Source organism: Pinus tabuliformis, chromosome 1_2 (genome assembly GCF_031772625.1).
Source record: "Pinus tabuliformis cultivar Carrire ecotype Pingquan chromosome 1_2, CPIR1, whole genome shotgun sequence".
NCBI lineage: Eukaryota > Viridiplantae > Streptophyta > Pinopsida > Pinales > Pinaceae > Pinus > Pinus tabuliformis.
Window position 1 is genome coordinate 959,302,459 of NC_142298.1, and position 72,089 is coordinate 959,374,547.

The following is a 72,089-nucleotide window of genomic DNA, read 5'->3' on the forward strand; positions in this document are numbered from 1 at the left end:
CAAGTAGAGTAAGGTAAGGGGGGAAACCTTAACAAGTATGTCAGAGGTATACATAAAATACTTCTATGAACGAAACACCTCTTCTACAATCAATAACTCGGGATCCCTCTTCCACCTCTGAAATAAATAAGTGCTTATGCACAGTTCTTGAAAATGAAAATGAAAAAATGAAAATGTGAAAAATTTTGAATAAAAAATGAATAAGGTGAAAGAAGGGAAAGGCTTCCTACACAGAGAGTTGATGCAAGTAACTTCATCGGGGTACTGACTAGGTTTGCTAGCAACGGAGCAATGCTTGTGTTCCTGCATGACTCCGTTAGGGTACTATCCAGGCCTGCTAGCAGTGGAGCAACACCAAATATGACACTGAAACTCTAACAGTCATATTGCTTGTGTACCAATATACCCTTCATCCCCAATTTAAACAACTATGTTGAATTTCCTTGGAATGTGTGCTAACCGATCAAGAGCATGATAGGTGCTACATCTTTCAATCAAGCTACTGTGGAAACCATGATGACCTAAGAATCGAACAATACTTCTGGAGGAGTTAAACTTGATTTTTGTGAAACAAGATCCATTAAGAGAGCTAGAGTTTTACCATTGTGTCGCCAAGTGTTGTAGAGGCTACAAACACCCTCCAAAATTTTTCCTTAGCTTCGTTTTGGAGTCTCCCTACCAACCATCCTTAGCAACATGTCTTGCACTGACAAGTACTTATGATTTAGTCGAGTTTCAATGGATTATTAGCTTACGTTTGATAGCTTGTTTTTCTCCCACCCACAGGCTGAAATTCAAGGGCTTGGTGATTTTATGGTTGTTATGCTCGCTTGGAAAATTGCGCAAATCTAGAGGGGAACCAACCTTCCTCTCCATAATTGCGTAAAGCAACCAAACAACCTTCCCTCTGGAAATTGCGCAGAGCAACCAGACAACCTTCCCTTTGGAAATCGCGCAGAGCAGCCCATGACAGGGCTTGCTCTAAAAAATTGCGAAGTTATGGCTAATAGCCAGAGTTTCAACTAAGAAATTGCACAAAGCTTGATGGACAACCAAACTAGCTCAGCCTAGAAACTGTGCAAAATTTACTATGAGGATTGTACGTTATTGCATGTGCTCCCAAGTTGATCGGTTCCCTCCAAGACTGAGAAATATTGATTTTCATGCATGGGATGCTTTTCCTTAAAAAGAAAAAAGAAAAAAAGAAGCAAAAATAATCCCTAGATTTTAGGGATCCATTTTTAGCAGTTGAAGGTTACATGAAAAATCCATTTTAGAAACCTCTTGCCAGGTATCGATTTTTCCTAGATTTGTGGCATGTGCATCATAAGCCTCGATCTTATCAAAACTATTTATTCGATGCTTCATAAATCATTCCTCACATCGATCTTGGATCTTTGACATCCCACAACGCATCTAGGAGCATTCAACACATTCAAATCAACTCTTTCTGGGTAAGTCTTCTTTTCATGTCTTTTGTTGCTTTTCCGTCGCTTTCTGTATTTCAGTTTGTGTGAGTGTTGTTTTCCTAGTTTTGTTGAATGCCTACTATCGTTTTAATGCATGTTAGCTTGTAGAAGTATTGTTTCATGTTTTTCATTGCATCCCACTAATGTCGCATAAATGACATTGTTTCTGCACTAACAGTCCTTGTTGCAGCGACTCGCTTCACACACTTACTTGTTTTCCCATTTTCTAAATCTTGCACTCACTGTTTACATACATGATCATTAACACTTTTCTGCACTCAAATTCGCCATGCATTCAACCTTTACATGTTTTTAGTCACCTACAGGTCTGGGCTGCCTTAGCATGGACCTTGCCCATCCCGACTTGCATTGCGCATTTATGAGAGTGAAGGCTCAACATTCCTTCTATAAATTGCATAGAGCTTGCCCAACACTAGCCCCCAAGATTTCTCTGTGTAATTCTAAGACACAATTCCCGCTGGCCCTAGGAATTGCGTAGATGCAATTTTTCGGGTTGCAATCATTGCTGATTGAAATTGTGCATTGCATAGTTTTAGTCCTCAGCAAGCCAAGATGGACTGTGCTTTGTGCAATTTCATTAGTTAGTCAACCCACTAATAGTCCATACTTTGTTCTGCCTAGTTCTGGTAGTCAGTCTCCCAGCCTCCTGGTGAAAATTGTGCAATCTTTCTAGCCAGTCACCCAGGTGTGTTGCAAGTGGTTTTCAATTGACATTGTGCTCGCCATGAGTGTGGCTCTATCTCCAAGTATCACAGGTGTTCGTCCGTCTTGCAATAGTACAGGTACAATGGCTTCTAAGAGAGCATGGTCAAAGGACACCATTGAGACTGCAACTGGAGATGTAGTTGAGCAAGTGTATATGAGATTTACCATCTAAGAAGACACTAATTTTTTCATAGACAAGGAGATCAAGATGAAATGGCAGGACATCAATGACACTTTTTTAGGCACATTTTAGGAAAAACTGGAAGACCGCAGGGCCTATGTCAACATACACAAGTTTGTCTTGTACCAGATTGCATGCAGGTATCCCATGTTTCCATTCGCAGACATGATCCACTAGATTGTCTCACATACTGATCCAGAGACAATGGTGTTGAGCAGTGTTAGTGTAACACAACTATCTACCTTCAGGGAAAAGGAATTTCAAGAGATGTATCACTTTTTGCAGCTAGTGATCACCATGGATACACCCTTCAGCAGACTCAACAACAGTGCGAACTTAAGAGACATCTTGAAGAGTTGGGTGAAAGAGCCATCCAAGTTCAGGACAACACCCAACCAGGTCTACAAGACAACGATACTGTGGAAGTAATATCAACTCTTGGTCATCTTCACATGTTGCCTATATAGCCAAGAGAGCACAGAGACCTTCCCGCAGAGTTGGGTGATTTTGTTGGATCAACTAGCGAGCGAAGGAAGAACTTTCAACTGTTCCAACATCTTGGCTCTCAGGTTGAAGGAACAAGTGATAGAAGCTCGTGATCCGGATTTAAACAAGAATGAAAAAAATTATAGAGATAACCATAAACATAGAGATGTAGTGGAAATAATACTTCATTTCATTAATGTAAAATACTGAAATATGCTTACAAACAACAATGGAAATAAACCAGCTAGGGCGATGGTAGCTTATCTCTAAGAAGAGATGTGGCAGCTACATGCCTCTGAACTATGTTACAATGAGGCTCGAAAGCCTATTTATTGTTGAGAAACAATGGAAAACCCTAAACATCCAAAAACCTAACCCTAGAAGATGAAACACCACACTATGGGCCCTGTTTGGGTAAATTGGTACATCAACTTCCCGGGGTCGTAACTTTGGCATACGATCTCCATTTGATGCGCACAATATCTCGTTAGAAATATCTATTTGAGAAATACAACTTTGGGAAGAGCAACATCGATCCATGGACCCATGTTGATCCAGGTTTCCAAAAAAACGTCGTTTAGGGCCTCAAAACGGCTTTGGAAGTTCAGGACCTGAAAAACTGCTAAAACTAGTAAATTATGCTATAATTAAGGAAACTAAAAAGCTAAAAGAAACAATGGTGGGGGCCCAAGAAAACTTGGTAGGTGGCCACCAATATCCACCTCGATCATTCCTCCGCCCTTATGAAGAAATGGTCCCCATTGCGTTGAGTTCCTCCATGACATGAGGAAACCTTTGTTGAACTTGGTCCCTGGTGAGCCACTTGCCCTAGTGAAGGAGTTGGCCTACTTTGACAACTTGATACAGTTGGATATTTTGCTGGTGAGTGTGCTTGATCTATGTATCCATGATCTAATTAGTTGTAGGTTATTCCATGCAATCTGGATTTAACTCTATGGGTGTGAGCTGTTCTGCAATGTCGGATGTGTCTAGTAATGGTGGAAAGTATGGCCGAAGGCAGTCCAAATTGAAAACTAGGTGCAGGCCAAGGAATGGAGGAATGCTGAGATCAAATGCATTGTCTCCCATAGCCTTGGTAATGGTGTAAGGACCATATCGCAGTGGTCTGAGTTTCTGATAGGCTCCGGTAAGGTGTTCCTTTTGCAAATGCAACTAGACTTTGTTGCCCACCTGAAACTTGTGTGGCACCTCATGTCGATCATGTTGCTGCTTTTACTTGGCATTTTATTTCTCTAGAATGTCATGGACCTGTTGGTGAATATGCTGGATGTGTTCAATGAAGTTGTTTGCCTTATCTGTTTCAGATTGGACATGAGTCAAATTTGCATGAGTAGTTGCAAATGGCATGGCCACATCAATGGGACATAGTGGCTGGAATCCCAAGCCCACCTAAAAATGGTTATGGCCAGTCAAGCTGTGGAGAGCTCGGTTGTAGCTGTGCTGAACATAGGGGAGGCTATCATCCCATGTGCATGGATGCTTTGAGTTGTACATGCGCATAATGTGTACGCTAATCCTATTGGAAACCTCTGTCTCGCCATCAGTTTGAGGATGGAAGGCTAAGGACTTAGTGAGTTCGGTGTCCAGCATCGACCAGAGACTGGACCAAAATGTACTAAGGAACCTGCTATCCCAATCTGAGACGATAGATTGTGGTATCCCAAAGTGCACCCACACTCGTTCAACGAAGAGTTTAGGAGTGGCTTCTGCTGTGATATTCTTCTTGCAGGCCGCCATAATGGCCATCTTCGAGAACCTGTTGACGACCACAAAAACACAGTCATTTCCATGCTTAGTGGAAGGAAGGCCTAACATGTAATCCATGGAGATGGATTCCCAAGATTGACTAGGGGTAGGCAACAGGGTATAGATGCCTTGCTTCTTGATGGTCGATTTGGCAATGGCGCAAGTAGTGCATGATCTGATGTACTTACTGATATCCTGTTGAAGATTCAGCCAATAGAAATACTTCTGCAGTACAACGACCATTTTCTCGACCCCAAAATACCCAGCAGCTCGACTGTAGTGTGCTTCCCAAATCATCTTGGCACGCTCACTTGAAGGAACACAAAGGTGACCTAGGTGGCATAACAAGGCATCCTAGAGGTGAAACTCTAGAGCATACTGACCCTCCAAGAGTGTCTGTCATGTGTGGCCAAATTCTAGGTCTCTTTTGTAGAGAAGTGGCCAATCAGAAGTCTTGTTCCCACAAGAGTTGAGCACGGTGGTTAACGCCACGATTGGTGGTTGACTGAGGCAATCTGCAACATTATTGATGCTGCCCTTCTTATAATTGATATTCAAATGGAACTATTGTAGGTATGTGGACCACTTCTGATGGCGATCATTCTGTAATTTCCCTTGGGTCTATATGAACTGCAAGGGTTGGTGGTCTATGTGGATGACCTTTTCCTTCCCAAAAATGTAATGCTTCCATTGTCAGCAGGCCTGCATAATGGAATACATCTCTTTGTCATAAGTGGGATACTTTCGGACTGTGTCTGAAAGTGTCTCACTGTGATATGCCATTGGATGCCCGTGTTGAGTAAGGACTGCCCCAATAACATATTTAGAGGCATCTGTCTCGACCTCAAATGGTTGTTGCAAGTCTGGTAATGCAAGCACTAGTGCCATGCAGAGATGATCTTTCAACTCTGTCAATGCCTTCTGTTGAGATTCAGACCAAAATAATTTTTCTTTCACTCCTCCCTTGGTGACTTGACTCAAGGGCCAAGTATGAGAAAAGTCGAACACGAACCTGTGGTAGAAGTTGGAGGGACCTAGAAAGCTGCAGAGTTCTGTCAGAGTGGTTGGAGGTGGCCAATATCGAATGACTTGGATCTTGGCTGGATCCACATGCACCCCATGTTCATCAATAATGTATCCCAGATATTGAACCTGGGTCATGCCAAAAGTTCATTTCTCCAAATTGGCACATACCTTGTGTTGCCGCAGTGTTTGTAGAACCTGTCGAATGTGGTAGAGGTGCTCTTCCCAACTTTGGCTGAAGATCAGGATGTCATCCAAGTATACCACTACAAATGAGTTGGTGAATGGACATAATTTGTCATCCATTAGCCTCATGAATGTTGCAGGAGCATTCATCAATCCGAAAGGCATAACCAACCATTCGAGAAGGCCCTCCTTGGCTTTGAAGGCAGTCTTATAAACATCGGAGGGTTCAATTTGTACCTAGTGATATCCTGACTTCAAATCAATGTTGCTGAAATATTTTTCCCCCTTCAGTTGGTCCAGGAGATCATCAATCAGTGGGATCGGGTACCTATTACAGACAGTGATCTTGTTCAACACTCGATAGTCAATACATAGTCTCCAAGTCCCATCCTTCTTCTATACTAACATGACTGGGCTCCCACAGGGTGATGAACTCAGACGGATGTGACCTTTCTGCAATAGCTCCTAAATCTGCCTCTTGATTTCATCGTTCTCCAGAATGGAGCGTCGATATATTATTCCATTGGGCAGCGACGCACTTGGGGAGGTGAAGATGTCCTCATACTCCTCCATGACTTTGTCCATCTATAGTTGTCATGTGGAGGGGCCCTGTCTGGAGGTTGTGGCCACTGTCTTCTTCTTTCCTTGAGGGTGTATCATTAGGAAAACAAATTTCTCAGTTTTGGAAATGAGCTTACTAAATTTTTTTGCAGTAACCAAAGAGATGGTGATAGGCAGTGCTACCTCTAGTATCCTGTACAACTTATTTCCCAAAAATAACAACACGGGGCCTTGATTCATACACAACATGTCGCTTCCACAAGTATGGTTGTCATAATAATACATCACAAAATTCAAGGGTAGCAATGTCATACAATACCTCATTTGTGAAGGGCATGATGTTGTATGGAAGGTGACACTGCTGGCTCACATGAAGATCACGTCCTTGGTGAAGCCATACAATGGTGTACGATTGTGGTTGTGCTGTGGTCGGTAAACCCATCTGCTTCACGACCTCTTTTGAAATGAGGTTCTTTTGGCTCTCACTATCAACAATGAACTATAGTGGGGAGCCTTTTACCCACATTTTGGAGTGGAAGAGACGCTCCTCCTCCTCTAGATCTTCGGATTCCTCCTTCTGGATCTTCATGGTGGCAACGACGGCGTTGGGCTTCCATCAATAATCTGCTTCCCTTTGTCATTCCCCTTGTCAGGTTCTGACTCAGAGTCAGAACATGCATATGATTCTGAAACCTTTAGCTCAGCCACTAGTGACTGCTTGGCCCGACATTCACTTGTGTTGTGAGTGGAGCTCTTATGGAACTCACACCACTTTCCCGTGTCCTTTTCTGGCTTCACGGCGCTATTCTTTTCTTGCAGCTTTGGCGGGTTGTCTTGGGCCACCCTGCCTTGGCTTTGTCCTTTGTTCTGTGGTTTGGGGGCACCTTTCCATTGCTTCGGATTCACGGATCCAAAGTCTCGCTTATTCTATTTAAAATTTTGCTCGACCTTAACAACATATTGATATGTAGTGCCGAGAGAGGGGATGTTCAGGAATTATATTTCTTCTTGGATGTACTTGTGCATGTAGCTATGGTATTTGAGTACCAAATTCTGCTCTGAATCCTTGATACCTAAATTTTTGTGAAGGGTATGGAAAATATTGGTAAACTCTGGCACATCTTAGTCCCTTCCCTACCGCAGCGTGGTCCAATTTATGTATTGATCTTCATAGCTTCCGACAGGGTAGTACTGCTACTTGATGGCATCCCAGAATGAATCCCAATTGGGTGCAACTGAAAATAGTGAGCCTGTACTTTCATCCTTCTACTCGCAATAGGTTTCCCACCAGTCCTTGACGTGGGGGACTACTTTGAGAAGAGCGAAAATAATCTTTTCCCGACTGGAAAAATCATGAACAGAAAAATAACCCTCTAGCATATTTAACCATTTATCGAAAACATCTGCGTCTATCTGACCCTTGAATATGGGGATTTCAAAATTAAAATTTACCTTAAATGGTGTGGCATTTCCATAATAGCTGTTGGAAGACGATGCATCGCCCTTGGGTAGCCGCTGAAGGATCTGGGAAAAGTTGTCCATCATCACATTCTTTTGTCATTTGAGGTCTTCTTCGAGCAAGATTTTGATAGGATCTCCTGCCCCCTCATATTTCTTTTCATTCTCCATGGGAGACCGTCGGATTTGAGAGGCTGGTCTTGCAAAGGTTCGACCAGTTCAAGCCCTAACTCCTTATATCCCGACCTCATTGGGGACATGCAAAGAAAAACAGAGAAAAAGCAGACCACTCTGATACCACTGATCCGGAATTAAACAAGAATGAAAAAAATTATAGAGATAACCATAAACATAGAGATGCATGGAAATAATACTTCATTTCATTAATGCAAAATACTAAAATATGCTTATAAACAACAATGGAAATAAACTAGCTAGGGTGATGGTAGCTTATCTCTAAGAAGAGATGTGGCAACTACATGCCTCTGAATTGTGTTACAATGAGGCTCAAAGGCCTATTTATTGTTGAGAAATAATGGAAAACCCTAAACATCCAAAAACCTAACTCTAGAAGATGAAACACCACAATGTGGGCCCCGTTTGGGTAAATTGGTACATCAACTTCTTGGGGTCGTAACTTTGGCATACGATCTCTGTTTGATGCGCATAATATCTCCTTCGAAAGAACTATCTAAGAACTACAGGTTTGGGAAGAGCAACGTTAGTACAATGACCCATGTTGCTCCCAGTTTTCCCAAAAAACGTCGTTTAGGGCCTCAAAACGGCTTTGGAAGTTCAGGACCTGAAAAACTGCTAAAAATAGTAAACTGTGCTACAATTAAGGAAACTGAAAAGTTGAAAGAAACAATGGTGAGGGTCCAAGTGGACTTGGCAAGTGGCCACCAATATCCGCCTAGATCATTCCTCCCTCCTTAGGAAGAAATGGTCCCCATTACATTGAGTTCCTCCATGAGATGAAGAAACTTCTGCTGAACTTGGTCCCTGGTGAGCCACTTTCCCTAGTGAAGGAGTTGGCATGATTTGACAACTCGATACAGTTGGATATTCTGTTGGTGAGTGTGCTTGATTTGTGTGTCCATGATCCGATCAGTTGCAGCTTGTTCCATGCAATCTGGATTTAACTCTGTGGGTGTGAGCTATTCTGCAATGTCGGATGTGTCTAGTAATATGGTGAAAAGTAGGGCTGAAGGCGGTCCACATTGAACACTGGGTGCAGGCCAAGGAATGTGGGAATGCTGAGCTCAAATGCATTGTCTCCCACAACCTTGGTAATGGTGTAAGGACCATATCAAAGTGTTATGAGTTTGTGATAGGCTCCGGTAAGGCGTTCCTTTTGCAAATGCAACTAGACTTTTTCGCCCACCTGAAACTTGTGTGGCACCTGATGTTGATCATGTCGTTGCTTATACTTGGCATTTGATTTCTCCAAAATATCATGGACCTACTGGAAAATATGTTGGATATGCCCAATGAAGTTGTTTTCCTTATCTGTTTCAGACTAGACATGAGCCAAATCTGTGTGAGTAGCTGCAAACGACATGGCCACATCAATGGGATATAGAGATCGATGTGGCCACCTGAAAAGGGTTGTGGCCAGTCGAGCTATGGAGAGCCTGGTTGTAGTTGTGCTAAACATAGGGGAGGCTCTCGTCCCATGTGCGTGGATGCTTTGAGTTGTACATGCGCAAAATGTGTACGATCATCCTGTTGACAGCCTCTGTCTGGCCATCAGTTTGAGGATGGAAGGCTGTGGACTTAGTGAGTTTGGTGTCCAGCATAAAAAAAAGGACTGGAAAAAAATGTACTCAGGAACCTGCTATCCTGATCTAAGAAGATAAATTGTGGGATCCCAAAGTGTACCCACACTCGTTCAAAGAAGAGTTTATCAATGGCTTCTGCTGTGATATTCTTCTTGCAGGCCGCGATAATGGCCATCTTCGAGAACCTGTCGATGACCACAAAAACACAGTTGTTTCCATGCTTAGTTGAAGGAAGGTCTTACATGTAATCCATGGAGATGGATTCCCGAGGTCAACTAGGGGTAGGCAGTGGGGTATAGAGGCCTTGCTTCTTGATGGTCGGTTTGGAAATGGCGTAGGTAGTGCATGATTTGTTGTACTTCCCGACATCCTATCGAAGATTCGACCAATAGAAATACTTCTACAGTACTGCCACCATTTTCTCAACCCCGAAATGCCCAGCAGCCCGACTGTAGTGTGCTTCCCAAATCATCTTGGCATGCTCGCTTGAAGGAACACAAAGGTGACCTAGGTGGCATAACAGGGCATCCTAGAGGTGAAAATATGGAACATGTTGACCCTCCAAGAGTGTCTGGCATGTGTGGCCGATTTCTGGGTCTCTTTTGTAGATAAGTGGCCAATCAGAAGTCTCGTGCCCATAAGAGTTGAGCACGGTGGTTAACACCATGATCGGTGGTCGATTGAGGAAATCTGCAACATTATTGGTGTTGCCCTTCTTATACTTGATATTCAAATGGAACTATTACAGTTATGTGGACCACTTCTGATGGATACCATTATGCAATTTCCCTTGGGTCTGTATGAACTACAGGGGTCAGTGGTCTATGTGGATGACCGTTTCCTTCCCCAAATGTAATTCTTCCATTGTCGGAAGGCCTACACAATGGAATACATCTCTTTGTCATAAGTGGGATACTTCCGGACTATGTCTGAAAGTGTCTCACTGTGATATGCCACTGGATGCTCATGTTGAGTAAGGACTGCCCCAATAGCATAATCAGAGGCATCTGTCTCGACCTCAAATGGTTGTTGCAAGTATGGTAATGCAAGCACTAGTGCCATGTGGAGGCGATATTTCAACTCTGTGAATGCCTTCTGTTGAGATTCAGACCAAAAGAATTTTGCTCTCACTCCTCCCTTGGTGACTTGACTCAAGGGCCAAGTGATATGAGAAAATCCCAGCATGAACCTATGGTAGAAGTTGGCAAGACCTAGAAAGCTACGGAGTTCTGTTAGAGTGGTTGGAGATGGCCAATCCCGAATGACTTGGATCTTGGTTGGATCCACATGCACCACCTGTTCATCAATAATGTATCCTAGATACTGAACCTGGGTCATGCCAAAAGTGAATTTCTCCAAATTGGCACATAACTTGTGTTGCCGCAATGTTTGGAGAACCTGTCGGATGTGGTAGAGGTGCTCTTCCCAACTCTGGCTGAAGATCAGGATGTCATCCAAGTATACCACTACAAATGAGTTGGTGAATGGTCATAAGATGTCATCCATGAGCCTCATGAAGGTTGCAGGAGCATTCTTCAATCCGAAAGCCATAACCAACCATTCGAAAAGGCCCTCCTTGGCTTTGAAGGTATTCTTCCACACACCAGAGGGTTCGACTGGTACCTGGTGATATCCTGACTTCAAATCAATCTTGTTGAAATATTTTTCCCCCTTCAGTTGGTCCAAGAGGTCATCAATCCGTGGAATCAGGTACCTATTATGGACAGTGATCTTGTTCATCGCTCGATAGTAAATACAGAGTCTCCAAGTCCCATCCTTCTTCTATACCAACACGACTGGGCTCCCACAAGGCGATAAACTTGGACGGATGTGACCTTTCTGCAACAACTCCTGAATCTGCCTCTTGATTTCGTCGTTCTCCAGAACGCAGCGCTGATAGATTTGTCCATTGGGCAACAGCGCACCTAGGGTCAGATCGATGGAGTGCTTGACCTAACAGTGCAGAGGAACCCCTGCGAGGGAGGTGAAGACGTTCTCATACTCCTCCATGACCTTTTCCATCTATAGTTGTCATGCGTAGGGGCCCTATCTAGAGGTCGTGGCCACCGTCTTCTTCTTTCCTTGAGTGCGTATCATCAGGAAAACAAATTTACCGATTTTGGAAATGAGCTTACTGCATTGTTTTGTAGTAACCAAAGAGATGGCAGTAGGTGGTGCTACCTCTGGTATCGTGTACAACTTATTTCCCAAAGTAACAATAACAACACGGGGCCTTGATTCATACACAACATGTCTCTTCCACAAGTATGGTTGTCCTAATAATACATCACAAACTTCAAGGGAAGAAATGTCACACAATACCTCATCTGTGAAGGGCTTGATGTTGTATGGAAGGTGACATTGCTGGCTCACGCGAAGATCCCTTCCTTGGTGAAGCCACCCGATGGTGTACGATTGTGGATGTGTTGTGGTCGATAAGCCCAACCGCTTCACAACCTCTACTGAAATGATGTTCTTTTGGCTCCCGTTGTTGACAATGAACTGTAGTGGGGATCCCTTTACCCACATTTGGGAGTGGAAGAGACGCTCCTCCTCCTTTGGATCTTCAGGTTCCTCCTTCTGGATCTTCGTGGTGGAAATGGTGGCATTGGGCACCACATCGATAATATGCTTCCCTTTGTCATTCCCCTTGTCGGGTTTTGACTCAGAGTCGAAACATGCATCTGATTCTGAAACCTTTAGCTCGGCCACTAGTGACTGCTTGGCCCGACGCTCAATTTTGTTGTGAGTGGAGCTCTTATGGAACTCACACCACTTTCCCGTGTCCTTTTATAGCTTCACAATGTTGTTCTTTGCTTGCGGCTTTGGCAGGTTGTCTTGGGTCGCCCCACCTTGGCTTTTTCCTTTGTTCTGTAGTTTAGGGGCACCTTTCCCCTGCTTCAGATTCACAGATCCAAAGTCTTGCTTCTTCTATTTAAACTTTTGCTCGACCTTAACGGCATATCGGTATGTTGTGCTGAGAGAGGGGATGTGAGGGAATTCTATTTCTTCCTGGATGTACTTGTGTAGGTAGCTGCAGTATTTGAGTACCAAATGCTGCTCTGAATCCTTGCTACCCAACTTTTTGCGAAGGGTATTGAAAATATTGGTAAACTCCGACACATCTTGGTCCCTTCCCTGCCACAACATGGTCCACTTTATGTATTGATCCTCATAACTTCCGACAGGGTAGTACTGCTCCTTGATGGCATCTCAGAATGAATCCCAAGTGGGTACGCCTGAAAATAGTGAGCATGTACTTTCACCCTTCTGCTCGCTATAGGTTTCCCACCAATTCTTGACATGGGGGACTTCTTTGAGAAGAGCGAAAATAATATTTTCCCGACTGGAAAAATCATGAACAGAAAAATAACCCTCTAGCAGATTTAACCATTTATCAACGACATCTGCGTATATGTGACCCTCGAATATGGGGATTTCAAAATTAACTTGTACCTTAAATGGTGTTACATTTCCGGAGTAGTTGTTGGAAGAAGATGCGTTGCCCTTGGGTAGCCGCTGAAAGATCTGGGCAAAGTTGTCCATCATCGCATTCCTTTGTCACTCGAGGGCTTCTTCGAGTAAAATTTTGATAGGATCTCCCACCATCTTGTCTTTCTTTTCATCCACCATGGGAGGTCGTCGGGATTTGCGAGGCTATTCTTGCAAAGGTTCGACCAATTCAAGCCCTAACTCCTTATATCCCGACCTCATTGGGGACATGCAAAGAAAAACAGAGAAAAAGCAGACTGCTTTGATACCACTGATCTAGACTTAAATAGGAATGCAACAAATTATAGAGATAACCATAAACACAAAGATGCAGCGAAAATAATACCTCATTTCATTAATGTAAAATATTGAAATATGCTTATAAACAACAATGGAAATAAACTAGCTAGGGCGATGGTATCTTATCTCCAAGAAGAGATGTGGAAGCTATATGCCTCTGAACTTTATTACACTGAGGCTCAAAGGCCTATTTATTATTGAGAAATAATGGAAAACCCCAAACATCCAAAAGCCTAACCCTAGAAGATGAAATGCCACAATGTGGGCCCCATTTGGGTAAATTGGTACATCATCTTCTCGGGGTCGTAACTTTGGCATATAATCTCTGTTTGATGTGCACAATATCTCGTTAGAAATATCTATCTGAGAACTACAAATTTGGGAAGAGCAACATCGGTCCATGGACCCATGTTGCTCCCCGTTTTCCTAAAAAACGTCGTTTAGGGCCTCAAAATGGCTCTAGAAGTTCAGGACCCGAAAAACTGCTAAAAATATTAAAAATTGTGCTACAATTCAGGAAACTGAAAAGTTGAAAGAACCAATGGTGGGGGTCCATGTGGACTTGGTAGGTGGCCTCCAATATCCACCTGGATCAGCTCGACATCCACCCAAGGGATAACAAGCAAAGCTATTCATGTCCGCTTACACACTTGATGCAGTCTGTGCCCGTCAATAATTCCCAAGCTTGGGTTGGGCATGGACACCTTCAGAAATGTTTGTGCACACTTATTGTAAGTTGTTCTCCAAATGCAACTTCTATGGAGTTATCATACAACTATCATACCACTTCGTCACCCTAGTATACAAGATGATCTTCGAGAATAATCCACCTTGCATGTCGCAAGCAGTGATGGAGGCATTGATCGACATAGCTAATTGGTATGCCTCACCGCTTGTCACCTTCATCTGGATGTACAATGTAGAGAAGGATCCGCATGTTTTCCAAAGTTTTCCATGGATAAGCTCGTTATGAAAGAAGTGTCATATCACATCTCAATAGGGTTGTCAGTGAGACTGCACAGGAAGAAGAAGGCACCTTGGCCTGCTCTTCCTTTATGGATCGAGTTGTATGAGATCCAGAATCTTAAGCATGCTGAGGTTGAGATGAAGGAATTCAATAGGTTCACCTTTGGGACCAGAAGTTTCAATTCGGATTATCCGCATTGCTTAGTGAAGGACCACTATGCGAGAGTGCATCATCCTTGGATCCACAAGGCATGTCATTGGCCCAAGGAAGACCCATGGAGATATTGCTATCACTTCTCCAAAGTCATTGAACTGGTTAACATGGCTATAGAGTGGTTAAAAAATTAGAAGGTAACAACATCCCAGAGAGCAACATCATCAGCAACAACAGAGGGAAACAAACCTGCGCTTGACAAAGGAAAGAGGAAGGTTGTAGACATCACAGAGGTGAAGAAAAACTGCAAGTTCAAAGAAGATCCACTTGTGTTGAGAGAAACTTTGGATATTGAGGTTAAGAGGCAGCGACATGATAGGAGAATCACACAAAGGCATCAGGAGAAACAAAAGATGGAGGAAGCAGAAAAGGAGTTGCAGCAGTTGAAGCAACAACTTAGGGAAGAGCAAGAGCTGCACAGAAGAGAGAAGGAAGCGCAGTGAGAACATGAACAATAGGAGGCAAAACATGCACATATTGATGAAACATGCCCATACAGGTTATTGGCTCATCCGAGCAGCTATCACACAACAGACAAGGTGAGCAGTCGCATTCATAGGACTTTACTCAAGAGATTGAACAAATTCTAGAGCAAATGGACACGGATATGGTTCAACTTGAGTTAGATTAGGACATTGAACTCATTCCTCAGAACCAAGAGGTCACTCCACCAGCTTCACAAGATCCAGAAGTAGAGAAAGTCCCAAACAATCAAGGAGACACTGAAATCCTTGAAGACAATTCGGAAACAGAAATGCACAACATATCTTTCGATGAGTAAACACATAGTTGTGCAATTACGTAGAGTGCCTACTTCGGATGTCCATGTATCCTTTGTGTAGTTGGAAGAACAAGTGATCGTGTATGATGTGCATAGACATTCAGCTGCATTAGCCGATGCTACTAAAGCATATGGCGAAGCCACTAGCTTGAGTGTTAGATTCCTGATAGATGAGAACGAGCCCATGGCTAAGGAGTTACAAGAAGCCAAGCAGGGAGGAGAGCAGGTTATAGCATTCGCCAAGGTATAGTTGATAAGAGAGATACTAGATGAAGTATTTTCTCTTGAGATAGTCACACAGAAGCTGTACTTCAGATTCGTCATTGTGCATAAGTCAGTTGTACATCTCAACTGTTGGCAACAATGCTGTGCTAGGATAGCACACATCTTGTTAGATATACACATTGTTGTCAATCACATGCAAGTATGGACAATGAGGTACAAGGGAGCCCCACTGCACTTGCCAAAGATGATGAAGCCAAAGGTAGTGGAGTTGAAGGCACACTTACAAAGTTAGGTTTAGAACTATGAGGAAATCATGCAGCTCATCACCAGTTTGTAGGCTTCAGATGCACAAGTGTTCAGGAGCATGGATTTCATTGTGCATACGCATGCGATCTCATCCATTGGCACACTCACCAAGGCGAAGTCAAAGAATCAAGTACGACTAGAGCTGGACATGTACTTCAATTAGTTAATGTGCATAGCCATGAGCACAAACTTGTTGATGAGCAGAGACACTATGCACTAGTATGTTCTTGGTCTGGATGCATTTGTGACTATGATGCACATGTTATATGATGAGTTGGACATAGGTACCAAATCAGTGTACTCGGATGCAATGGAGGCAAGAGTTTACTTTTAGAAGGATGTCACCACAGAACATGTGGACACCATAATAGACTACAAAGCTTGGCATTAGTTCACCACCATCGGTCATCGAGAGGATGTCGAAAAGTTAGTCTTCCCACAATTGTCCGAGTCTTAGTGATGTCTTGCATGGCTTACTCAAGCCTATTTTTGTCTCACATGGGTAAATGTACAGATTGTAATGTAAACATGTTGTAAAATTGAAAGACCAAGTGTCAATAGTAGAATGTAACAGTCATGTAGTAGTTGAAGAGTCATGAGGGTAGGTGAAAAGTCACAAAGGGGAATGTCAAGGGTCACCCCACCCTTTTCTATTTTATAGAACCCCATAACTCTTTGTATAGGATTTTTGGGTGCCAAGCTTCCTATAGGATAACTTATAGAAAGCATGGAGTGTATTGTAACGACCTTGGCTTCTCTTTGGAGGATTAGGCAGTGGTGACTGTAATGTTCCGCTATCGGGGCTAGTGGAAGTGATGGTTGTATGTATGATTGGATTTTTCACTCTTTTAATATAACAAAGCCAACATGTTTCATTCATATGTTTTTATTGTAGTTCAACTATCCTCATTACTTTAATGATGTATGTAGATGTAATTTATGCATGTATGTATGGACTATTCCGTATGTGTTTGTATGAATCTTATTGAAGTGTGTTGTTGGTATAACCCATCACTTTGGATCGTAGGATATCTTGCTTTCCATCTCGTGATGTATTTCTGCTTGTGTGTTCCCTTTCAAGCTACGTGCTATCATAGGTTTCTAAGGGGCACACTCATCCCCCTTTCCATGTGTTAGGACATCTTACTTACCTCTGCGTGCAACCAGAGTCAAGGCAATACCATACTACCCACTGCTCGGACTCCTACTATAAACAGTCTAATGTCTAGTTGCGACTTCTTATCAGGGAGATCCTCTGACATGTTGGTGGGTCCAGCACCGTCAACACAAGGTTTCAGAAAGAAAATGCAACGAAGGGATGAAGTGAAACAAATTTCATGTCCAACTGAAACCCACCCCATTTCACCCCAAGTAACAGGTGGCCAACCCTTTGACCTCCACCACCATGTTGCCATGGTCTTTACACTCCCTCTCATTACAACAATAAACCCATGCCATTTCACCCCCAAATAACAGGTGGCCAACCCTTCAACCTCCACCTCCACATTAGACAAAAAATATTTGGAAAACAATCGATCTTGGCTCTGATAAAAAAAAAATGAAATTTGTGTGATAGAAATCCATCCTAAGTTAAAATATATATGCCTATGGACAAATTAAAAAATTCAATCTAAACTCCAAAATAAAAATATAAGCTATGAGCGTACGTTAGGCATTAGTAATGGAAGATACAATAGTAATGTGAAAGCTCTGTCGTGTTTCACGATTCTATTTATCAATGACCATGGCCTTTACCAATTTTTTTGTTTGCATCTCTACTTGGTGGTTAGTAGAGATAAAAATCATCAAAGTTTTTTCTATGTTCCAAGGCATCCACAACGATCTACAAAAACCTATCCTCCTATTTTCTATGGAAGTTCAATATAAAATAAATTAACATGAATTATCGTATGCAATATCCACCTTTAGTTTTTTTAAAAGACAATTTAATATAATGTAAATGACACATGATTTCTTGCACTGTTAGCCCGAGGGGAACTCTTCGATCTAGATATCACAAATTGGCTTTCATTATGACTTCCCATTGTGACGTCAGAAGTGTGATTCCCTAGTCGGGCAACGGAATTCATTGGCACTCAATGTGATTTTGTGCAGAAAATGTGATCCGCATCGACTGCCATAACTTGTGCTTATAGTTTTCCGACACTCTATTTTACATTTCGGGTGTGGTAACATAGAAAGTTGATATGAGGAAACTCCATAAACTTTTTTTTAGCAATCACAAAATCTCATTAAAATAGAGAAATCTTGCCATGATATTGACTTACTCTATGCGAGAATAAATATAATAAACATGCCTTTCCCATGGTGATCAAATTTGAACATGTCATAGCCCTTCAAAGCGCCTCCGGCACATCACAAAAGTAGGGAGAAAATTTTACTTGTAAAAAAAATAAATTGAATTTTTCCATTTAAAAAAAAATTAGAATAATATTATAATTTTTTTTAAGAAGGGTTGTTAAGTTGTCAACCCGCCGATTTTTATTTTTTTTTAATTTCGTTTTTTCTGAAGTCCAGACTTTGGGAATTCCAATTTCCAACTATGAATGCACTATGCGTATATCACAAATTACAATGGTTAAACTTGTGAACATGGTTGAACGTCAAACAATGAAGTTTTAACTTTGAACCTTTGGGACTTATGATTTATCCTCTACAAAGATTCAAACTCACGAAGGAAAATTCCCAAAAGAACCTCTGCTGAGACACAAATTGATGACTTGCAGGCTTAGAAAATGAGAATACACAGTGAGAAAGCTCACATATATAAAGTCACGGATCACTTGGCCTTCTCAAAATGTCCCCAACAATCAACCACAACACTATTGTGTGCAACAGCCGAGAAGAACCTGGATCTCAGTCAATCCGTGCATGTGAAGACCTCTGCTCGGATCGAAACAACAATAGAACAAGGAATAAAAAGTACATGAGATTGATCAATGGTTTTTTGAGGACGTATAGTGAAACTATTGAATAGTTTGACGGATTGTCAATGAAAATGGACTGGAGAGATTTACAGGGTTTTCTAGGTATCGAGGATTAGCTGTAGACCAGAAAACACCATATCCTTACAAAACAATTGTAGGGGTTTTCTATGAATCGAGTAGGGTAGAGGAATGGACAATGGACATGAATTTCTCTGAGGGAAGGAATGATCAATCATCGGATATGAGACATATCACCGCCATGCAGAGCATATTCCAAAGCTTTTAACAGGTTGCAGAGACAGGGAGTCAGGGACTGTTTATGGAATTTTTTCTTTGACAAAGAATTATGATAGAGAGTCTCTGAGTCTCTGACTTGTCTCTACTCATCAAGTCACCACTGACCAGTCTACCACAGTGGTTAGTAGGTTACCCATTACCCCCTTTTTTCATTCGCCGAGAAAGAGCATTCTATGAACTTCCAAGCTGCAGCTTGAAGCCTTCGACATCAGCATGGGAAGTGGAATTTTGGAAGTTGGAACAATGAGAACTTAGAAGGAAGCTAAGAACTATTGAGGAGGAGGCATTCAGTTATTAACACAACAACTTCACTTTTGCAGTCGGTAAGCAAAAGAATGAGGTGTGATTTTTGTTCTGAGTCATCAAGTTATCAAGTTACATAACGCACCAGGCATCAAGTTACAAAATACATGGAGGTGCTAGCCTATCAGGTGGTATTGGTAGTGGTGACTAGTCTGTGGTCACTGCCAAGTGGTGGCTCTAGTGACTGGTAGTAGTGACTAGACAGGGGCTCTGGTGAGTGGTACTGGTGAGTCAGTGACTGGGTAAAGTTGTTTTCCGAGTAAGAGGTTATCACAACATTGAAGAAGATCGATTAATGGTAAGGGAGATAGATCCCAGAAGTGGTTGAGTTGGAGCCAAAAATCATAATTCGTGGGCTCAGTGACTGATATTTGTGTGAAGGATTTCTTTTTTTCATCTGGTTGGAGAAGAACTGCAGTTTTCCAAAAAACCATCTTTGCAGTGAAAGTGAAAGAGCCTCTATTGCACATTCATACTCAGGTCAAGAGTCAGAGTCTTCTTCAATCGAATGCCGGAAAACAAGAACCAGGTATGCTGCAGCCTCAACCTCAATCATTTTTATAGATAAGAAATCATATAGGTCCAATAGGAACTGAATAAATTGAACAAATTTCATTGATAGGAACTGAGTAAATGGCACAAATTTCATGTTAGGAACAGGGGTACTGTTGGGTGAAACACTGGCTTTAAAATGGGCTATACATTTTAAGGTGTTGTGAGTTTGTGACCACCTTAGCTGCTTACTTTGCTGCTACTAATTATGCACTAGTACTTACTGTGCATAGACTCCACCGGTGCCCAATATGAGCCATTGCTCTCTTCAGGAACCTGATCCTCCACAGATGCCCAATATGACCCACTGCCCTCTGCAGAAAACTGACCCTCCACGGGTGCCCAAATTTCTTCATTGAAAAGGTCATTTTTTATATGATCTAGTTCTGCATCGTTCAACTCCTAGTGGTTGTCAGTACATCCTTCTCCATAGGAGCTGAAAAGCCTTCTCCGTGGCCTGACACTGTGATGTAGCTCCCGCACTCTGTCGGGTTGAGGACTAGGAGGGCTGAAGAATTAAACTGTGCTACCAAAGCTGACTGATTCAGTGTTAGTGGAGTTGGACTCTACCATTTTCTCAACGTTTGTTGAGCGCTCTTCTCACTGAATCTGTAATCAAAGAAGCATGTAAGAGTCTGTAAACTGACGGAGCATTCTTTCTATAATATGAAATAAACCCACCCTGAATTTTCTGCATACCACTATACTTTCCAATAACCCAACTGGCAAAAATCGCAGAACTTAAGAATATGTTTCACAAAAGATGAACAGTAGAATATTAGAGAGTTGAATGGCTATATATCATGGGGTTTTCCATGTTATAAATTATGAAAATGTACATGGTGACTCCCATTGTCACACAGTTTGTCATTCACTGTGTTTCAGGCACTAACCCACTTAACAAGTCCTACAAACTAGAAAGGCCAAGTACCTCAAAAAGTCTTCCAAACGAGCTCCAAATTATATTAGTATGTTATTAGATCCAAATTCTTCAATATGGATACCACACTATTCATTATTTACTATTATTAACACACACCTAGTCAAAATGTCCCAACAAAGGGGGAAGACCAACCAAGCACAGAGATTCATCTTCAACCAATGAATTACCACACTATTCATTTTCTGATATATCAAAGACTTCCTGTGTAGGTTAATACTAACTAGGTTGATTATAAAAAACAATCCTCTAACGGTCAAGATACAATGGTGAATCAAAAAGCACATTTGTACTTTTTAATAAATCTCGGTCTTCCCTACAGATAAGGAGTCAGGAGTCACTGAGTCACCAATTCTTGTTTTAGACTAGTAGGAACCATTATGCATGTGTCTAGATTCAATGTACTTACCATTCTCCTAGTCTATGTATGAGGTAGAGAGGGGACCATTGAAAGTGTGACTACTATTGTTTTTGAGTGTAGTAGCTTACTATTTTCCATGTTGCAGAGTTGAAATCCAGATTTATCAGTGTGTTTACTATGTGTTCTTGTTAGTCTTTTCCAGCAATATATGTAGCAGGATTTGTATCTATGTTAAGATTTTGATTTTGATTTTCTAGGGTTAGGATTTGTACTTATGTGCAGATACAATCACCATGGTCTAGATATTTAGCACTATCAAGGTTCAAGATTAACTGAAGAAGGTGAGCTTCATAAAACTTTTGCTTGAAAATTTGGAGTCAAAAATGAAAAGTTCTGCCAATGGGGTTGTGGTTGAAAAATTGAAGATGACAGAATGTGAGACTACCCACAAAATTTTAGTTTCCCTTAAGACATGAGTAAGGGATTGGAGCCATGTTAAAATCCTAGATAATTTTGATGATAGTATATCTTGTTCATGGTAACTAAGCCACAGAAAACAATTTATGCTCTGCATTTTTCCCTTTGAGGGCCACTTTTCTTATGATGCTGGACCTATTCAGGTCAATTGCAATACTTGTCTTTAAGTTAAAGAGTTCGTCCTCGGATAAAATAAAATAAAATAACCCTAAAGAATTCCTTGTAAAGTTTGAATCATTATATTCAAGGAAACAAGGCCCAATTATACCTTTAGTTATACTCACATTTTAAGATATTTGGTATAAACCATTGGTTGATTTTGTTTATAATTAGTGTTTATACTAGAAAAGTAATAGGGCATTATGTATAGAGCTCTCGCTCCTGTGAAAATGTATGGGACAAGGACTTCCAATTACAAACGAAGACATAAATCCAAAAATAGAAAGTGAATATGTGAATTTTTTACTATATTTATAATAACTAGTATACTAAAGGAATCATTATATTCAAGGAAATAAGGCCCTATTATACCTTGTACTCACATTTATAGAGATTTTGTATTAGACCTGTTACCCACCAGTGTGTAGGTTAACTTTGGAAAAGGATGAGGGATGTATAGAGCAAAGTTGTTCAGCTTTGTTAGAAAATGGGAAGACAAATTGTCAGAGTTATAATCTACAAGCATTGCACCTCATATCATGGTAGTTCAATGAGGGAACGGGTCGAGGTAAAAGTGTGTATTTTAGTTTACACATAATCCTCATTCACTGCCCAAGCTGTAAAACATTGACATATTACTTCTCTCTGTGCAGAAACTCTAAGCTACCCAGCTGGTAGGTAATTCTAAGTATGCACTGCAAAATTCTTGGGCATTGAACATTTATACACATTTCACATTCTAACATACAAAACTTATGACCATAACTTTCAAAACTGGTTACAAATTAGGAGTCAGGACACTGGACAGTGGACATCATCTTTCGTCATTTGAACACTACAACCCCACTTGCTCCATTGTGCAAGATAATAAGTGGTCTTCCTATAATGGATGATAAATTTCTCTTACTATGGGCAATGTGAATCTATTTGTTAAATGGATTTCTAAAGTGAGAGTGATGTTTGGATGTCTTCTGGATACAATTCAGAGTTTGTAGTACAAGAATCAATGCGAAGTTTCTCTTTGGATTTCAACATTTTTTGGTGAGTACAAATACTTAGGGCATTTGTTTGGAAAATTCTGGTTTGTTCTGTACATTTTAAATATGAGCTTTTGTGAAAATTTGGGTCTATCCATTTCACGAGCCTTGGACAAGATTTGAAATCAATGGGCATGAGAATTAGTAAAAAATATAAACAGAAAAATGATGGATCTAACTGGGCATAGCAAGTTATTACCTCTGATGTCGTTACAAATAAATGTGTTTCCACATTATCTACTAAAATATCAGTGTTGTCTAGGGATTTTAAATATTGTATGATTGAATCATAGTTAAAATTGTAACTCATAGCATATTCATCTTTGGAAAAATAATAAGAATAAACTTCCAACCTTTCTTTATGAGCATTAAGAAGCCAAATGCAATAAAATATTTGGAATTCTAGTCTTACTTTCTTTAAGAAATACACATATGGAAAAGAGATATAGTGCAAGATAATAATATCATTCACACACTCCCATTTAAGAAGTCCCACAAAGGAGGAAGACTAACCAACCACACATGTTCATCTTCAACCAATTTAGCATTTTGTTAGTTTACTATTCACTGTTATTCACACACACCCAGTCAAAATGTCCCACAAGGAGGAAGACAAGCAAGCACACAAATTCATCTTCAACCAATGAACATTCTGTTAGATCAATGAGCATGTCTATGAATGAGCATTTTGTTAGCAGGAGAGCCATATTCATCAAACCAATCCACATTATATTAGGAAGAAGGTCACAACATCATGTTAGTTGGATGGTCACTGCCTCTGTGTACACCACCATTATAGAAACATTGACATAATATGTACTGCAAACAGAAACAATGGCATAATGTATGCTGCTTGTTGGAAATAATACTGAGAGGGGGGGTGAATCAGTATTATCAAATTCTTTTCAATATGCCTTCCAGATTTATACTTTAATTTATTCTTCAGATATTGATCATTAATTTGTATTTCAGTGCCCTATAATAATGAACAAGAGCAAAACAAATAGATAAGCACACCAAAGAACACTAGATATAAGGTGGAAACCCAATGTGGGTGAAAACCACCTGCTGCAATATGTCTCTATCTTCATTCAATTAGAAACTTCTTTTACAAGGATTTTGTACTGGTGCAGTCCTTTACCAGTACGCAAGCTACAACCTGCATAGAGCTACAACTATCTCTCGTTTTCCAGTCTCTCCTGGAAGGGAGCTACAACCCCCTTTGCTCTTCTACTTCTTTAAGGACCACGTTTCATTAATTTTCAGACTGGATCCAAGAAGATCAAATAATCATCAAGTACATGCAAATCACCCATTCTCCTTATACAATCAACCAATGAATCACCCAACTTCTCAGAATGTTGTAAACAGAAAAGTAATACCAGAAATCTAAACCTAGAACTCTGCAGCAATAGATAAAAGACAGTCAACAAATGTTTTAAGACAGGTCCGCAACTTCACCGATATAAACCTGCGGATATCCGCAACCTTTTTGTTCCTGAACTGTGCAGATCCGCACCGTATCCTTCTGCTGCCCTGCGTACCACCGCACTTTATCCTTCTGCTGAACTGCGTACCTCAACTCAGATATGCACTGTACTCTCTATCTGACCACGTACCTCTGCACTGTTCCTTCTATGCCTCTGCGTATCTCCGCACCTTGTTTTCTTCTGCACTGCGTACCTCGCACTACGCCTTCTGTTGTGCTGCGTACCCCTGCACTGCATCTTCTCCTGAACTACGTACCCCTCAGTTACATCGTGGATCGCCTGCGAACCTCTGATTAGGGCCAAATTAACAGTCCTCCAATGTGTCACAGTCAGTCAGATCCACAGATCTGATCATGTGCCCGAGATATCACGACTTATCAATAGATTCGCCTTAAATTTTCTCCTTGATTTAGATCTAGCTTTTAAAACCAATCACCCAAACATTCAAATCTTAAGATATTCAAATTTCACCAGTGTCTAGCCAAGTGATCTCCTTCCCCTTTTTATAGTCAAACCCTTATCCACACCATGGGACAAAACCATCAAAAACCAATACAAGGGATCCAAACCAGGGTTCAATAAATTAGATCCTATACCACGGACCAAAACCATAGGATCTTAAAATACGGGCTAAAAGCCAAGGGCCAAACATAGGATACCCCACGTGAGCGCACTTCTCTGCATTGGAGTGAGTGAACTGGGGGACCGCACCTTATGAACGGTGAACCTGCGGGTATGTCCGCACTCCCTGGACGGCTAACCTGCCGGTCCGCACCTTTTGAACAATGCACCTGCTAACCTCTTATTTTCCATTATTTTAAGAGCCTGAATAGAGTTTTGCCACTTGAGTGAGTTTCCATCAAGTACAACACGTGTACCATAGAGCCAAACCAGAATCATAATGCCAACAATCTCCCCCTTTGGACTTGATGGCAACCTCAAGATCCTCATCATCATTCTCCCCCTTTGACATCAAGGGCAAAGGGTTATGCTCCCCCTGAGACCATGCTTAAATCTTTAATCATGCTCCCCCTGACAGTAAATCAGATCTACAAACCATAATCCACCATACACCATAAGAGAAAGAGATAGAGACATATTGCAGCAATATTTAGATCAGCATCCATGATCTCCTTCTGTGATACCATAATGCCAACAATGCATTATATGTGCTCCCCCTGAACCTGTGCCATTCGATCTTCGACCAATCCATAAGCCAGCAAATGTATACGTATACCCCATATGAACCTCGCATACAACCAACAATCTCTGAAACAAATGATTAACAACAAGATGATACATCAACAACCCCCAGCTTTTTCTTGAGGTATTCAAAGGTCTCCCTGGGCAATGGTTTGGTGAGTATATCAACAACTTGTTCCTTAGAAGGAACATACTCCAACTTGACCTTTTGTTCAAGCACTTGTTCCCTGAGAAAGTGATACTTGATCGATATGTGCTTGGTCTTTGAATGCATGACTGGGTTCTTTTAAACGCTGATTGCACTTGTATTATCACATAAGATGGAGATAGGTGGAGTACAAGTGATTTGAAAATCCTGCAAGGTCTACATCATCCAAAGGAGTTGAGTGCAACAAGATGCAGCAGCCACATATTTCGCTTCAGCTGTAGATAAAGCAATCAAACTCTGTTTCTTGCTGAACCAAGATACTAATCTGGAACCCATAAAGAATTCACCACCACTTGTGCTCTTCCTGTCATCCATGCTTCCGGCCCAATCTGCATCTGTATAAGCATGAAGTGTGAGATCTGTATCTCTAGGATAACATAAGCCATAGTTTTGAGTTCCTTGAAGGTACTTAAAAATTCTCTTCACTGCCTAAAGATGAGTTTCCTTTGGATTTGCCTGAAATCTTCCAACTATTCCCACTGCATGCATGATGTCTGGTCGGGTACCTGTTAAATAAAGTAGACTTCCAATCATAGATCTGTAGGTTGGTTGGTGCACTGTTGCTAATTCATCATTTGCACTGAGGCTACATCCTATGACCATGGGGGTACATACTGGTTTTTCATCTTCCATGCCATATTTATTCAAAATCTGCTTGAGATACTTGGTTTGAGACAAGAAAATCCCGCCTTCGTTTTGTTGGATTTGCAATCCAAGAAAATATGTTAGTTCTCCAAGAAAAGACATTTCGAATTCTTTCTGCATCACCAAGGCAAATCTTTGACTCATAGCTTCTTCATTGCTACCAAAGATAATATCATCTACATACACAACAAGTATTGGTAATTTGTCATTTTCATTTTTTATGTAAAGATTACTATCTGCTGATCCCTTTGAAAAACCTTGTTGATGAAGATATTTGTCCAAATGGTAGTACCAAGCCCTTGGAGCCTGGTTAAGACCATAGAGAGCCTTCTTTAGTCTGCATATGAGATTTGGATCATTCCCAAGGATGAACCCATCTGGTTGCTCAATGTACACTTCTTCTTCTAAGTCCCCATTCAGAAAGGTTGATTTCACGTCCATTTGAAAAACTTTGAACTTCTGAAAGCTTGAGAGAGCAAGGAACATTCGGATGGCCTCAAGTCTAGCAATGGGAGCAAAAGTTTCTTCGAAGTCTATTCCTTCTTGTTGAGCATACCCTTTACACACAAGTCTGGCCTTGTTTCTAATTACTTCTCCATTTTCATTCAACTTATTTTTGAAGATCCATTTTGTCCCTATGACATTCTTATCTTTTGGTCTAGGAACCAATTCCCAAGTGTTGTTCTTTTCGATCTGCTCAAGTTCTTCATCCATCGCCTTGACCCAACATTCATCTTTGCATGCCTCTCTTACATTTTGTGGTTCAGTGGAGGAGAGCAATGCCAAATAGCTTGAGGCTTCTGCAATTGTTCTTCTTGTTTGTACACCTGCTTCTTTCTGCCCCAAAATCTGAGATTCTGGATGATTCTTTTGAACGTACCTGGATGGAGTCTTCTCTTCTATCCTTATTTGCTCCTCAGGTGCCTCTTGAGGTTCTTCTTCATCATTTGTCTGATTTGGAGAGTAGTCTTCATCCTCTTCGATATTTTCATGATTTACTTGCCTAGGGATGTATCCTTTTTCATCAACCACTACATCAACGCTGTCAACAATTCTTCCAAGTCTTTTATTGTAACAATTATATGCTTTGTTGTGGGGCGAATAACCAAGGAGAATGCCTTCATCTGCTCTAGGTTCAAGTTTGCCAAGCTATTCATCAGTGTTCTTGATATAGAATTTGCTCCCAAAAATTTTGAAATGCTTTACCAAAGGAGTCTCACCATACCAGAGCTCATGAGGTGTTTGAGTGCTGTTCACTCGGACATTTGTTTTGTTGAGGATAACAACCGCAACAAATGTCGCTTCACCCCAGAAGGTTGCGGGAGTCCCAGACTCATCAAGCATAGCATGAGCCATTTGTTGGACCGTTCTGTTCATCCTTTCTACCACTCCATTTTGCTGAGGAGTCCTAGCTGTAGAGAATTCCCTTCTTATTCCATGTTCTTTATAGAAATCGAAAAATTCATTTGAGGTAAACTCCCCACCTCTGTCGGACCTGAGGCACTTAATTTTGTGATCTGATTCGTTTTCAGCCAAGGCTTTGAAAGATTTGAAATTTTCAAATGCTTCGTCCTTGTGTTTCATAAGTCCCAACCAAACCATCCTGGAGAAGTCGTCAATGAATAATATAAAGTATTCTTCTCCTCGAGGTGCCCTTGTCCTAAATGGACCACATACATCTGTATGGACTAGTTCAAAAGGCCTGCTGGCTGATCCTTCCTTCTCAGGGAAGTTAGTTCTGGTTTGCTTACCAAACTAACATGATTTACATATGCTATTGTCTGGAATTTTGATATCTGGAAGACCACGAACAGCCTGGTATTTGCATGCTTTCCTTATTTGTGAAAAGATTAGATGCCCCAACCTCCGGTGCCATAACCAATGTTCATCATCCTTACTCAAATAGCATTGTTGTTGTCCTTCTTCAAATATGTATAGATTATTTGGAGTTCTTCTCCCTTTGATCACTGTTTTTCCTGTATCAAGATCACGAACGCTACATCCATTTGATCGAAATATTACCTTGGTTCCTTGATCGCACATCTGACTGACACTCAGTAGATTATACTTCAAGCCATCAACATACAAAACATTTCCAGCTTTGACCTTTTCTTTCAAATGAGCAGTGCCTTTTCCTTTTATGGCTGCAGGGGTATCACTTCCAAAAGAAACTTTCTTACCCTTTTCTAAAGCAGTATATGATTCAAGTTTTTCTTTATCACCTGTCATATGCTTCGAACATCCACTGTCGATGTACCATAGATTTTCCTATCCTTCTGCATAAAAGGCTATCCCACATCTTTCTGGTTGCGGTTCCTTTATTCTCCTTGTTCGGGTTCTTGAGGCTTGTTCCTTTGTCTGCCGAAACCTGCTCATGCATTCATAATCTTCATGACCGAAGTTATTACAAATAGAACATTCAATTTCATTTTCAAGGGCTGAAAAGTTGTTATAGGTCCTTTTCATAATCCCGGTGATACTTCTTTGTTTTTGAGTTTCTCTAGTCATGATTGTCTTATAGGCAACACATTGAGCTGCTTTGTGACCAAAGTTATGGAAAGAGAAACATTGACCATTGAAGAAACTTCTGCGATTATCAAATCTACCAGCCAAATGATTGTAATTTCTATTATCATCCATTCTTGAAGCAAATTGAGAATTTTTTACCTATGGCTCATTGTAGCTGTTGTTCACCCTTAGGATGGATTGCCCCTGGTTTACCTAGTAGTCTCTGTTTGTTCTTGATGTAATTCGTCCCTGCTTTACCTGATGATCTCCATTGGGCTTTTGCTCATTCCTCCTTGCTGCATCAAGATAACTCTTTGAGGTGGATGATTGAGATTTTTCTCCATTATAACCCAGACCTGTCTTAATTAGTGGAGAACGTTGTACATTGATAATCTCATCCAGATTTTCAGATCCTTTAACAAACTTAAGATTAAGAACCTTTGTTTTCTCAATTTCTTTTCTAAGGCCAACAATTTCACATTCTAAATTCTCAAGAGATTTTTCTTTTTCATCAAGTTGAAATTGCAGAGTATCAATGATCACATTCTTTTCTTCTAAACATGTCTTGAGTCTAGAAATCTCTTCATAAAAGTCATCCACATCTATAGCATCCATGTAATCATCATCTTCAAAATCCATTAAAAGTTTATAATCATTACCTCGTTCATCTTCGTCACTATTTGATAGGCCATCACTGTCTTCATGAGTGTAGTAACTTTTATTAGTTGCATTATGTTTCTTGTTCCATTTAACAGGTTCCTTCCCTTTGTTAATCTTATCCTTGTGAGGACATTTGGCAGCATAGTGACCGACTCTTCCACAAGCAAAGCATTTGAAAGGTAACTTACCTCGGAACCGTCCAGTACCCTGTTGAAGATTTATGACAAAATTTGATTCTTCTTGTTCTTCTGACACGTATCCTGAATCGTAGTACTCGCCTTTGCTTGAAGCCTTGAAGGTAGTTTCTCTCCTGTTTGATGGACCTCCTTTCCTCATTTCATAAGCAGTTAGAATTTCGTGCAGCTGTGACATTTTAAGGCTTTGTAGATCCTCTTTTTCTTCTATAGCAGAAACTTTAGATTCAAACCTAGGGGACAAAGATCTTATAACTTTTTCAACCACAACAGCCTCTTTTATTTCTTCACCCAAAATTTTCATACAATTAACAATCTCATCTACACGAAGAAAATAGTTAGCCACACTTTCATCATTATACATCCTGAGATTTTCATACTGAATCCTGAGGGTTTGAATTTTTTCTCGTTTTACCTGATCATCCCCTTCATAGCTCAGAACAATCTTGTCCCATATCTCTTTTGCAGATTTAAATTTCATTACCTTGACAAATTCTGATTGAGATAGACATCCTAATAGATTATTGACCGCCTTTGCATTTGTTTCATATTTCTTCTTCTCAGCCGGATCTGTAGGAGTTGCTGATGGAAAAGTATACCCTGTATCTATGATATCCCAGACTCCTGTACCAAGAGATTGAAGATAGGCAGTAACTCTTACCTTCCAATAAACGAAGTTTGTCCCATCAAAAATCGGTGGCCTGATTGATGCTTCCCTCTCATAGTTACTCATGATGCAAGATCTTTCTTCAAGCGATCAAGCTTCTTCTGAAGAACTTGGCTCCAATACCAATTGTTGGAAATAATACTAAGGGGGGGGGGGGTGAATCAGTATTATCAAATTCTTTTCAATATGCCTTCCAAATTTATACTTTAATTTATTCTTCAGATATTGATCATTAATTTGTATGTCAGTGCTATATAATAATGAACAAGAGCAAGAAAAATAGATAAGCACACCAAAGAACACCAGATCTAAGGTGGAAACCCAATGTGGGTGAAAACCACCTGCTGCAATATGTCTCTATCTTCTTTCAATTAGAAACTTCTTTTACAAGGATTTTGTACTGGTGCAATCCTTTACCAGTACGCAGGCTACAACCTGCAGAGAGCTACAACTCTTTCTCGTTTTCCAGTCTCTCCTGGAAGGGAGCTACAACCCCCTTTGCTCTTCTACTTCTTTAAGGACCATGTTTCATTAATTTTCAGACTGGATCCAAGAAGATCAAATAATCATCAAGTACATGCAAATCACCCAATATCCTTATACAATCAACCAATGAATCACCCAACTTCTCAGAATGCTGTAAACAAAAAAGTAATACCAGAAATCTAAACCCAGAACTCTGCAGCAATAGATAAAAGATAGTCAACAAATTTTTTAAGATAGGTATAAACCCGCGGATATCTGCAGCCTTTCTGTGCCTGAACTGCGTAGATCCGCACCGTATCCTTCTGCTGCTCTGCGTACCACCACACTTTATCCTTCTGCTGAACTGTGTACCTCAACTCAGATACGCACTGTACTCTCTGTTTGACTGCGTACCTCCACACTTTTCCTTCTGTGCCTCTGCGTATATCCACACCTTGTTTTCTTTTGCGCTGCGTACCTCGCACTGCGCCTTCTGTTGCGCTACGTACCCCCACACTGCGTCTTCTCTTGAACTGCATACCACCACAATTACACCGTGGATCGCCTGCGAACATCTGATTAGGGCCAAATTAACAGTCCTCCAATGTGCCACAGTCAGTCAGATCCACAGATCTGATCATGCGCCCAAGAGATCATGACTTATCAATAGATTTTCCTTAAATTTTCTCCTTGATTTAGATCTAGATTTTAAAACCAATCACCCAAACATTCAGATTTTAAGATATTCAAATTTCACCAGTGTCTAGCCAAGTGATCTCCTTCCCCTTTTTATAGTCAAACCCTTATCCACACCATGGAACAAAACCATCAAAAACCAATACAAGAGATCTAAACCGAGGTTCAATAAATTAGATCCTATACCACGGGCCAAAACCATAGGATCGTAAAAGACAGGCTAAAAACCAAGGGCCAAACATAGGATACCCCACGTGAGCGCGCTTCTCTACATTGGAGTGAGTGAACTGGGGGACCGCACCTTATGAACGGTGAACCTGCGGGTATGTCCGCACTCCCTGGACGGCGAACCTGCGGGTCCGCACCTTTTGAACGATGCACCTGCGAACCTCTTATTTTCCATTATTTTAAGAGCCTGAATAGAGTTTTGCCACTTGAGTGAGTTGCCATCAAGTACAACACCTGTACCATAGAGCCAAACCAAAATCATAATGCCAACACTGCTGACACCACCATTGAAATAATATTACAGAAACATTGGAATATATGTGTTGTTTACAACACCATTGACATAATAATACAAAAACATTGGCATAATGTATGTTGTTTACACCAACATTCACATAATTATTAATATGTGCTTCTGGGACCTAAAAAACTTTCTTCTCTCGACACAATAACAAAAAATACCCCCACCAAGGTGTCTGCAAAACCTTTCTTCTCTTGACTCAATAACAAAAGTAAGTAAATGCATGTCTATAAACATGCATACCATTAATAGTGAAGAGAGAAAGCTCAGAGGATCGCATTATAAACTCTCCATGAAACTACTTCTCTAAACCTAATATGTGGCCACCATATTGCAAATATGAAAGAGGAGTCACTGCCTTCATCTGCCATTTCAGTGCACTCAGTAAAAGAATCTCCCTCTTTGGACCTCATTGTAGCATACCTCTGCAAGGTCTCTGGATCAAAGGACATAACATAAGCCCTCAACTTACATGGTTTAGGCCTATCTGACCAAAAACTATAGGATTGAAATCTTGACCTTTAGGAGCTGCTGCACCAACCATTGTAGCAATAGCTGCCGCAATTGCCGCACCACCTTGTATAGCTGAATTATCTTGCCAATTTCCACCTAATTTTGGGTGGGTGTAGTTCAGTTGCTCAACATTTGTTTCTTCATTTGAGACAAAAGGAAGCATATTCATGCTCTTCTATGGTTGGAAGTGTTTGTCAACTCTTCTCAAGAAGTATCCATACATGACAGATGCTGCATAGACTTGCCCCACTCACAACTTACTAATTTCAGCAATAGTATTTGAGTCTGACGCTACATTGCAATTTCCCAGAACAAGAGACAGATGCTCCTTTATCATCTCAATAGCCTCTATAAAATGGACAACTTTAAGTTCTGTGTCAAGATATAAAGGATCATTGGCTATAATGGTAAAGAGAAGGAAAATCTGCTTCAAACTTAGCATTCTAAAGTTGAAATTATTGTTGGAACCTGTATAATACAAGATTTGTGTTGCTTGTTGAAGGTTTCTCCTGCTGGGCCTCAGCATCCCAATTAGCAACAAGCCTCTCATGCTTCTCACCAATTGCAGTAGGGAGAAGATCAGGATGACTCTTTAGAATCTGAGACAAAAATTGACCAGTTGGAGATTCCAACTCAAGGGGAGCAATAGGACTAGAGATTTTTTCTTGGTTTGCATCAGCTCTAGCACACAAATTTCTTTTCCCAGTGTTAAAAACTGCTCCATATATTGGCCTTCCTCTGTGATTTAAAACCAAAGGACAACCCTGAAAACATAGGGCTAACATAAGCATGCTGCACAGTGAATTTAAACGATAAAATTGAAACAACATTAGAAACCAAACGAAGATATTTGCAGAAATATTGGTAGTAATGAAAACATTACCCAGGGCCTGCAATAAATGAGAAAGTAGCAAAGAAAGTGATACTAGGAGAATTAGGCCAGGCAAACCAAAGAACACATGCAACACAAAATAATTTCTTTCAAATAAGGAGATTTTATTTCTAAAATAAAAGAAACCCTACCTGCAACAAGAAGATACAAGCAACCAACTTTATGTTTCAGATGTCTTTCATTCCCTTTACACTGGTTCAATATTAGCAATATTAGATATATTTGTAGTTACTAATGGAGAACATGTATAGGCATCAACTCTAATGCATACACTCCTCTCAGTATCCATTGGATAACCTTCTTCTATTTTTCCATTTATTTCTTTTCCTCTATGTATGATTATTTCCAACAGTGTTCCTTTATTGTCAATGGAAATAATGAGAATCTTTCTAGAAATTAGCCTTCTTCTGTGACACATTTCTATGCTTCTTCTGTGATATCATCTGCCTTTAGAACTTCTGTCAACTTACATTTTAAAACATCCTGCTGCAATTTGGATCCTACTGAATTCAACCCCTTCAGGGAGGTGATTTGAATGAAGAGGTTGATTACTGGAAATTTTGATAAAGGAGGCATCTACTGCTATGGAAGTAGCTTATGGAAGTCCTCTCACAGGAGGGGCACTTCAAAATCTTCCTTCTTTTGAGTCACAACATTATCTACTATAGCAATGTGAGCTCTTGGCTCCATGTGATTTGTTGAGAAGCTTCTCTAGTCAGGAAAATTGGAATACAGTGTTACATACCCTCATAAATACATGACATCAATTAAGAATTTCTTCGAAGATGCTTCCCATCCATTGGTTCTAGAACGAGGTATCTACATAAGATTCTTCTTTGCATCCTCTATAAATATCATGGTCATATACTTGTAAAACTCCCTCCACTTTCATGGAAAAAATAGAGAGCCCCAGCTACATGGAAGCTGATGTAAATATGGTGTGTTTGAATGCACTGACTTGAAGGCTTGGGTTGCATTCCACTTGGGTCTTTCCTTAACTACTTCAATTACCCTTGGAGTGTATAGGGCAATGGCATTGAGCTCACGGAAAGAAACTTGTGGATCATAGTGGTAAGCCAATAGGGCATATTTGAGCCACATATAGTAGAACAGAGAAACCTCAATATCATCTATAATAAGTAGACCAAAATCATCATCAAAAGATGGATACCAACTTTCACTAACTACCCTTATGAGACCCCCTTGAATAATCCTACGTCTCAAAATTTTCTCACCATGGGGCCAAATGAAACTGTCCATTGTCTTCAGGGTCTCTGCATCCATAGCACTTTCCATATTGAATGTCAAAACAACATCATCCCCAACATAATAGGCTTCAATTAATGAATCCAAAAGCCTCTTCAGTGATGTAGGTTTATTCTGGATGACTATATTCACTGATATTCTCATCCTGTTCCATTCTGCACAACCTCAAAAATAGAGAAAGAAATTAGTATTGGTTTTAACCAAAAATAACAAAATAATATTCGATTATCTAGACTTTAGAATAATGTTTCAACTATTTCAATATGAAAATATTTCATAGCTTCAAAGTTCTTCATCATGTATACTTGATAATTTTATATCAATTTGATAGTCTTTGTAAACTTGAATTTACATTAAGAATAATTTCTGGCCATCATGAGAAACTATCCATTTCAACAAGGTTGGAAACATTCATGGTATAATGTGTGATAAGCTAATCTATGTTTCAAAGTTATATTTTTTCTGATAAACATTTCTCAATTCTGCTAGTTAGGTTCTAACTATAGTCAGAACGTCACACAAATATATTCCAATGCTTCAATGGAAAACATATTTGATAAAAAAACACAGGTCAATATATGAAAAGCTACTTTTTCATCCATTTCCAAGGCCTAAAATACTTGCACAATCAAAACAAGGGGGCATTCCTACAAACAATTGAACATATCAAAGTGCTGAAAATTAATAAAGGAATAACAAATTGAATTCACTACGAGGAAGAATGAGCTACTCAATGTTACCAAGACAACCAAGAGATATTGGAACCTGACCTCCTATGTGATTAAAGCTCACATCCAACACATTGAGTTGTTCCAACATCCCTGTTTCCTCTAGCAAGCATCCAAACATTGCATTATTGAGAAAAACCACCTCGTTCAACTTCTAGGTGCCAACACTGCTAGGAATGCTTCCAGTCAGCTTGTTATTGGAAAATCTCACCATAGACATTGGACAGTTCCCCATGTTGTTTGGAATCTTATCTTCAAAATAGTTGTTGTTCACAAAGATAGCATCCATCTCCTTCTTGTTGAAGAGCTCTGTAGGAATAGGATCTGTAAAGAAATTGAATCTCAGATCCAAATACACCAGACTCTGCAGTTCCATAACCACAGTAGGGAAATTCCCTAAGAGTTGGTTGTTACTCACATTCAACTCTGCTAAAAGTGTGATACTCTTGAAGCTAAGAGGAATGACCCCACTGAAACGATTTGTATTGAGATGGAAGAGAGAAATATCAATGAGCATGCCCAATTCCTCAACCAAGAAGCCTTTAAGCAATCCATCATTCAAGTCAATCCCAACAACAAATTTGTCACATGATTTGTCTAAGGCAGGTGCACAAAAGACCCTTGTGTAATTGCAAACTATTCCCAAAATTCACTCGAACTGCCAACTGTTGGTGTGCTTTGTGCATCCCCTTTTTTGTGATTGTTGTCCTTGTGAATCGTGATGCCTTCTACATTACAGTTACTAAAAAACAATTTGAGATATTCCTTGTTATAGAATAAATTCCATTTTGGTGATGGAAATGTGCATAACCTTCCATGAAGATCAATGTTAGTTTTAATTTTCAATGATCAACAGACCTATGTGTGTGAGATCTATTTGTTTCTTTTCATTAGTTTTCATATGAATTTTGTTGTATATTGTCTTATTTTCAAAGAATATTGTGTATTTTTATATTAATATATTTTTATATTTCTTTTTTTGTTAATTATAGGTATAAAATTCCACCTCTTGGTTGCCCCAAAAAGGATCTGAAACAAATTTGACTTTCCAATTCATTTGGTATCTCTCAATGCTCTAATCAACTGCATATTTATGAAAATGAAGTATATGACCATGTGGATGAGGACCATGAATCAGATAGTGAAAAACTTCTTGAAGAGGAACCAACATCCAAGAGGTGCAAAAGAACATTCAAGTCCAAATGGAGGATGAGATTTCCATGGGTTTATGCTGTAAAATATTTTAATGGTGTTGAAAGGATAAAGTGTTCATGGTGTGTAAAATTTAAAAGGGAAACTCCATTTGCTAAAGATGGAAGCATAACCCTTTAAGTTAGTTCTTTAAACATCCATGCAATGTCAGAGGCTCATAAATTTGTTTTGCAACTTGTAGAGGGAGAAAGTAAACGGAGTACTCTTCCAATTACAAAACATGTAGAGCTAATGGTTGATGCTCAGAAAGAGAGAATTATATCAATTATTGAGAACATGTATTTTGTTGCAATACATGATTTACCTTTGGAAGTATATAAGTCAATTTGTGACATGAATAGGTATAAAAACACTCCTCACATGCCTCTAACAGATGAATACTTAACATATACAAATACAACATCTGGAAAAGACATTCTAGAAGCTGCTAAGGAGGTATATTGGAAAAAATTAAAAGATGAGATTTTCCAAAGTCCATATTACTCACTTTTAGTTGATGAAAGCGCTGATCGGACTATGGTGCAACATTTTACTGTTTATATTACATATTTGACAAATGAAGGAAGAGGTCCATGTGCTACAAAATTCATAAAATTGCTACAAATTATGGATGGAACATCACAGTCTATATATGATGATGTGACATCTCTTTTAGCAGACATAAATCTATCCATGAAAAAATTAGTTGGATTTGGATCTGATGGAGCAACATCCATGAGGGGTATTCGTGAAGGTTTATCTACTAAGATTTATCGACATGCCCCTCATTTATAAGATATCTACTGTATATATCATCAAGAAGTATTAGTAGAAAATGATGCTTCATCTTATTTTGAAGAGTTGCAAGCTATTGATAAGTTTGCAAACAATATCTATTCATGGTTAGGGAAATATACTAAAAGAAATGGAGAAATGAAAGAGATAATGGAGTGATTTCAAATGACAAGACTAGAAGTGTTACAAATTCATCATATTAGATGGCTTTCTAGAGGAAAAGTCATGGAAAGACTCGTTAAGCTCATGCCTACTTTGTTAAGAGACTGGGAGTTAGTGGAGAAAAAAATGTATGAGATGGCTACAATATTTCAAGTAAAATTTTGCATCCACTTACTTGCATATGTGCTTATTGAGTTAAATAAGTTGAATAAAAAGTTTCAAGAGGATCATGTTGACATTACATCTATTGGAACAACTTTGGATATCACTATTAGCTTGCTTCATAAGTGATTTAAAAGAGGCACATTTGGGGTAGGTGCAATGCACACATCATCCTTTTTAAGTAAAACACAACAAGGAACTCTTGAGTTTGCAGATTGCACATGTATAGTACATGTACATGAATTGGCGTTTGAGAGTTTTCCAAAGTCACAAAGATCAGGGACACTAGATGACTGCATTATGCTGGGAAAGGGTTTTGTAATGAAGGTGATTGATTATCTAAATGCAAGGTTCACAAATTTACCAATTTTTAATGTATATAAGTTTTTTAGTCCTTGTAATTTTTATGAAGATATGAATGATAGAGACTCTCAAACAAGAAGATGGTTGACATGTTTATGTGAAAAATTTAGTGTTGGAGGCTTGCTTGTTGTGGACAACATTAAATGTATGGGTGAAATGGATAAATTTATATGTACTATGTATAAATGTTACCCCAAAAAGAATATGTTTGGAGCATGGGATCTATGTGAAGGTGAAATTGAATGGTTTGAAGGATTTCCATGCTTAATGCAGCTTTGGCAAGCAATTCTTGTTATTCCGGCTAATACAACAGTTTGTGAAAGAGGTTTTTCAAAATTAAATCGGATAAAAAATCACGATAGATCAAGAATTTCTTTAAAAACATTGGATATGTTAATGTTTATCTCTCTCATTGCACCTCATGCTCTAAATGTGGTAGATTGGAATGCTATTTATGATGAATGGAAAGAGATGAAAACTTTAAAACCTCTTTCACTATCAAAATAGATTGAAAGAACTAGTCAGTTTCAATATTTATTACCATCACTGTCTTACCCTATCGAGCACTTGAACGAACCATTTTGGTAAGTGAAATTTTTTAGTTTTATACCATTTGACTTTTGTAAATGAAATCATAACCATATTTTTCAAGTTTGTATGTGAATTTTTCTGAAACATATTGAATGTAATCATTGCAGGATATTGCACAAGATATGTTATGCTGGAGGACCAAAACTGTCAATAACTGAAAGAAGAAGCTACCTTGGATCAATTTTGCGGCCAAGTCTAGGGACTGTAGTTCCAATCATTTGAGATGTGCAATTATTGGAAGTCTCAGCTTTCCAAAAGAGTTTTAATAGACAATAGAACAATGATTTGGTCAAATCTGAAGTTTATAAGCTAGAATTCCACTGATACCTCCTATATAAGCTAGAATTTATTTTTAATTTTATAAATGAGACCTTCCATATACTTTTAATATAAGTATTTCTGTTTCTTCATATTTTTATTCTTATTTCAATTTCATTAAGATGTAATGATTTCTATATGTTTATTTTTTGTTCTTAGTTTAGACTCATATGCAGTTTCCCAACTATGATTTTGTCCCTATAGTTGGTTCAATTGTGGCTGAGTTCAAGGCTTGTGCAATATGATCTTATGTGGTTACATTTCTCAATCACACATGTGTAAGAGTAATGCATTTACTAATGCAACCTTTGACGTAGTAGTATCCTTCTGTTTGTGAAAAAAATAATTTAGTATTTCTGTGTTGATTTTCATACAGTCTTGCTTGTTTTGAACTAGAGACAACATCAAAATGTGGTAGTTTGCCTCTTAAGTTTCCTTTTCTTCATTTTATATGTTTAGAGCTTTGGGCTCTTCATTTTTTAAACATATTAAATTGTGTTATTTAATATTTTTCATGCATGGCCTAATATGGTCTCCCTGAGTATTATAGATGGATCATATGTAAGTTTTAATAATATGAACTTCGTATTTCCTAAAAAACTAGTCTCTGTACCCTTGAAGAACTATAGAATGGTGTTGTATTGAATGGCAGTGGGTGGGTATTTTTTTGTCTCTTTCATTAGTAGTAAGTTGTAGATATTTTCCTGTTCTTTTGTTATGAGAAATGACATTTGTCTTTATGCATGCAACAAGACTGTGACCATTCAAGAGGTTTTGAGTATAGAAATAAAACCAGGATGGAAGAAAGGGACTAAGATAACATTTCCAGAGAAGGGGAATGAACAGTTAGGAGTTGTGGTTGCTGATCTGGTATTTGTGATTGATGAGAGGCCACATGATTTGTTCAGACGAGAAGGCAATGACTTGGTGCTTGTCCAGAAGATAAGCTTGGTTGAAGCTCTCATAGGATTTTCTATCGCAATTCCAGCATTGAGTGGGAAGACACTAAATCTTACTTTCAATGACATTATATACCCTGGGTATGAAAATATTATTCCCAAGGAGGGAATGCCCATTGCAAAGGAGCATGGCAGGAAAGGAAATTTCAGAATCAAGTTTGAAATTAGATTTCCCTCCAAACTCAGTCTTGAGCAGAAGGCTGGAATCAAGAGAATTCTGGGAGGCCATGCTTGACATTGTTGTTTCAAGTTGTGCCTCTTTTATTGTAGATACTTAACAAGACTAAAATAGATAACAAAAATAACGGATTGTAGTTGCGAGTTCCTCCACCAAATTGTAAAAGTTACCATTTGTATATCTTCTCAGTGAGCTGAAATAAGTGACCAGAGTTATATATGCCTTTTTGATTGAGTCCTACCATGTTATGAAACCAGCTCACAAAAAGATAGAAAAGAGAGATCCACGCCTTAGAATTCAGCCTCTTCGAGGGGGCAACCTCCTTTACATTACATAAATGAACAATTCTTGGATGATACAAATGAAAATACCTCCTTTCTATATATAGGAGTCTAAGTGGTCCCAATACAATCAAAGCCTACATAACAATAACATTGTAGGGCACAACAGTAACAATGGTGGGCTTCTATGTGGCATAATAGTAACAATATGGGCACTACATGGGTACATCAATATAATAAGTGGGTTATACTAATAACAATAAGGGGTTACACTAGTAGTATAGGGGCCTAACATGCCCCTCTCCTTCAAAAAGCGTTGTCCTCAACGCTTGAGTAGTTCTTGATGCTTCTATATAAAATTCTTGTCCTCCCATGTGGAATATTCAGCGGGTAAGTTCTTCCACTTGATGAGATACTCTGAAATTGATCGATTTCGTAGCTGTCGGGTTCTTGTTTCTGTGACTGCTCTAGGTTCCAATACGATTTTTCCTTCCTCTTCAATTTCTGGCAATATTGCTTGAATTGGGATCTTTTGCAACTTTTGAATAAGTGGCCATACTTCTTCGTTCTTCTTCCATTCATCCGTTGCTTCGTTTATCCAATTTGGTTGGATAATATAAATAGCACAAAACAATGCTTCCACATCCTCATCCTTGAAGTGTCTTCCCATTCGGTAAGGTCGCCATTTTTTAAGTGCATGTAGTATTGCCAACATTTCCTTCTCATAAATAGCCTGCTTGAGATGTAGCAGTAAAAATACCCAATCACTCACATCAAAACATTTTTCACTACGATGTTGATCTACCTGTTGTTTCATTTGATTTTGCACCGAAGTGGCGTTATCCTTTAAAAGTTGGAGAACTTGTTGTTGATGCTCGATATGATCTTTCTCTACTTGAACATTTTTCTTCTTGATGTGTCCTTCTATCTTGATAGTTTGAGGAGTGGTAATTTCATCCATTGAATTACAAGATATGGTTGGATTCATTTCTTCTTTCTCGATGTGATCTTTCACTTCTTGCACCTTTTTCTTCTTGATATGTCCTTCTATCTTGAGAGTTTGAGGAGTGGTAATTCTTGCCAATGCTTTACAAGATATGGTCTGATTCATTTCTTCTTTCTCTGGGGTGGTGTCCTAACGTATATCCTCTTCTTTTGATGTTTCTTGATCCTTTTCTTCCTCCTCTTCATATTCTATGTAAAATAATTTCTTCTCAGCACACCTATGACCTTTAGTGCATTTGCTATCACAATTGTAACAAAGCCCTTTTTCTCTTTTTTCTTCCAATTGTTGTGGTGTAACTCTTGTAGGTTGTGGAAGGCTGGGAGAAACAACACTTCCATCTTTATAGTTGTGAGGGGTATGCTTCCTGGTTTCCATAATTTTTCTTTCCATTATGTCACAAAGCCCTTTTACTCCTTCCAATTGATGTGGTGTTGCTCTAAAGAAGGTGTTGCTCTTTATATCCTCATAATGTGATATCATTTCCTCCGTGAAAATTGACCACGTAACAAGTTTTTTACGAGAACAAAGCCCTTTGTACCATAAAAATTGATCTGGTTCTAAATATGAAGATGAAATACATACCTTTTGTAACAGTTGTACACCATGTATATCAAAATATTGCTCCATCTGAAGTATCCAATTTACCGGATCCTTGCCATCAAACTTCCTCATCTTGCTTTTTCTTGATTTTAGGATCTCTACCTTGAAACAACTGTAACTCTGTACTTTCGGATCTTTAAATTCTGAACTTGTGACCTGTAGTAGCCCTCTGTGTCCTCTTTCCAATGCCACAAGTCTGACCGAAATTGGATTCTCCAAGGAAGAGTTATGCGAAATCTCCCACAGTGACTTGATTATAGACTAGTTCAGTAGAGCGAACTTGTACGACGTGCCACGTGTCCCTGTTTTAACCTTTGACTCTGAAAAATATATAAAAGAAAACTACAGTCCGTACTCTTTCTGTAACTTCTTACAAAATTTCAATCCGATGCTCAGAAAGAAAGTTATGACGATTTTCCCCAGGTCACCTGTTTTGAGTGTAATTCAGGAGTCTGCAAAAAAACCAACTTCCTCAGATCATATCTCCGAAAATATCGTGTGAAAAACTCTGAAATTCAGACCCAAGGTTCCGCGCAATTTCTTCTCAAATGGGTTTTTTTTGCGACTTCTGAAACGTTACCGAAAAAAAGTTATAGCGAAAATGCCACTATGACTTGTTTGGAGCAGCGAAACCCTAGAATCCAAAGCTCTGATACCAAATGTTATGAAACCAGCTCACAAAAAGATAGAAAAGAGAGATCCACGCCTTAGAATTCAGCCTCTTCGAGGGGGCAACCTCCTTTACATTACATAAATGAACAATTCTTGGATGATACAAATGAAAATACCTCCTTTCTATCTATAGGAGTCTAAGTGATCCCAATACAATCAAAGCCTACATAACAATAATATTGTAGGGCACAACAGTAACAATGGTGGGCTTCTATGTGGCATAATAGTAACAATATGGGCACTACATGGGTACATCAATATAATAAGTGGGTTATACTAATAACAATAAGGGGTTACACTAGTAGTATAGGGGCCTAACATATCTATAAAATGCATTCCTTTTCTAGTTGATTTTTTACAACTTGTTGTATTCCAAAGTTTTTTTGCCAATTTTTGGCCTTGGATTTCTTAGCATGTCCATATACTAGATCATAACTACCACTATAGTGCAATGGCATTACTTATACCTGCATATTATGCCAATTCTTATGAAACTTCCTTATTATTTAACTTCACTAGTGTACCAATGATGTAAGGGGTTCCAAGATGATGATATGATTTACTTTCTATACACTTAACACCAAGACAATACAACCATCTAAAGCCTTTGTTATGATTTTGAATCTAGCTAACCAGGTCTCAACAAAAGTTCTTTAGACATGAAGGCAAAACGAATAGAAATTTTTCAGCTGTCTTAGTGCTGGCATTTCTTTTTTCAGCTATCTTAGTGTTGGCATTGCTTTGGAAAAATGTGTATTGAATCTTCAAATGCCACATCTATTTTACTCATCATTCGAAACTACCAAAAGCACTCTTTCAGTCCAATGTAGCATGTTTGTAATTACAAATCCCATTAACCATAGTTTGATCATGCATCGACATCATTTCCTTTTACTATTTGGATAACATTGTATTTCTTACATATATGTTCTTCACTACTCGTATCAATTTAATAGAAATTTCCCATACCACATCAAATGACTCTTGGCATAGTGGCATTTGTACTGTGAAATCATCTTATTGAGGCTCTTCTGCCCCATGTTTTCAGAGTGTAATCTTCAACTGCATGTTGAGATGTAAAGTTTTTCTTTCATCTCAAACTAATTATTTTTTGGATGTTCTTACACCAACCTCTGCTTAATATAACAGTAATTCAAGGAAAAAGACAGAAAACATAACATTTGGAGAACATAAATGTTATGAACATAGTTGGCCTACCACTTGTTAGTTACAATGCATATGAATTGTATGATGAATACTGGACTTGCAACTGTGTTGGAAGGGGCTATTGTTCTTGATAAATTGAGGAATATCTTGCAGCTTGCAACATTGTAAAGACATCAGCAACCAATAGTATGTTGTCTTGGAACTCACAACATTAGTTCCAAACAATACCGATTCACCATGTGTTAAAAAAAAAGAAATTGAAGATAATTCACCGTTGTCAATTGAATTGCTTTTTTTTTAATGCTTTTCATTATGGAAGGGCGACCTGAATGTGTGCCCTTCTAAATGAAATTAAGACATGCCTTTCAAATTTGATCATTGCTTCCCCATGTTCTAAAATTACTAATAAAAACGTGGAAATACCTTGGCATCTAATGATAAAGATGATTAATAAAGATGACTTCATTGTTATAAAGATCTTTACTTTCTTTTGTATATTTTTAACTTGAAATGATTTTCCACTACTAGATTAGGATTTAATATTACTTTCATTAACTAATAATCATTCTCTTGTATAGGAAGAAAATATATGAATATTATAAGACTTGAATCCTTTTACAAATTATAAATTATAAATTGGTAAAGTAGACATGGTGGACAGATTACACACAAAAATAATTCGTATATTGCCATCAAAGCCAAATTATAAGCAACATAAATAGTGCTCATGCAATCCAACAAATTCCAAATAAGGAATTGCTTGTTGAGAAAATATCTCAACAAATTCCAGCAACCAATCAACTTAATATATCAATTTACTAATGTAATCATTATTTCCAAGTGCCTCCTTTAATGCTTACATTACACCATTACAAAGATTAATAGAAAAAACAAAAATTATAGTTCACATACAGTCACATCTCTCTCACTGGTTTTCCTCGACACTTATATCCACTCTTTTCACCACCACAACCTTCGAGCTTCCCATACCTCTAACCATATTTGAAGAATTATGTATAATTGACACTTCTCTATATTCCAAAGGAAAATCTTTACTGCACCACCCTATGGAAAAACTCCCATCTATCTAAATGTAACTAACTACACTTTTTTATAGTTATATAGGTGAGTATTGTGCATATTCAGTAGTCAATTATGCAACTAACCTTTCTACATGCATGGTTCTCATATCATAACTTGTAATGACGCTCTTGAAGCCTCAAGCACAATAAGATCCATCAGTGTATAATAGACTCATACAATCAAATTAGCCATACTTTCTCTCAACACCTAAAAACATTGAGAACCACTAATTTAATTATATTTTTCTATTCATTCATTCGTTCTACACTTTTATAATTACAAACAAACTTACAAAATGCAGAAACAAACTATTTAACAAAGAAAACAACATAACCCATGGAAACGAGACCAATAACTACTCTCCACAACAAAAATACAACTAAGTTTCTCATTCTAAACAATGCACGTAGAACACTGCCTTTGCAATTCATTCTGGACATCGTGTTTGAACTATGGATGAAATTCCAAGCAACAATGTAGATTTCTAGTGGATTTGAGTAGCAACATGGAGGAAGAATGAAGCACGTGTTCTGCAACTATCAATAAAAATGTATATTTATGCCAACCTGCAGAGTCCAAGTGGTATTTTTGTAGCGAATGAAGAGCATGCTCCGCTAATTCTTGAATTCATTTAATAGAAGAATCTTTGGTACTTCCCAGACACTGAAGTAAGCTGCTTACTAAAACTTCACATGCACCAGGAGCTAGATGCTCTAAATCCATCAATAGATCTGCTGCATCTGCACGAAGGGTTAGTCCTTTAGAATCTTCTACAACTTGATATAGAAAATTCTCACATGTTTTCAAAATTAAGCGTAATGGCTCGTGTTCCATAAACCACAAAACCTACGACAAGCATTATGGCTCATCGACAGAAGAATCCTGACTGACTCATTGCGAAAATTGAATAGCGTACCCAACGAACTTAATCTTGCTTCAGTGAGAAGCCGTTAAAGGAAAAAATAAAGATGATCTAGTGGAGGGCTAGATGGAGGCCGAATTCGACAGTCTGCTAATTTGCACAGTCCATGTCTGCAACTAGTCATATTGCAAACCAAATTTTGTTCTCTTACCCTCATCATAGCAACTGCAGACTCTGGTGGGATTAACATAGCCCCAGTACGCTTTAGTTTTTAGTTCAAACCTCCTATTGCCAAAATAATGCAAAACATTCTCCTTCCAGCACAACGACAATCCCCTGATCCTCCAACGAGATACATGATATAACAATGCTTTTACAAAGTGCTCAATCACACTGAAAAAAAATAACAGTGAGCGCTCAATCACACAATGCTTAATCACTTAGAGAGCGCCTCCCAACGCAGAAAAAATAAAACAATTTTCACATACTCATTAATTTATATACAGGGAACAGAACCTTAGATCTCTTTCATCTTTCTGGGCTCTCTGAGAGGGATTCAACTCCTATATGGTCTAATACTAACAAATAAATTGGTAGAGCAGACATGGTGGACAAATTACACACAAAAGTAATTTTTATATTACCATTAAAGTGAAATTACAAGCCACATAAATAGCGCTCTCTAACAGATTCCAAACAAAAAATTTCTTGTTGAGAAATTATCTTGACAAATTCCAACAACCAACCAACTTAATCTATCAATTTACTAATGTAAACATTATTTCCAAGTATTTAAATAAAAAAAAAAAACAAATACACTTTATCACCCTAAAAAGAACTTATGGGATATAGGAACTTTTAAATAATGGAAAATCAAACTCATGTATCAATTTGGAATACATTGTGCACGAAAGTTGGCTTAAGAGTGAGGTTAAGTATTAAAGATATTAATTTCACATTCAATTTACTAATAGGTTAATAATGAGTGAAATAGGGATATAAGTTTCATTTGATAAATCTGCTCTTTTTTTTTAATTGATATTGATAAGATTAACGTTTTTAAATTCAAGGTGAAAAAAATGTCACATACATATATCATTAATAAATTAATATTACTAAAAGAAGCAAATATCTCTTAACAATTTAAGCTGCTTAGAAAAAATTATGTGGGGTTATTTATGTAACCATAATAAATAAAGATGCAAAAATCATTAATGACATATATGAACGTACATTTATCTTAGTTTCAAATCATTAATGACTTATACATTAGCATACATCTATCTTAGTCTCAAATCATTCAAGTTGTAAAAGTTCAGGTTGGGATGAACATAGGTTGCTATGGTGTTAAATTTTTCATGGATATATAACAAAGAGAACAAAATTATGTAAAATAAATATTTAATTATCTCTAAAACGATATAATATAATGAGCAATAATGTTACACTGATTTTATAATTATTATTTTATTGTACTAAGAAATACATCTATAACTTAGTATGAGGGTGATGTGTGATTTTGTCAATGTTCAATTTGGAGTTACACGTGTACCTCTTAAAATAAAAATAATTTTTTTCTAATTAAAAAATGTAAGCTATAAAAAAAAAAATAGTTGTTTTCTAATTAAAAAAATGTAAGCTATAAAAAAAATAGATATACATATTTAGTTAGTTTTAATTAAAATTGTTAATATTACAATAGAGTCTAAAATATATTTTCCACGTAACATAGTTTTATATTAATTTTAAAAGAAGATAAAATTATTAAATATAAATAAAAACAATTTATATTTTCATATTTAAAGATGTATAATTTTTTATATATTTTTAAAATCGTTCAATACACCATTTATAATATATATATATATATATATATATATATATATATATATATATATATATAATCTAAAAAGCACTGGTTATGAGATCTATTAGAATAATAAAAAAAATATTTCTTAATAAAAGAGATATGTACCATTAATTTAATTCTTAATATAAATTAATATGTAGCATTTAAAAATATTAATAATAATAATTTCAATGTGGGTTATAAACTATATATATATATATATATATATATATATATATATATATATAAAGTAGTCTTAACATTCTACATTTTGGTCATTTTTTATCTCTGTATAACACCAGTATAAATCCATTTTAATCACATATCTAGCAAGGGTGGATAGGGGTCAAATCTCTCTAGGTCTAAACCTTTTTTCAATTTTTTCACTTGAAAAGAGATTTGTGCTTGAACATATTTGATCCCTCTCGTCACTTGCTAGATTCACAGTTAAGATGGATCTATATTGGTAATTGCCAATATTTGAATTACTACAAACTAACATTTTTACATGTATCGTGATTTTTGTTATAGTGGAGTTATTAGGCACACACAATTTTTTTTCACTATTATAAATTTAGTACATTACAACCACAAACAATGATAAGAAAAAATAAGAGAGAGTGCCATAAATGTACATCTACTAACAATGTTTGTATCTTGGCACATTAGGTAGGGAGAATGCACCTCTAGGAATTGATGAAATCATTATCAGAGTGGAGGAGTGAGGACCTGAGCTAGCAACGTGAAGGATGCAAATTGATGGAGGAGGTTACTACATCAATATAATTGATTGAAAGGTGGACACTATCACTTCAACATGCATAAGTGAATACCAACACAAAAAACGGGAGAAGATATTAGGTAAACGTGACTTGGTCATATAGTAAAATTTGTTAGGACTATAATACATGAGTTTTTTGGAAAATGTTGTTAGTGATCCATGGTGAATGTGAGTACCATGGCTCACTTAACTGATAGCTTGGCCAAATTTGGTCAAATGGTAATCAAAGCTTCATGGATGATTTTTCCCTAGTTGGGGTTTGCAAGATAAATCTTACGTGTGATTTATCTGTGTTTTGCTATGATATGGTTTATTATATTTTCTCTCTCATATTTTAGTTGTAATAAGTGGTATTAAATCAACGATTGTAGGCAATTGCATGAGACTATCTTGAAGAAAGTTAGGTGGAATGAACTGAGTATGGAAAGATCCATTGGAATGATAGATCAACTTGAGAAGTGAAGGATGGTAAAATATGTTATCAAATCCATGGAGGATGAAAAATTGCATGGATGTGGTAATGTGGTTACGTATTATGGTTAAAGAAATGGAAAATAAATAAGATGGTGGCATTTGTAAGTGCCCAAATAGCTAATAAAAATAATTCTTCAGAGATGCATTTTATTTTAAAAACTACATGTAAATGAGCATATGAATATACAACCTAATAAGACATGCATACCCCTAGTAAAGTCTACAATGATGTGAGGTGGGGGGTTGGCATTTGGGTTTCTCAAATTGGATTTGAGGAATTTTCCAAATCAATTTTAAAGTAGGGATTATTTGGTAAACTTGACTTAGACATAGAGTCAATTTTGTTAGGTCTATATGGTATATGGTTTTGGTAACCCATGATTTTGACCACATGGGTTACAATTAAGCTTATAAATAGGATTTTTATACTCCAGAGTAATGTGTCAGAAGTCAGCAGATGTCTGACTCACTTGAAACATAAGTTAGTCAGGTTTTGCCAAATGATAATCAAAGTTTGATGGCTTTCTTTTCCCTGATTGGTGTTTTTCAAGACAAATATTATGTGACATTTATATGTGTTTGTCTATGTTATGGTTAATTGTATTTTCTCTTTCACATTCTAATCCTAACAAGAGATATTGTAATTAGAAATGTTAATACACATAATTGCCAACTTTCCAAGATTACTCCATAGTTCTCATTTTCTTAGAGGTTGTATTTAATGCTTGTTTTGAATCAAAAAATGGTTCTCCAAAATAACTCTTTATTTTTTTATATTAAACTTGCAAGTTGATTTAAACCATCATGACCTTAAAAACTAGTACAATTGCAGCTAAAACCTTAAAATTAATCTCTTTTTTGAATGGTGGCACTCATAGTCACAATTTTCTTAAATGATAAATTTACAATTTGTTTGACACTATGTTGATAAGAACCAGTACGGTTCCAACGAAAAACCTCTAAATTGAAATGTGGTGCTCCTATAGTCATGAATATTTTTCAAGCCTAAAATTATAATGATTTTGAAACCATAGCCCAAACCATTAATGTTGTTGCAACCAAAACCTTAAAATTAACCTTGAAATTGAAAGAGGGTGCTACTATAATCATCCCATCTTTTTGGAAATTAAAATTAAAATTTGTTTAAAAGTATAACCTTAACCACGAATATAATTACATTCAAAACCATCCCCTTCATTGAAAATAAGGGTTATTAATAGAAACTCATTTTTATGATTAATACCCTTTTTCTATAATTAAACTTACCACAAGTTTGAAATGGCATTTTAAGATTCAATAATGTTATTACCAAAATAAATTAAAGTCAACCCTTAAATTTTAAGAAAAAATGTCATTGGAAATATTCATTTTTCATATTTAAATAATAACATTTTTGAAGCCATAATTTAAAAAACCTTTGGTGTGATAAACAAATCATAATCATAATCCTAAAAATTTGAAGGAAAGGGAAAAAAATTCTTAAAAATAAAGTACAATAAAAACAGAAAAGTGAATTAAAATATATATTTAAAAGTAAATAAAAATAAATTAAAATATAGATTTAAAAGTAAATAAAAACTAAATCAAGGTGAGGCATGTGAATTTCTTAGATTGGAGTTAAGGAATTTCTTTGATCAAGTTTAAAGCAAGGCTTATTAGGTAAATTTGACTTGGAGATAGAGTCCATTTTTTTAGGTATATGGTACATAGTTTTTGGGTACATGGTATTGATAATTTATGGATTATAAGTAATTGAATAAGTTTGGGACCTTCCATTGTAATGTGTCAAAAGTGAGCAATTGTGTAACTCACTTGACTCATAGTTCGATTAGCTAAATAATAATCAAAGTTTCATGGATATTTTTTTCCCAAGTTGGAGTTTTTTATGTGTGTTTTTCTTTGTTATGATTAGTTATATTTTCTCTCTCACACTTTTGTCTTAATAAGAGAAATTTCGATTAGCAATCTTAATAAACATAGTTATGACAATGATGAGAACCCTCCACAATTCTCATTTGTTTTTAATCAAAAGGTGGTTTTGCAGTTTGTGTTTAATAAATGTTAAAATTATTTAAAACCATGATGTTTTACCAATTAGTATTATTGAAACCAAAACCTAAAAATGAATCTTGATTTGAATAGTGGTATTTAGAGAATCATAAACTTTCTTTTATAGGTTAAAACTAAAAACATTTTGACACTACGTGGATAACAATTTGTACGATTCCAACAAAAAATGTAAAATTTAAATGTGGTGCTCATAGAATCATCAAGCTTTTTTAAGCATAAAATTACAGGCATTACCCTAACCATTTGTTTTGATGCAACCAAAATTTTAAAATCAACCCTCACAGAAATCAACCCTCACAGAGAAATATGGTGATACTGTAGTCATCCCATCTTTTGAGATGTTAAAATTAAAATTTATTTAAAAATGTAGCCTTAATAATGAGTATAATTACTATCAAAATATTAAAATGAACTTTTATATTGAAAAGGGATGCTACTAATATTAACTCAATTTTTTTTAGGATGAACATATATTTTTTTCAATGATTAAAATTATTACTTGTTTGAAATGACATTCTTAATAATCAATAATATTGTAACCAAAATATTAAAATCAACACCTAAAATTTAAAAATGACAACAAAAACAACAACAACAACAATAATATTTTTTTACTAGGTAATATGAGTCTAAGATGACTAGAATGCCTAACCTGTTTGAAATGACATTCTTAATAATCAATAATATTGTAACCAAAGTATTAAAATCAACTCCTAAAATTTAAAAATAACAACAACAACAATAATAATAATATGTTTTTTACTAGGTAATGTGAGTCTTGAGATTATTAGAATGCATAACTTATGGCTTGAGTAGCCATGAATCACGGGCATCTAAGCTCTCAAAAAACACCCAAGGATCACACCTAGCCTAGGCCACACCAACCCTTAGCATGGTTGTATTTTTTCCCACGAATTTTTGAACTAGTGACCTTTTGACCATGGAGTACCTTAATAAAACACCATGTCACCATCCAGTGCCCTGTGGGAAATAATAATAATAATAGTAGTAGTAGTAGTAATAATAATAGTAATAATCTAATTTAATTGTAAATTAATTGAAATTTTTGAATGGTAAATGTAAATATTAAAAAATATTAAAGTGTTTGAAAATATTGCATATTAGAAATATTAGGATAATTTTTTAAAACAACTTCAAAGTTAAATTTGAAATTATATCTCATTTATGGATAAAGTAAATAAATTTGGAATTATATTTTAATTGATTTATAAATTGAAAATTTAAATTTAACTAATTAATAAATTAATTGAAAATTTTGTATTATAATGTAAAATGCTAATAATTTTTAATTAATTATAAAAAATAGATTTTTGTTTCAAAAAATAAAATTCTCAAATTGTATAAAAGACCTAAAACTTATTAACTTAAGAAAGATGGTAATATTTGGCACAAGAACTATAAGAGATGCTAAAATTTAAACAAAATATGGAAAACCCTTAAACACATAAAGGCATGTTAGTTGTTAGCTTCCTGTGAACTCTTATAGTCATGGAAGTCTTAGTCCATAAGCAACATTTTTTTTTCCTCGAGGAGAAATCATAATTTTCATTATGATCAAATAAGAAAATTACATGACGTATGGTTCATATGAAGTCATACAGAAAAAAACTGATTCGTATCGTCCAAATCAATCATCCTAGTATATAATCAAAAAAATATATGCATTATGTCATCAAAGTCTAGTAAGTATAATCCAGTATGTGGATGCTGCTATGATATCAAAAAGGAAGATCCTGGCTATGTCAAAGTGTTCATAAGTGACAAAAAACTCCATAATATATGTTCAATTCTGTATATCTGCATCTACATGTTGCATGTCCATGAATGGTCGATGATAATATTGGTATAATTTGTTGTTGTTGTTCTTTGTCACATGAAAAGTACCAAATGTCTGTTGCGTGCCTTCTTTGGAAAGTTGGTCTGCAATATGATTATGTTCCCTATAATTATGATGACAAGAGAGGAAGTCAAAGGTCATGAGGTGCATCATTTCATCCATTATACTTCTGAGAGTATGTGTGTGATAGGTGGATTTGGATGTGAACCAATCGATCACCAGTTTTGAGTCGCCAAAAATTTGAAGCTTTATGCATTATTTGTCAAGTGTAAAGAGAAGTAGGAGCTTGAGACCGTATAATTTTGTGTAATTGTTGGTGCCTTGACCCATACCAGATTTCACCTAAAAATAAGGATGATCAAATATGTATAGAACAACCACTCCGCCACAAGATCCCTGCTGTGAGGATTCGTTGAAATAAGCCCAGGGGAATGTTTGATCGATGATTTCCATTGATATAATGCAAGGGACAGAGGTGTTATCATCTTTGAGGAGCATGGAATATATGGCTAAAACCTATGCCACAATTCTCTCTAAACAAAAAGGTTGGTCCTAAAAATACTTCTGGTTGCATCCATTCCATATACCCCAGCACACCAGCAAAGGAATGTTTTTTGTTTGTTTGTTGGTGATTCATTCCACCAGCTAACCCATGCTTGTGATATGGAGTTTTCTTGTCATTTAATCGATGAAGAGAGGTCATGATAAATGAAGTTCCATATCGTGGATACCACCTGACAGTGTAGAAATAAATTCTTTGTGGATTCTTTAGTGAGTTAACATAACGAACACTGTGAGGGGCCATAATAAGCATGTTTTATCATATTTTCTCCGGTTGGTATTTGTTTTTCCATAATCCACAAAAATAACAATCATGCTTTTGTCGACCCCTTGAGCTTCCATAAGTGCTTCCACCACCAGCTGGGTGCATCAGGTTCTCTTGTGCCAATGGTTATGAGGTAACCTTCCTTGGGAGTGTAGGCACCATGTTTTGAGAGAACCCACAGTAGTTCATCTTCCTGGTCGGTTAGTCTAGTGTGTGATGAGGACAAAACCTTGATATAATTTTCCCATACATCATGCCATTTTGTAGGGATATTTAGTTCATCATATGTGAGCCAGTACTTCCCCCATATGTCTGATCTAATTGGGTCACCAATCTGATTTAGGAATTTTATCCAATGTTCATTAAGGAAAGTGATTAAGTCATGAGGGAGAATATGTTTATTAGCACATCCAGACCATAGGTCGAATCTAATATAAACATGATTTCCATAGCCAATGTGCTAAGCTAATATCGCAACAGTGAGGGGAAAAGACTTAAGGAAAAATTTCCAAATGGTGGAGATGTTTGTTATCGATTTATTGGGGAGTCGAATCCACTCTTCAATAGATAAAGGGGCGATATATTTTTGTTGTGCCACTTCTATCCAAAGACTATTTGTAGTGATTAATCTCCATCCAACCTTTGCCGCCAAAGCTTGTGAAAAACAATGTAGGTCCTTTAGACCCCATCCTCCCCATGCCTTTGGGAGGGAAATTTTGTCCCATGTGACCCACGCAAAGGTGTGTCCCTCCTTTGTGCCACGCCAGAGGAAGCCACAACAAATCCTTTGTATGATGTTTATAATGCATTTTGGAATCTAATATAGGGACATATAGAACACCAACGTGGATTCAATGACCTATTTAACGATAATAAGTATGCCCACTCTAGAGAGACACATGTGGCCTTCCGGTAGTTATTAGGTTTGACCTTAAAACTGAGACATTTGATTCCTTCTTCAAGGTGTAGGAAAGTGAATGGATAGATGTTGCGAGCATGAGTGAGTTCAATATTAGTGCATTCACAGTAGGTGATAGTAGACTTTTATTGATTTGGAGACATACCTATAGCATTGCAAAATGTGTTCAAGATGTCTTCGAAAGAATTTATATCACTGAGTTAACCATCCAGGAAGATAAGTACATCATCAACAAATAGTAGATGTGAGAGGAGTGTACCGCCAATATGAATAACTTTGAGAGTACCCCATCTTTTGGCTCTGTGCATGAGTCCGCTTAATCCAACCATAATAAGTAGGAAAATTAATGGGGAAAGCAAGAATCCTTGCCTAAATCCACGCTCCAGCGAGGTCGAAGCAAGATGTCGAGACGTCAATGCACCTTTATCCTTATCGCAAACAGTCATCTAAAGAGGGATCTCCCTGGCATCTCGACGAGCATTTGCAGAAAATTCTTGAGTAGATGATGCTGACAGACCCTACAAACGTCCCATAGTGAGAGTTTGGTCGGCTAAGCCCCAAAAACTTGTGAGTTTGTGGACTTGGATTCGTTGTAGAAGAGGGAAATATTTATATACATGCCCCACTTGATGGCACCTAAAGGTATTCCTGCATAATCCAAAATATGATTTCGAGTATGTTCTCAGTGATATAAGATGAGGTTCTCCACCAATCCCTCATGCAAATCCATAGAAACCAATATCTTGGAAAAGTTCATTCTACCAGTCTCAAGATAGGATTTGTCATATTCTAGATATTGACCCATGTCATTCCCAATGAGTCGGAAGATGTCCTTGGACCAGAGTTGCATTGGTAGTCCCAGAAGTTGAACCCACACCCAACCCTTGCCTAGGTGGCTATGTTAAGGGTCAAATAATGGAGTCCATCGCTTCAAAAGAACCGGGGCCATCTCAATGTGACAGAAACAAGTGAGAACCCAAGTAATGTGATCTTCATGAGAGAATCTCAGGGAAAGCCAACCCTTTTGAAGGCAACGAATTACAAGAAGGGTTTCCAATGCTTGTCCCCAAATATCCTGTGCCCATTTGCATAGCTGAGAGACTGAGTAATTTCTTCCCCTAATTCCTCTAACTAAAACCCTTGTAGCAGTATCCATTATGTCATCAAGTTGGATGTCTTTACCTACAATCAGAGCCCAATCTTTTTCCTTAACCTTAGGGCACTTAGTTTTCTTTGATTTATTTTGAGGAATATTATTAGTATCCTTTGTCGATGTTCCCTCCTGCAAGGTTGGCTCATCTATGTGTTGATCGAGATAGGATTGAGTAATCGAGATATTTACAATATCCACCCCAGGTGGAGCCCGAGTAACGGAAGGAGATGGAGACGGGTCAAAGAGGGCGAGGGAGATCGTGGGGATATTTCTAATAAATCGGTTGGGAGGTACCGGCTCAAGAGCAGAGCGACCAAAGTGAGGGATGGGACTATAAGGGTTTAGACATGATTTAGTGAAATGGATGGTGGCAAGGGATGATACATATTGAGAGAGGGTATTTAGATCAAGAGACTAAGTGACTGGATCAATTTCTGGCGAAGACGCTAAAACCGAATAACTGCACCAAGTTGAGTAAAAGGATGGATCATGGGGGATGGAAGGGGTAAAGGAACTGGCAACTAGCAACTAGCAGGGTCGATAGGGGGGAAATATTCTGAGCCGGGGATCACCAGATGTCATGATATTCTCCATCCCGAGAGGCTGATGTGGAGGGCTAGACCAGATGGAAGACTCCGAGATGGGATCTTCCAAGTAATAAAAAATATCCTCATCCATCTTGATATCCACCCTATTAATACCAAAATACCATAAGAAATTCTGTAAAAAAACCCTACCTCCACTTAACTGACGCCAGTAGGTCGATACAAGTTATTCAGAGGTGGTCAAGGGAAGGTAGTGCAGTGAGGTAGGAAGGTACACTGAGAGAAGGTGGTAGACAAAGGTTGACGTATGTGCGACAGACGGATGGAGAGGCAAAAAAGCCTGAAACATACATGGTCAAGTAGGCGCAGAAAGTGACCGGGTAGGAAAATGACAATGGAGCCCTAAACACCGGTTCATAGAGAAAACTCTATTCTCCTTCAGTCGAAAAAAACAAGCCCTCATGGTTAGTTTTATTGTATTATGAGATTACAACATTTCACTTATCCATAAGCAACATTTATCATTATAATTTTGTTGATTTTTTTTATTTTGTTTCCTCAACTATTCCAATAAATAATCTCACATTTGAGATAAAAAATTGGGACTTTTTACTAAATTTACAACCATTTGAAAAAAAGCAATACATCTAGCTTAAAGAGATTCTATTTTCCTCTTCCAACCATGCATATTTTCTGATGATGAATGTATATTCATTATCTCTAATTTTTTCATGAGATTTCATCCTACCATTCACATATAAAATTGAATTCATACTTCTCTAATGATACTTTCATCTCTTCTGAAAAGTCTATAGATATTAGTGGTTTGACAGTCTCAGAATGTGAATGATGTTCTATTCTAAAATCACTACATGACTGCTACAAATTCCCTCTTTCAAATCCCATGTGCTTAACTAGTAAACTACCATAGCTAATTACTAGACCCTTTTCCAACATCCCTTGAAACAAATGACAATTGAGTGGAAGGCCTTCAAAATAATGCTTTGTCCACATAAATTTGGACACTAACTTTATGATTTCCATGTGAAGAGAGAGATGTTTAATAAGGTATTCAAAATAAACAATTGAGTAATTAGCTTGTATAATCATGTCCAATGAGAAATCAACACAAGGTTAAACAAGCCACAAATGAGTGACCCACATGAATTGATATCCTATAAACATAACCTTGCTGATCCTTTAATGCCATAGGAAAACAATCCAAATTCAAATGGGTTTGAAATAGAGCAATCCACTACAATACAAGAAACCATAGAGCCTCCTCTACAAGAAGTCTAGGATAATCCTCGAAAACCATTATGCCAAGTGTGGGAGAACTCAATTCACTTCTTAATTAATTACTCCACTTCAATATCAAACCATAAGTGTGTGAAGATATAGCAGGGGTAATCCTCATTGAAATTTAAATTCCCTTGTTAATTGCCACTTAAATTGTGACTACGGTTTTCATGCAAAGCACACTCATAACTATGACTTGAAAATTTAAGGAATACGAAAAAAATAAAATCCTTCCAATTCATACATCTTTACCATTATTCAAAGAGGAGGAACTAATCACCCATGCCACTTGGTTTTTATGAAAGTGTGCTAACTATCATTTGAATAGTTAAATAGAGAAAAATGTAGGTACAGAACCTCATCTTAGCTACAAAGGCCCATTTAAAAGTTATTTTTTTGATTTCCCTTAAGATCAAAAACCCCTTTCAGCTTACCACAAGTGAAAATGATATATAATTTTAAAAAATAATAATTATCTAAAAATTAATAATAAAAAAATCATATTGTAATTTAAAATATTCTATAGTTTTCAATTTAATTCAAAATTAAATACAAATTCAACTCACATACATAATATATATAATCCAAAATTAAATATAAAATAAAATTACTTTCAATCGTATCCAAAATTTAATGTAAATGAATTCTCAAATATAATATAATATAGATATGTTAATCTATAAAGAAATTAGAAATTATTTTTATAATATTTACGAATTAGAATAATATTTATATTCATAATCAATTATATAAGTGAATGATGTAAATTGATAAATGTTTTATTGAAACTATCATTTTATCATATTTATAAATGATAATATATTCATAATCAAATATAAAAGCTCTCTCTCTCTCTCTCTCTCTCTCTCTCTCTCTCTATATATATATATATATATATCATATTATAATATTTATGAATTGGAATAACGTTTTCACATTCATGATCAAATATATAAGTGAATGTTGAAAATTGATATATTTTAAATTTAGTTTAATAAAAATTCTAAATTGAATTGATATGAGTGATTCATATGACATAATATTTGCTAAGGTTTTGTAAATGTGGTAGGAAGTTGAGTGGGTTTGATTGTGGAAAAAATCAATAGTTAAGAGCTCTTGAGCTAGAAGAATCTAGGAGATGGGTAAGCGAGTGAAGGGATATCTAATTAAATAATTTATATGATTTTTTTCCTTAAAATACATTCACATTGTAAAATATTAAAAAAAATCATAAAAAATAACTAAATTATAACTTTATTTCAAATAATAATAATTATTAATAATATAAAAAAATTTACTATATGGCTTATATCTATCTATACACACACACACACATTAAAAAAAAAACATGTAACAATATTTTTAATCATGGAGATTCACCTTCACTTTAGTATGGAGATTCCTAATTTGGAAATAGGTTTTGTTACAATATCACGGTTTACTAATACCACATTATTAAAAAACCATAACTCATATTTGTATGATACATTCTCATATGGAATTTTTTTAATTATTCAATTTAATTGAAAAGATAGAAAGGACATAATTTTTTTGAGATAAATCTCAACCTTTGCTATTTGTGACTACTATTGAGAATATTCTAGACTATTTTGTGGGGGTAAATTCTTACCATCAATCTAGTAATTATTGATAATTTAATTAAAATTCTAAAAGCCTTATTCTAAAATAAATATATCTATCCATATAATTATATAATATTTACAATCTACCATTGTTCATACTCCAGAACAACTGATAAAAAATAAACAATTCATATAAACAACAGAAAAATGTGTCCAATTTTATTGTAAAAATAATTCTAAATGAAATGAAGATTTTTTTACTTTTATTTACCTTGATCTCGTAAATGAAACATATGAAACATGCATACAAAATTCTGAAATGAAACATACATATCTGGTCTTTGTATGTTTCTAAAATGAAACATATAAATATTTATGCACTAAAAGTAAACTTACATATAATTTGTTACGTCAAACTCAGTTTTTTTATATTTGTGCAATACAAACATGAAACATAAATTAATGGAACAAAAATATGAAACATAAATTGATGGCATTGAATATGGATAAAAAATCATAAAAATAATTTATTCCTATTTAAATTGTTAACTACATTTACTTCTATTTAAATGGTTACTCAACCATCCTTGCCTTTGGTTACTTTTTTAAGTATGAAGATGAAAACATTCCTCATAATAAATAGATAGCATGCTATACCCAAGCTTATCATGCTATTGGGGAATTGATTATAAAAATATTCTTGCAATCTTTCTAGAGTAAATAACTATGTTATTTCAAATATGGAAAATTATGGAAATAACAATAGAAGATAAATTCTAGCACTATTAAATAAGCCATTTTCTTTTGCTTAATGTATTATCTTCTTTACATGTATTATATTCTTTTTAGTTAGAGAGCATAGTGCTATTAAATAAGCTAGTTTATTTTTCTTATGTATTATCTTCTTTACATGTATTATCCTCTTTTCAGTTAGAGAGCATTCAACATGCGTAGAACAACAAATAACATGCCAATCACAAGCATTTAGATAAGTTATTCCTTGTTCCTTTCATGTTATTCTTATGCCCAGTTGTACAAGGTAACGGTCATATATATTTTACAAGAACAAACCCACAAAGACGGGAAAGGGTCACCTAGAAATGTAAGGGCTGAGAGAGAAGCCTCCAAGACCCAGTAACGATCATATAAGCTTACGAGAACAAACCCACAAAGAGGGGAAAGGGCCGCCTGGAAATGTAAGGGTCGAGAGAAGCCTCCAAGACCTAGTAATGTGAACCGAAGGGTTCTATCCAAGTTGCTACCTTGTTTTATGAACAAATATGTATTATATGTTCTACAACCATTTTTTTCAGTACAAAAAAAGCATTATATTATATAATATGTTCAATACACAAGGTATGATCATCATCTTCCAAGCCATTTACAACATTTAGGCCATCTGGGTGAGCATATCATTCTTCCTATCCAAAAATATCAAAGCTTGCATATTACAAAATTGTATAGTCCATCAGCCCAGTGCTGTTCCAAGAAAAATAAATAGTAGACATATATATTATCAACAGTGCAAGGTCCAAAAACACCCATACCATCTATCCATGCAAGTGGGCAAGAATCTTGTCCATCCATCCACCCAAGTGAGAAAAAATTGGTAAATATTACACTAGTACATCATGCAAAATTATACAAAAAAAGAGGGCAAGAAAGAAGTTATCTAGGAAATGAAAATTATCCAACTTCAAAAACATTGTGACCCTATGTAATTTCCATGTGCATATGACCAAAATTACCATGAAGACCCATCTTTGATAGTTCATCAGCTTCCTTGTTCTGTTCTCTACCAATGTGATAAATTGTAGAATTGATGTGTTGTTTCCATGAAAGATAAATTCTCCCTAGTCAGCCGAGTAGCAAGGGATTGTTGATATTTTCACTTCCTTTTAACTGATTGATGATAATCTTGGAATCTCCGTAAATATGAATGTCAGGGATACCAAGGAAATTATTGAACCATAACAAGCCCCATAAGGCCATCGGTTCTGCCTTGGTATTGGTGCCCCAACCTCCATTCTGGTGAACCCTGTAAGACATATCATTTGAAATGGCGATCCAAAAACCACAACCACATGTGTTCCTTTGTGCAGAATCATAAAAAATTCCCATTGGATATTCCATCTATAGTCCGATTTGCTTGTGTTACGAGATTTTGGAGCATGTGTCTTGTGTGGTGATCATGGAAATATCAGTGATAGTTATTTAAAAAACCATAGAAAAATATTATGCGGAATTCTGGAAAATGTACTTGTTTCTCCATTTCCATATTTCCCATAAAAGGAAAAGTGGAATGGTTCTCCATATAGTATTCTATGTGCTCCACCATTTCATACATTCAATAATGTAATTATGTTGTATATAAGGGAAACCAATAAGAGATGATAGTTTTTTCCATACTTGAACTGTATGCTGACATTCGACAAATATGTGGTTGTTGTTCTCTTTGTCCATTTTTCATATGGAATAGATGCCAGGGCCATGCCATTGCCTCTTCTACAAATTTCCCCATATGAGATTTTTGTTGTGGAAAGCCAGCCATGCGAAGAGGATGTTTTTGTTTTGGATTTTGGTCCTCCAAAAGGCATATAAAACATGATGTTCCCCCTATCGAGGTTCCTTGTGGCATAGATATAAATATGTATCTGCAACGATGATGCTATCAAATTCCATCTTCCCAGTCCATGTAAATTTGTCGTGTAACCCCACATGGCAAATGCCAAGATGTTTTGTGAAAGCGATGATCTGGTTCCCTTCCAGGTCCATCTGCCCAAACATACCAATCTCCTGAGCACTTTTCCATATGAGGCATGGGCCCTGCCGATGAGCAATGACTTGGCTTCATAAGTATATGCCTTAGAAATTTAAGGAGTGTATAAGCCCCACAGAATTATTACAGTCAATGCCAGGACCCAAAATCTGATTGACATCGATAAGGATTGTGTTTCCCGATCCCATATTCCATGCAAGATGTTGAAGGAACATTTTAGCAATCTTATGCAAGCTAAGCTAGATTTCCGATCCATGGCTGGATCCAATGGTACCTTTACTATACCAGAACAAAAAATCATGATCCTTAAGGTATTTATGTCGGATGACCCTACTCCAAGTACCAAACCCAAATATACCCCTCCATAGAGATTTGATCAATAAAGACCATCCAAACTGACGAAGGTCTATGACCCCCCAACCACCCATTCCCTTCAGATAATCTCCCCCCCCCCCCCCACCCCCAAGATGAAGTTAGCCATGATACGGTTTAGACTGTTAATGATAGAGACAAGTATATGAAAAAGATGTGCCCATTAAACCCCCAACTGTGTGAGGACGGCTTGGGTAAGGATGACCTGGCCCCCCAAAGATAGGCACCTAAATTTCCACCCAGAAAGCCTTTTGAAAAAATTATCCATAAGCCATTGCTAGTCAGCAATCCTGTAACTACATGGTTTAATATGATACCCAAGGTATTTCATACCATTTTTCATCATCTCCGCCTCTATACCAAACATTTTTTTAATATATGAAATAATATCCATGTCACAACATCCTTGAAAGATAATAGATTTGTGAACATTCATATGCAGGCTAGAGGCATTGGCAAATTTCCTAGAAATATGAAAAATACATAACCATGCAAGTCGACATAGCATACCCATGATGAGGACATCGTCGACAAAGAAACTATGTGATATGCTGATGTTGTTTCCCATCTGCAGAGCTTGGAATTGTTCTTGTGCAACCACATTTTTTATATACACGCTCAGCCCATCCATTGCCAAAATGAATAAAAGAGGTGAGAAGGATCATCCCTGACGAAGTCCATGGCAAACCCGGAAAAATTGTGTTGGGTATCCATTTATAATTATAGCAGAATTGACATTAATAACACACGCCATAATCCATTCAATACATCTAGGTTGTAAGCCAATTTTGAGTAGAACCAATCTGAGATATCCCAATCTAGACCATCATAAGCCTTTTGTAAGTCCACTTAATAATGGCAGCATTGATTTGTTTGGTATGTATCGTATGCATACGTTCCTGGGAATTGGCAACAACATCATGTATTTGTTTGTCTTGTAGGAACCCATGTTGTTCTAGAGAAATGTAGCATGATAAAGTACTCCCCATATGACCAACAATGGTTTTTTAAATGACTTTGTAGATGAGGTTACACAGTGATATGGGCCTAAAGTCCGCAAGACATGTTGATGGTCAACACTTTAGGATAAGTGCAATATATGTGGAGGTGATGAGGTGGTGTATATGTCCAGTGATCCTCAACTTCTCCACCATGTCCAGTAAGTCATTTTTGAACAGATTGAAGAAGTGTGTGAATAGTTCCACCATCCATTCATATAGCCCCAGACCTTTATCACCTTTGAAGGATTTAGGAACCTGTTGTTGGGAAAAGTATCCAACACGGAATGCCCCTATCACACTCTAAGGAGTGATAGTGCCTTAGCAACAAACAAAGCCAGCTATTCTGGTATTCTTCCTTTATGAAATGTGAAAGAAGAGAGATAACTAGGACTTACTGGTGTCTTCCGCTTGTCCCTCGATCCGGTCTCTCTTCTCTTTGGGTGTTCACAGCTACTTGCCTCCTTGCTCGTCCAGCTTCAATAGATTCCTGCAAGATCACAAGAGAACAACTACTTGCGACAAGAGAAGAACACTACTCAAAGACATATATTCACATTCATAACTGATTTAGGATTAGAAATAAATCAAATACACTAATGCAATCATACATCAATACACCAATGTATAGGAGAAACCAAGATAGCTTTATTGATGAAGAAATAAAGTTTAGGAAGAGATACAACCAAGTGAGGCCCAATCCAGCATCACCTTCCCAGCAAAAGGAATCTCTTCTTCACCTCCTTCAAAGCAAATCACCCAATAGTTCTAATCTCAAACCGACAGCAATTCTATGCAAATACCAACTTCTAGCCTCTGGATCTCATGGAGGAGAGATCCATATATAGATTTTTGGAGAGAGGATGAGTCAGCTTGAGATCTGACTAGTGTCCTCTCCCTCTTTCAGTTCTTGATTCCACTTGGAGGTTCTTGCTTCCACTTGGAGATTTGGAACCTCTTACTCATCACCAGTCGAATTCACTGAGGCAAGTGTCATTTTGGAAGCTTCCTGGGTTTTGACACCTTGAGGAATGAGCCTGCCACATGTCCAATCTCGCTCAGCGCAGGTAGCCAGTGTTGGCTTTGACATTCAGCGCAGGTAGCCAGTGGAGCCTTTGACATTCAGCGCAGACAGCCAGTGGAGCCACTGAAATGATCCTGATTTGACTTGTTTTGAGCAGTTTTCTGGTGGAGAACTTCTGTGAATTGCTGTGGTTTGTTAGCCTTGTTCCTCTAGGGGTAGGAACAACATGTTTAGGGACTTTGGATCCCTTAGATTATGGACATTTCATGCTCAATGCTGTAAGGCACAAAAATCTATATAACAGTTGCCCCCTAAAGTATGAGGCCGTTTATCGGGTGAAATGCTTTATCAGGAGGATCCGAAGTTCATCCAATGCTGGGAGGAGACCTGTAATAAGATACAATACAATACATTATTTTTCATATTGCTTTCATGATCTAGTTGAGGCGGGGATTCCCATGCTCAGCTTTATAAATTCATTTTTTGTACATAGAACAGACAATCGTCTGATGGTAGACTGATAATTTTGATGAAATTATCATCCTTTGAGTAGGATGATCATCTGCTGCAATGATGTGCATGTCAAATGTCTTTATCTTTCCTAAATATATATCGCAGCCCGGATGGATGAAACTAGATCCAGGGTCTTCAAACTCGTTCGATCTTCACTCTAAGTACAAGTCGATCCATGTGAGAATTGTTCTGAAGTCGAACATGGAAAGACATCGCTTGATTACCGATCAATGAGGTAAACCGTTAACAAGCGTGAGAGGAATCACCGATAATGATAATGACCCTCAAGGTACTGCAGTACAATTCACGTGGTGTGAATAAAGGACTTGGCGTCGAACACCACGCAAAATCTTTCGGTCGAAGGTCATTGATGTATACCTGTCGCCAGAAGTGAGAAACTTGCCATTGAGGCATGCAAGCTTCAAAGTACTGAAGGGGTTGTTCCTAGATCAACTTCTTGGATAATGAGCTGATGTCGACAAGAAGTGATCCGTCAAAGGAGGGCCTTAATGTATCCCACATCAGTGACACGAAACGGAGCTAATGATTTTGATGGAGGTGAAAACGATCTGTGACATAGGATTCAGGGTGGCGGTCATGAAAGGATGAAGGATAATGTATGGCAGTGGATGGGACACGGTTGAATCTTTCTGAACGACTTCTCTTGAACATATGGCGACACTGATGCGATGGATCGGTAGCATTACCCCAATTATGGATGGTATGGCGAGACCATGGTGATGTGACCGATGAATGAAACAACCCAACCCGATTGTGGTACGGAGGAAAAGTGTCATGTTCAAGAGCGACTTGCTACCATCAAAGTTTTCTTTGAGTTTCTCCCAATTTTTCCCCAGTCATTGCTGACCAGTACCTCTTTATTTTTGTCAATCTTGAGGAGGATAACATATGCTTGTTCTATAACCTGCCCTTCGGGCAAGCCCATCGCTATGTTTTAACGAGCCTAGTGATAGGGAAACTCGTTCTCATCTAAAGACAAGTTTGTCGCTATTTAATGATTTTAACGAGTCTAACGACAAGGATAACTCGGTCCTTTTCATTTTTAGAGAGTCTGAAAAGGTACGTAAAGTAAACTCCGAAAGTCCTTTTTCGTCATCTAATCCCTTAGGTCCGAAAAAGTATAAAACAATACAGAAGGGATGAGTTTTCGATAGTTTTAATGAGCCGAATAAAACAAGTGCTCGATCTTTTTGTGCAATAATCCCTTAGGTCCAAAAAGATTAAAATCTAGAGGAGGGATAACACTTCTGGTCGCTTTAACGAGCTGGGAGGCCAAAACTCGGCAATCTTTTCATATTTTACGAGTCAGTTGAAAAGAGCTTAAAGAAGACTCGTCTTTTGAGGAACGAGTGATAAACAGGGTTAGCAGTTGATTCCAGGTACAGGTTGGAATTTTCCAATCACGGCAGTGTCACAAGGATGGCTAGGTGAAATCACTCTTCGCAGCTGTTCCTCAAAATGGGTAAACAATCAAATGGAGGTGAATGATCGGCCAAATGAAAAGTGGAGGTGACGGTGCAAACACGACCAAGGCTTTAATGGCTGATAAAGTTACATTCACAGTGGTTATTTACCGGGTAGTGGTTCATTTTTTATTTTAAAATGAGCTTAAACGCTGGTGGAAACACTTGCTCATTGCTTATGTTTATTTTTTAATGAGCATGAAGTCCGCGTTAAAACTGCTCGGATCTTGCGTTTATTTTTTAACGAGCATGAACTGTGTGCTAAAACTACTCGTTTATACCAGTCATATGACAAGAATGCCTCATTTGAAACGGCAACTTTTAGATTTTTTCCCCACATCCTTTCTTCATGCAAGTTCGACTACGACTAATCCTACGAGTTTAAAGGGTTAGACCTACAGGTTTAAAGGGAGGACCTAAAAATTTAAAAAATAAATAGCCGCCCTTGCTTGCACTCCAAAAGGTTTGCATGCCCCCAGGTATAAAACAGAGTTTCAAGGTTACCTCTACTTCTTTTCCGTCAAAACATTTGGCTTTAACGAGAGAGGCTTACCTCTTTCAGGCTACCCAAAGATTGTTCCGTTAGTAGTTTAAACAGAACACTTCCTCGGCGATGTCTACTGAGGCAGACAAAGGTGAATGACTTTGGCGCCAAACACGTAACTTTGACAAAAGAATCCTATTCTAGAATAACCCCTCTTCCTAGACGGACGGGGTACAGACTAGTCATATTCTCCCGCGGAAACCTACCTTATACCCAAAGTTTTCCTGCCGAAGCAGACCAGGACGCATGCCCCCTGGGTTCCAGTCATATCCTCCCGGATTACTCGCGCTCATCAGGAGGACGGACCGTGGGTTGAGACATTTCTTGAGTGAAGAGACCATTTAGGGATGGTGTATGACTATTTGCGATGCGTGATCCGAGGAATGAAAGTTGGTCTACGAGCTTGACCATTCTTCCTTCATGCGGAAAACACATTACTCTAAAGAGTGATGAGACGATGGCTCCCATGCAATATATATAGTCTCGTCCAAGGAGTAGGTTATAATCCAAGGGTCCTTGAACGACCATCACGTTCATTTGAACAGTCTTCCCTTTCAATGTTATGGGCACATTGGGGAGGATCCCTAAAGGTCGACTGGTTCCTTTATCGAAGCCTGTGAGATTTCTCATTTCAGGCAAAAGTGCTGGCGAACCAAGCGCTTTCCAAGCAATAGAGGAAAGGATACTCACAGATGCCCCTTCATCAATGATAGTGCCGGCCATTACCATTCTGTATATTTGGACAATAATTCTTAATGGTATGGTTGCTGGTAACCGGGGTCTGCCTAGTTGGTTCCAGTCAAAGGACACAACCAGGTTGCTTGGTGGTGGGACCGAATATACGGCCGGGTATGACCCTGACGAAGTTCCTTCCTGCGATAAAGGAATGGGCACATTGCCCCCATGCTCGTTAGAGTCTGTGTTGATGAAAAGAATCTGGATGGTGTCATCCTTATTCTCTTCTGTGATGATATCATTCGGGGATAGAGCCTCTGAAGGCAAAACCGGGTCAACTGCCACCTCAACCTTTTGACTTTCGTCAGGTATGGATTCAGACGGTTCATCCTCAATGATAGGTGCTTCGGCTGACCATCTGGGCGGGCCAGCCGGATTCTCAACTGGTGAAGGACTTGGCAGGAGTTTTTGATATCCAGGAGGAAGTTGCGCTCGTAAAATCGGGCGATCTTCCAAAACTCTTTTAGCCTCGTCTAAGAAGGGACAACGGTGGATGGCATGGTTGCCTTCACACAGTTTGCAGGGAAATCTAGCTTTCCCTCTCTGTCCTGTGGCTTCACTTTCACTAGTTGACGGTGTGCTATCAACATGGCTATCAGAGGTTGACGCAACCGAATTATGCAAACGGGGAGACCGGTTGCTTAGTATCCGAGGGATGCAGGGACAATCTCTGTGGAAGTGGTCTCCCTTGCATATGACACATGGCGATTTAGGCCTGGTCAGTGCTGTGTGTGGATTTTTGTCAGACGACACTTGTTTGCCCCCAGTTGATTTTGGTTCCTTCTTCTTCTTCTCTTTCTTCTTCTTTTCCTTCTTCTCCTTAGGAACTCGGTTTTTTGCTTTACCAGTTCCGTCAAGCGAAGAGGAAGGAGGAGAGGAAGAATTATATGAAGTAGAAGGCTGGTGGGCAACAGGAATAGTGGTGTTCTGAACGACATTGGTTGAAAAGAGCCAGACTGATAGGCCAATTGTCAGTCCTGGAAGCGACAATGTGGCCATATGGGGCGCACCAACTTCTCTCCAAGAGGAGAAGGGACTAGGATTTCCATCAAGGGGAATTCCTTGGCTAGTGGGCTCCATCTTTTCAACCTAAAGATCAACGCAGGAATAGAGGGTGATTGTTCCGTTTAAAATAAATTTTAACGATGCTTAGACACAACTTGCTTTTTCAGTTTTAAAGAGTCGAGAAAAAGCTAAAGATGACTCTAGTCTCCTTCGATGTTTTAACGAGCCCGAAGTGACAAATGATCGAATGGACTTTTTCTGTTATAGAGTCTGAAAAAGGCCAAAAGGAACTTCTCTGGAGTTCTAGGCAGAGGGTGTGCCAAACTTTTCGCAAAACCGCAGAATACTTTTTAAGGTACGGGCGGTCAATCTTCCTGAATGCTGTGTTCAGTGCATTGCGATCAGTAGGGTGGCCGACACGGCTTCCTATGGATAAAGGCTTTATTCCTATAGGGGTCTCCCAATATATACACGACGGTACGTGGGAGAACAATCCGTACTGATACTTATCGCTTCACCGTGGAGGAATCACCCAACCACTTGACGGTAAGATATCAGGCTTTACGACGCCGGAACACGTCTCTAGCCTAGACCTCTATGTTGTGTGTTATGTTACAAAGCGTTGTTAAGTTCATTCAATTTATTTTAGGTTGATCTTTTTAGAAGTTTTCCTTTTTGGGTCACCACGAGATGTATGGTACAACTCCTAAATGCAGTCTAAAGATGATAAGCAAGCTTTGTATATCTTTTCAACAGATGAAAATCCTAGCTACAAGGGGAAAAGAAAGACATCATCTTTTCTCACAGAGCATAGAGCACACAGTAATGCACTTTTCCTAAATCAACATACAAGCTGTCAAAATGCAAATGCACAAATGCATGTATTTCTTTTCTCTTTCTTAATATTGATGTTTATATAAAGAAAGATGTTGTATAACTTTGAATTCGATTTCAAGTGAAAACATAAACAAGTTCCTTTTTCAAAATCAAAAGACACCTTATGATTTACTTGTTTCGACACTAGAAATGCATAAATTCAAACCAAACGATGAAATTAAAAGCTAAATCAACTGTGAACAGCAAACAAACTCACTCCTAAGATCAAAACGACACTTATGACAGGTCTAGATCTAAGGGCCACAGTAAGACTAGTTTACTTTCGTAATGGGAAACTGTAAATGATGTAACAAATACATAAAGAACAAATACAATTTCTTTATACAACTGAGGCGAAATTGAGGCAAAGAGAGGTGGTTTCAGATAGGAACACTGACTGATAACAGGCTGCAAAAAACAGGGATAAAACTGAGCAAAAGGACACAGGGAACCACAGCTGCACAAGGCAAAGACTATTCAGCGCAGGTCTAACACAGAGGTTTTGACATTCAGCATAGGTAGCCTTCATGGGACCTGCGTTGAAATGCAGAACCTCTTCACAGGCTCTGCGCTGAAGCAGAAACGAGAGTTGTTTCTGGGTTCTGGGTTACGGATTGCAGTTAAATTCACAGTTTTTGGCCAAATAAAAGCTATCAATCAGGTACAATCTAAGGGATGATTCAAAGGAGGATGAAGATCTATCACTAAGAGCTGTTAGATCACTTGTGGATCAGATTTTCAGATCATAAACAGGCCCAGTGAATGGACTAGAGTAGCTGCTCTCTACTTTGCATTTGAAAGAGACAAATGCAGTTCGATTCGGCACTCTTTGAGTTTATGAAATGAATAGCAAAAACACAAATAAACCAACAAGATACTCTCCCCAGCAGAGTCGCCAATTTGTTGTTGGGAAAAGTATCCAACACGGAATGCCCCTATCCCACTCTAAGGAGTGATAGTGCCTTAGCAACAAACAAAGCCAGCTATTCTGGTATTCTTCCTTTATGAAATGTGAAAGAAGAGAGATAAATAGGACTTACCGATGTCTTCCGTTTGTCCCTCGATCCGGTCTCTCTTCTCTTTGGGTGTTCACAGCTACTTGCCTCCTTGCTCGTCCAGCTTCAATAGATTCCTGCAAGATCACAAGAGAATAGCTACTTGCGACAAGAGAACAGCTACTTGCGACAAGAGAAGAACACTACTCAAAGACATATATTCACATTCATAACTGATTTAGGATTAGAAATAAATCAAATACACTAATGCGATCATACATCAATACACCAATGTATAGGAGAAACCAAGATAGCTTTATTGATGAAGAAATAAAGTTCAGGAAGAGATACAACCAAGTGAGGCCCAATCCAGCATCACCTTCCGAGCAAAAGGAATCTCTTCTTCACCTCCTTCAAAGCAAATCACCCAATAGTTCTAATCTCAAACCAACAGCAATTCTCTGCAAAATACCAACTTCCAGCCTCTGGATCTCATGGAGGAGAGATCCATATATAGATTTTTGGAGAGAGGATGAGTCAGCTTGAGATCTGACTAGTGTCCTCTCCCTCTTTCAGTTCTTGATTCCACTTGGAGGTTCTTGCTTCCACTTGGAGATTTGGAACCTCTTACTCATCACCAGTCGAATTCACTGAGGCAAGTGTCATTTTGGAAGCTTCCTGGGTTTTGACACCTTGAGGAATGAGCCCGCCACATGTCCAATCTCGCTCAGCGCAGGTAGCCAGTGTTGGCTTTGAAATTCAGCGCAGGTAGCCAGTGGAGCCTTTGACATTTAGCGCAGACAGCCAGTGGAGCCACTGAAATGATCCTGATTTGACTTGTTTTGAGCAGTTTTCTGGTGGAGAACTTCTGTGAATTGTTGTGGTTTGTTAGCCTTGTTCCTCTAGGGGTAGGAACAACATGTTTAGGGACTTTGGATCCCTTAGATTATGGACATTTCATGCTCAATGTTGTAAGGCACAAAAATGTCTATAACAGAACCCCATGTAATTCCTCTTCAATGACCTCCTTGAACAATGCATCATTTGAACCCTTATCATACATATTCGGATATGGATCAATGCCCCATATGATATCTTTAGCAACAATACCCTCATTACGGCCATAAGCCAGTTGAAAATGGGCAATCACGGCTTTACTAATCTCCTCCTACGACTGGATGAAATGACATTCAACATTTTTTATCTCCCATATAGAGTTTATGTTGCGTTTGTGATTTGAAAAGCGGTGAAAGAATCTAGTGTTACAGTCCCCTTCCTTGATCCATAGACCCTGACTTTTCAAATGCCGTGTGGTTTCCTCCATTGACAGGAGTTGTTTCTTCTTTAGCTCAAGTGC

At 37.8% G+C, this 72,089-nt stretch overlaps 2 pseudogenes; one reads left to right on the top strand and one right to left on the bottom strand.

Annotated features, from left to right (window-relative positions):
• Window positions 1-32,527: 32,527 nt before the first annotated feature.
• LOC149209152 (UV-B-induced protein At3g17800, chloroplastic-like) lies at window positions 32,528-34,962 on the bottom strand (annotated as a pseudogene).
• Window positions 34,963-39,959: 4,997 nt separating this feature from the next.
• Window positions 39,960-40,436, top strand: LOC149209153 (uncharacterized; annotated as a pseudogene).
• Window positions 40,437-72,089: the final 31,653 nt, after the last annotated feature.